Source organism: Engystomops pustulosus, chromosome 6 (assembly GCF_040894005.1).
Source record: "Engystomops pustulosus chromosome 6, aEngPut4.maternal, whole genome shotgun sequence".
NCBI lineage: Eukaryota > Metazoa > Chordata > Amphibia > Anura > Leptodactylidae > Engystomops > Engystomops pustulosus.
In genome coordinates, this window is record NC_092416.1 from 65,890,109 (window position 1) to 65,962,197 (window position 72,089).

At 42.3% G+C, this 72,089-nt stretch overlaps 2 protein-coding genes across 2 annotated transcripts; both read left to right on the forward strand.

Moving 5' to 3' along the window:
- The first annotated feature begins 12,844 nt into the window (after positions 1-12,844).
- LOC140065745 (nicotinamide N-methyltransferase-like) lies at positions 12,845-29,427 on the forward strand. Its single transcript, XM_072113320.1, has 3 exons — positions 12,845-13,007; positions 18,895-19,102; positions 28,953-29,427. The coding sequence occupies exons 1-3, from the start codon at positions 12,854-12,856 to the stop codon at positions 29,374-29,376; spliced, it is 786 nt and encodes a 261-aa protein (XP_071969421.1). The 5' UTR covers positions 12,845-12,853; the 3' UTR covers positions 29,377-29,427.
- An 18,621-nt stretch (positions 29,428-48,048) lies between these two features.
- LOC140065746 (nicotinamide N-methyltransferase-like) lies at positions 48,049-56,190 on the forward strand. The gene is made up of 3 exons (XM_072113321.1): positions 48,049-48,319; positions 53,608-53,815; positions 55,021-56,190. Exons 1-3 carry the CDS (start codon positions 48,169-48,171, stop codon positions 55,442-55,444), a joined length of 783 nt encoding a protein of 260 aa, XP_071969422.1. The 5' UTR covers positions 48,049-48,168; the 3' UTR covers positions 55,445-56,190.
- The last annotated feature ends 15,899 nt before the right edge of the window (positions 56,191-72,089 follow it).

A 72,089-nucleotide genomic window follows, 5' to 3' on the forward strand; every position in this document is an offset into this window, starting at 1 on the left:
ATATATGTGTGAAGAATACATTGCAGAACACGGTGAGCAGGACAGAGACAACGAGGAGCAGCACAGAGACACCGGGGAGCAGCACAGAGACACCGGGGAGCAGCACGGAGACATGGGGCAGCGGCAGCATGAAGACATGGGGCAGCGGCAGCACGGAGACATGGGGCAGCGGCAGCATGGAGACATCAGGCAGCGGCACGGAGCGGCACGGAGACATCGGGGAACGGAGACATCGGGGCACGGAGACATCGGGGAGCGGCGGGGAGCCGCACGGAGACATCGTTGCACGGAGACATCGGGGAGCGGCACGGAGCGGCACGGAGACATCAGGGCACGGAGACAGCGGGGCACGGAGACAGCAGGGCACGGAGACATCGGGGCACGGAGACAGCGGGGCACGGAGACAGCGGGGCACGGAGACAGCGGGGCATGGAGACAGCGGGGCACGGAGACATCGTTGCACGGAGCGGCACGGAGACATCGGGGCACGGAGACATCGGGGCACGGAGACATCGGGGCACGGAGACAGCGTGGCACGGAGACATCGGGGCACGGAGACAGCGGGGCACAGAGACAGCGGGGCACGGAGACAGCGGGGCACGGAGACAGCGGGGCACAGAGACAGCGGGGCACGGAGACAGCGGGGCACGGAGACAGCGGGGCACGGAGACAGCGGGGCACGGAGACAGCGGGGCACGGAGACAGCGTATCTCCCGACAAGTAAGCAGATGTGCCGAACATCTGCAATCTATTCTTCACTGTGTTTTTCACTTAAATGATCCTATTCTTCACTGTTCTTCACATCTGTAACTTGTTGGGAGATAATATACGCGCGGAACGGTGAAGAATAGATTGCAGATGTTTGCATACATCTGCTAACTTATCAGAAGACATTCTCTTTCAATTAATTAACACATTTTATTCCCGAACCATGGTCCCTTTGAAAAATGCTCGAGTCTCCCATTGACTTCAATGGGGCTCGTTATTCGAGACGAGCACTCGAGCATCTGGAAAAGTTCGTCTCGAATAACGAGCACTCGAGCATTTTAGTGCTCGCTCATCTCTAGTAAGCATACAAAAATGTGAGTTACAAACGCACAGATTAATACACTCATATATACCTAATTATTATATAAATTGTCTGAGTATATATGAGTTTAACTTGTTATACACACCCACAGTGCTTAACCCCTTCAGGACATAGCTTTGACCACTTTTACTTATTTAAAGCAATTTTTAGATTTTTTTTTGTTATGATCGCTTTCTATTACATATTTTTGGGAGGTAGGAATTAAAATTGCAATTTTTATCTAGATTCTTTTTTTTATATCCTTCACAATAAAGATAATAATAATAATGAAATATCAGCTTAGCCAAGGTAGCTACAGACGCAACAATACACATTTTTTGGGGGGAGGGTTATTTTATTTTTTTAATACAAAATATAATTATATATAGGGAAATAGGTGATTATTCAGTTTTTTTAAATGTTTCTTTATTATTTATTTTTAAAACTATTTAAAAACTTTTTTATGGTCCCATTAAGGGACTTACACTGGTGATACCTTGATCCCTTATACAATACATTGCAGTACAATACTTTAATCCCTTATTGCATCTGACCTCCGGCTGCCATGGCAAGCACTCTGCACTCCACGTTACTCCTGTTTCCTCTGTCTCTTTCCTTAACTGCCGCAACCATGCTTAATTTCATAGCTATAGCTTACACTTTGTGACAAGGCACAAGGTATTGTGGTTGATGGCCAATACGTGTCACTGAGGTGCCTGGCCTCAGTGAAGTAAGCCGCTAATCTTTGTCAGTAACCTTAGGCTGCTGACCCTTATTTAATAGAAGCTTCTTGCTGCAGTTGACCCGGGCTGGCATTTATTATCCAGGTGGTTTAGCAGAGCTGAGAGTGTGTGGCTCCAAGACTGAGCTGTGGGTTTAGTGTTTTTCTCCAAAAAACCTATTGTCCTCAAAGGGAAAAAATTCTTTAAGGGAAGAAAGTCAAACTGAGAGGTATGTACAAATGTTGAAAAACTTTATTACATACAGTACATTGAAACTTTAAAACATCTAGGTAGTGGCAGAGGAAGAAATAGGGCATCACCAGACACAATATGGAGGATAGTAAATACATATATAAAGGGGTATAGAATGGGACTTCAATGTGGGCAATCAGTATGGCTATTTCATATACATAGTTAAATACAAAGGACAAGCAGAAAAAACACCCATCTCAATATTGCAGTATTGCACATGTCTTACCCAAGTATTAGAAGTCATGCTCCACTGTCCGGGATGGCATCCAGGTCAGGGGTTACAATTTATGCGCACTTTGGACCAATCGGATTTATTGTAGCGATCACGTGATCGCGATTCGTGCGCATGTGCAAAAGACATCAAACCGGCGCATGCGCATATGGGACCCGCTCGGGGAGTAGGCGTGTACGCGGCAGGCCAATCAAGGGTACCCGTAGAGCTAGATATTCACGACAGCAGTGCTTTGGCGTCAGTGTCGGTGTAAATAGTGGCACTGACTGAGACAAGCGCATCTGAGGACTATCTGCTCCTATGAATCAGAAAAACCGCATCAGCTTATATAGGTAAACCATCCCTATGTATATAATCGCCACTCAATATATGCCTGTAGATTCACATTTTACAAAGCTGGTATATAGAAATTAAGGAGAAAAAGACATAATGAGATTCAGAAGCAGTATGCATAAATTCATAAAAATTGTAAATACTACAGTACTTGGTCACAAGTTTCCTTTTTACTGTTTTATTTGTATTTTACATATTACATTTCTTGTTCATTTTTTTTAATGATATATTCATCTTTGCTTTGGTAAAATGCAGTTCTTTAGACAAAACCCGCATTTATTTCTAGGTCGCGATTATGTCGCAATCTACATAGTATATTTTACTCATCTCTGTTATCTCAGCTAAATGTATCATTACTTTCGCATTTGATCAACACCATGACGATCTTGAATATGTCTATATGTACTGCATTGTTTAATGTGAAAAAATCAATAAAGAGTGTTTTTGAAAAAAAAAAAAAAAATTCATAAAAATTATCCTGCACAACTTTCTCTTACATAGTAAAGTGTATATAGTGCTATTACATGCAGATACATCTATAAACAATTTCAAGTGTAAATTCGCATTTTACAGAACTGGTATATTAAAAATAGAAAGAAAAAGATATGATGTGAATAAAAAGCAATATGCATGAATTCATAAAAATTGTCTTACGCAACTTTCATTAACATAACTTTGATAAAGTATATGTAGTGCTATTAAATGCAGATACATCTATAAACGATTTTAAGTGTAAATTCGCATTTTACAGAACTGGTATATTAAAAATAGAAAGAAAAAGACATGATGTGAATAAAAAGCAATATGCATGAATTCATAAAAATTGTCTATGAAGTGCTATTGCATGCAAATACATCTATAAACAGTATAAAGCCATAAACTTATCTATTATGACAGTTATATCAATACAGATATAGACCTGCTGAGAATTTGTAAGGTCCACAGAAGTGGACTAGTGAAAAACACACACTAATATTTAGTAAAATTAAATTCATGATTAACGACGTGACGTGCATGGGAGTGAAAGAAGGGATGGGGGGGACAAAAGTGAGGGGGTGTGAGGTGAGAGAGTGAAGGTAGGAGGTGAGGTGAAGTGATGGTGTGAACCAGGCAGAGTGAATTCTACAGATAATATATAATAATCATATTAGGCGGCAATTGTACCTTACATTTTCTGTAATCATGCTTATTGAGATCTATATGATTCATACGGACTGTTGTATCATATATATCCTTGGTGAAACACACATATTGTAATATCAAGAGAACAAATATATATAAAGATTGATATATGCAGTATAGTAGAATATGCAGCAATATAACGATTGATCCAAAAAAACATATATAAAAAAAAAAAAAAAAAAAAAATATAAAAAATAATAAAGTAATGCCAAGCACCAATAGAAATTGTGAATATGTTGATCTTAAAAATTAATAGGAATGTTGTTTTGTTTTTGGGTCCATGTTTCTTCGAAGGTAGCTGCAGGGAATACCCAATATATGATGGTCCAGGGAGTGTGCATGCTGAAAAAAAGTATAGAGAAAGAAGGGAGAAGAAGGAAAATAATTAGTTAAAAACACTTAAAACAATATATGACTGGATTGACACCAGTAAGGTTAGCGTGCATAGCTCAGAGACCATGACCAAAAATTGGGTCAAAAAATTGGAGAGGAGGGGAGGCTTATTCACCCTAGAGAAATGGAGCGAAACTCAGTGATTCGTTTAGTCCCTTTGGGGAAAGTGTGTCTAAAGTCCATATCCACCGTGTTTCGTTTTGAACCAGCCTTTTCTGGATGGGTCCCCTCTAATAACTAGCAATATTCTGTCAATACCGCATACTTTTAGACCCTGGGTCTGAATCATGTTTATCTCTAAAGTGTGCAGCTACTGGTTTTCCTTCAATGTTGTAATCAATATCTTTAGAGGCAATGATGTCCTGTACATGTTCTCTAACGCGGATTTTAATTTCTCGGCTTGTGAGGCCAATATATATTTTATTTATATATTTATAAATATATTTATAAAATATATTTTATATTTTATTTTTCTCCAAATTAGAGATGTTGGAGGTGTCCGCTGTAAACTCAAAGAATGTATGGTGAGAATAGAAAAAAGATATGGTTCAGCTCACCTCCCTGGTTAGTGCAGTCCTGGTCTTAGCCAATGCACGGAAAGCCATGTAGGAACAGCAACAATCAGGAAGGAATCCGAAAAGGAATCAAGCATCAAGGCAAATACTGAGAATAACCTGTCTTATATTAAAGCCTTTTGCCTGAAGAAACGTCAACTTTATGTTATGCCTTCATTTTGCACCTGCTGAAGAAAGCTGTTTATTTTCATTAGAGACTGTTAAAATAAAACCATATTGGACATTACTGTTTTGGTGACCTTTGTGATGAAGCATAACCCCTACAACTTGCTGAGGAGCCGTTAATAAGAAAGCCCATTCTTTGTGTTTCTCTGATCAACATTGATCACAGCATTTCAAGAGTTAAACTGCTGAGTTGACTCTCTCTCAGATCCTATCCAATACTTGAGGGAGGGCAGTCTCCTAGTACATGAACCCATGGTCCCTCACCACAACTACTTTTCTCGCATGATTCCGCTTTAGGTCCTTATAAATAACTCCTAGTGCTGTACATGTGGGAAAGTCAATATTTAAGTAGATTAACAAATGCTGTGTGAGTGTAAAGTATGCTCTCAGAACGGACATGTAACACACACAGACAGACATAATTATAGGTTATCAAGAGCTAACACTTTGGTAGGTAAAAAACCTATTTGGCTGTACCAGCCCCAGGAAGTGATTGGCTCAGAACTCTGAAGTCCAGACAAAAAAAAAATCGAAAGGAGAAATATGATTAGTGGCAGATTACCTATTAGTAGCCGGTTACCTATTGATGAGCCAAGGAGTGATGGGTATGGTGCAAATCAAACATGGTAGAAAGAAAGCATAAACCTGTGTTCACACAGAAATGTAATTGTGACTCACAATGACCCAACACATCCTCAGTAGAGATGAGCGAACACACTCGTCCAAGCTTGATGCTCGTTCGAGCATTAGCATACTCGAAACTGCTCGTTGCTCGGACGAGTATTTCGCCAGCTCGAGAAAATAGCATCTCCTGCCGTTTTGATTTTTGGCAGCCAGAAACAAGGCCAATCACAAGCCAGGAGACTCTGCACTCCACCCAGCATGACGTGGTACACTTACACGTCGATAGCAGTGGTTGGCGAGATCAGGTGACCCTGGAATAGACTAGCCCCTGCCCGCGCTGCTCGCATCATTCTCTGTCTGGATGCCGTAAGGGAGAGAGCTGCTGCTGCTGCAGGGATAGCGTTAGGGTGTTATATTAGCTTACTGTTAGGCAGGAGTGAGTCTAAAAGAACCCAACAGCCCTTGTTAGGGCTACAATAGCATTATATTTTATTTTTTTTTTGTTTGCTTGTGGCTGGGCTTGCTGGCACTAGTAGTGCAGCTAGTACCATATTGTGGGGAATTTGCAGGGAGACTTGGGAATGTTCTATTTAGCTCTTAGTGACACACATATCCATCTCAAACACCTAAGTGGGGCAATTTACTAGGGGTTTGATCAAATTAGGCATAGTCTGAGGATTTTTTATTTTTTTTTCAAAACTTAAAGTGATAGGCACACCACAAAATCCAGTTGTGTGCTGTCAGTATAGGTAAGAAACTAGCTATACAAGAACCCAACAGAACTTCTTAGGGCTACAATAGCGTTATATATTGTATTATTGGTTGATTTGCTTGTGGTTGGGCTTGCTGGCACTAGTAGTGCAGCTAGTACCATATTGTGAGGAATTTGCAGTGAGACTTGCGACCGTTGTGTTTAGCTCTTAGTGACACACATATCCACCTCAAACACCGAAGTGGGACAATTTATTAGGGGTTTGATTTGAATTAGACACAGTCTGCTCATTTATTTTTTTTTACGTTTATTTTTTTTAATAACTCAAAATCATCAGGCACAGCAAAAAATCCAGTTCTGTGCTGTCAGTGTAGGTTAGAAACTAGCCATAGCAATAGGATAGCATCATTTTGTTTAAAAAAAAAAAAAAAATTACAGTTTACACTTTAATTTAGAAAATGTTTAACCCGAGGGCTAGGGGTAGAGGACGAGGGCGTGGACGTGGGCGTACAACTACTGCAGGGGTCAAAGACCGTGGTCCTGGGCGGGGTGAGACACCACCTGCTGATGAGAGAGCAGGGGAACGCCGCAGAGCTACACTCCCTAGGTTCATGACTCAAGTTACTTGGAATCGTTGTAGAGCACTGTTGAGGCCAGAACAGTGCAAACAGGTGATGTCGTGGATTGCGGACAATGCTTCTAGCCATTTGTCCACCAGTCAGTCTTCCACGCAGACCACCCATGTCACCAAAATCAGCACTCCTCCAGCTCCTCCACCTCAGCCTCCTTCCCCCCAGTCTGCCCCCTCCCAGCAAAATTTGGCATTTGAACCGGCATACTCTGAGGAACTGTTTTCTGAACCCTTCCCAGAGTCACAAACCATTTGTCCGGTTGCTGCTGAGCTCTTTTCCGATGCCCAGGTTTTCCACCGGTCGCAGTCTGTGGGTGATGATGGCATTATTGACGTAGTGGAAGAAGTGTGTAAAGAGGTGTCGGACGATGAGGAGACACGGTTGTCAGACAGTGGTGAAGTTGTTGTCAGGGCAGGAATTCCGAGGGGGGAGCAGACTGAGGGATCGGAGGATGATGGGGTGAACACAGTGCTTCTGAGACGGAGGCGAGTCCTATACCATAAAAGGTTGGAAGAGGCAGTGGTGGGGCCAAACGGAGAGGCAGGGCCAGAGCTGGTGCATCAGCGCCAAATGTTTCACGAAATGTTTCATGAAAGCTCGCCTGGCAGCGGACCGCCAGCTCCATCCCAAGATTAGGCAGCCTCAAAGGCATCCATGCACGCTGGCCCTGTTTCCTGTCCATTTTGCCTCCACGATCCTCCACAGCGTCCACCAATGTCTCCATGCGCAACTTTCAACTCTCTATACCCCAGACGCTGGAGCACGAGAGGATATGCAGCACATCATCCCCTTATCAAACGAGCTGTGTCAGGCTCATTTTTCGGATGTTTCACCAGATACGTTATGGAACTTGGTCACTATGTCGCCACCATGCTGTGTTATCGACTTCAGCGCTTCTTGTTCACCTCCTTTGGTTCCTCTCTGCCACCCATTGGTTTGAAGCCTGAGTCCATTTAGGGTATGTCGCCATGACACTCTCTAGCCTGCCGCTGCCTCTCCATGCCGTCCCCTATAGTGTCAGGGTCAATTATTGCATGTTTTAGATGCTATCTAGCCTCATTCGGTCACTCTGTCATGGCCATGCTGTTGCCCATAATTTTGGCATAATGGTACGATTAAGCAGCCTCAGAGGCATCCATGCATGCTGCCCCTGCTGTTTCCTGTCCATTTCCGTGGTGTTTCCATCCTTTTCTGAGGTTCCCAGGTGTTTGGCCAAGCTTCCCTGTGCAGAGCCTTGGTCCCCTTGAAAAATGCTCTAGTCTCCCATTGACTTCAATGGGGCTCGTTATTCGAGACGAGCACTCGAGCATCGGGAAAAGTTTGTCTCGAATAATGAGCACCCGAGCATTTTAGTGTTCGCTCATCTCTAATCCTCAGCCATATTCTATGCACAGAAGATTACAGCTGCACAGATATTACAGTAAGCCCCCTGTGGGGAATTGCTCAGGTAGATGCCTGGTAGTAGTGCAAGAAGCAGGGACACATGCAGGGTTAAAGTCCAAATAAAGTGTTTTATTCACACTTCAAAAACAACATAAATTCAGCATTGGTTTTGGCACATATAAAGCAACACAAAAATAAACCCTAATACAATATCAGATCCTAGCTGCCTTGCACACGCTCTTGGCCAGCAGTAGTACAGGAGGCACTCAGTTACCTTAGCTCTGTGAACTCAGTCTTAGCCTTCAGCTCTCCAGGTAGTGCCCCTCCTACTGCTTCTGGCCTGCAGATTACATCAGGCTCTAACGAGGCCTGGGAACCACACCTGTGGGCTATACAAAATCCCAGGACCAAAGCCCGGGTGGAGTAAGAGTCCCACTACCAGCCTACCCCTACTCCATAATAAGCAGGCCCAGTATGGACATTACCAATGTGTCCATGTTAGCTAGGCCAACATGGATCAAACAGACTATTCCTGCTTACTATATATCTGAATTAACCCTTGGTTTACTCCAGACAAATCCAGGGCTTTTACCACCTGCATTTTATCTGCCTGTAAGACAGAAAGAGGTTTTCCCACACAACACCTCTTACTTTTTCACACCCTTTTAGGATTCTAATGATGGTATAACCTGAGAAGGCATGGAGCATACAGGTTCTTGCCACAGACACTTATCTGCTTCCCAAGGCAATGTCCCTTCCAATGGACCAGAAACTAAAATGAATTCCGGACCCTACAGGAATCCAGAATCTTCTACACTTTAAATTCCAATTCACCCTGCAAAACAAGTGGAGAAGGTAAAAACAAGTCAGTGGTAAAACAGACAGAACATAATTTTTTCAATTTAGTCCAGCTTCTATGTTTTCTTCCTGTGGACAGAAATCTGTCCATGGTCATATGATGGACATGCAGGTGCACAGGCAGTTATTAATTACACCGCCCCTATTACTCTCTGTAATAATAACAGCTCAGGCACCTGCATGTCCTTCACATGACCATGGTCAGATTTCTGTCCACTGCAGGAAAGCATAGAAGCTTTCTATAGCAGGACAGCAGCAGAGATCCAGAAAATCATGAGGAATTGCTACATAAATTTTCCTTAAACAAACCATATCAAATATTTGCTGAAAGTGGACAACCCCTTTAACTACACAAAAAATGAAGGAAGAACACAGAGGCATTAAAGCTGTACTGAGAGGGTTTATAGGCTCAGCCCACTCCATACTTCGGTGGTTAGTGCTGTATTATACAGAAGATACCCAATACTAATACTGGCAATTTCTGCTGGCACCGATCGTGGGTAGGGACCTCCATACTAACTATGCAAGTATGTCCTAATTGCTGCTTAGCACACTTACACATTTTAATGAAAAGGTATTGAAGGAATATTAATGTGGTATCTGATTTCACTGAGCCAGGAAATAAAGGGAGTGACATTTAGAAGAAAGCTAAAAACAAAGAAAGCTAAAAAAAATTCCTTAACTACATTTATAATTTATACTGCATTTGTATTTTTTTTTGTCTTCCCAGTACATTTCATGAAATATTTAATACTGACACTAAGAAGTACAATGTGTCCCGCAGATAAAAAGCCCTCATATGGCTTGTTTTGGCGTTTTGAAGGGAAGTAAAAAAAATGGAAACGTAAAAATTAAAGAGGGCTGCACATTAAGGGGTTAATCCTTCAATCCCAATGGTATGGTTTACCAAGTACTCATTATGAGAAGTTATTTCAAACTGACAGGAAGACAAGTTTGTTTAGTAAATGTCTCATGAGGTTTTGCTTTATTATAGTATATGCCTGATGAATCCCATGACTGGCTTTATGAAATTCTCATCCCTAACTTAATGAAAATTATACCTCAGAATTTGACAGTTGATTCCCGATACAAATTGCATATTACTTTCTAGAAATAATACAAACACCTTGAGCAGCAGTGTAGAAGAAATCAATCAACCTGAATACAAGATTACACGATGGATTCTACTCCACGTAAGCGCTATCATGTCCATGGCTTTGATTCCAGACAACATCTTGAGACTTACCTTATTCCTGATAATCTTGAAATGGTATTTGAAGAGGATTTTTTGTTTTTTTCAAATGAAAATCTTATGCAAACCTTCAAATCAGCTATATATTTTTCTCTATTGGATTGTTTAATTTTTCATACTTTTATTATAGAGACATTTTCATTCTTTCATCAATAGTATCCACTGTAATATGGACATTGTAAATGACCCAATTACGCTTTGAAAACATTTGTTTCCACTGCTGTCCAGCAGGTGATCCTGTTGATCCTTGGACACAACTGGCTTGTTATACAGCAGAGAGACAAGCTGATATTGAGCTGCATTGATCAAAACTTTTCTTTAGGGTGTGTTCACACTTTAAGTTTTACAGATTTATTCATTATTTCACAGATTTATCATTATAGGAAGCTGTTGCTGGTTTGGACATCAAAAACTGCATCTGAAAAACTGAGCTTATGAATGCACCCTAAGCCCGTTTCATACAAACATTTTTCACAGTGCATGCAGATGCACCCACACCTGCCTGCTGCCATTCCTGAGCAAGCGCTACACTGCTGGTAGCCCGATCCCGCAGCTGAAACACTTTTAAGAGACAGTCCTGCCGCTTGCAGGTCCTTCTTGGGCGCCCAGGAGCCTTTTTGACAACAAGGGAACTTCTCTCCTTGAATTTCATGATGATGCGATAGATTGTTCACTGAGGTGCAATCTTTCTAGCTGCTATACTCTTCCCTGTTAGGCCAGTTTTGTGCAGTGCAATGATGACTGCACGTGTTTCTTTAGAGATAACCATGGTTAACAGAAGGGAAACAATGATGCCAAGACCAGCCTCCTTTTAAAGTGTCCAGTGGTGTGATTCTTACTTAATCATGACAGATTGATCTCCAGCCCTGTCCTCATCAACACCCACACCTGTGTTAATGGAGCAATCAAAGAAATGATGTTGGCTGCTCCTTTTAAGGCAGGACTGCAATGAAATTGAAATGTGTTACGGGGGGAAAAAGTTCATTTTCTAGGCAAATATTGAATTTGCAATTAATTGCTGTTTAGTTGATCACTCTTTATAACATTCTGGAGTATATGCAAATGACCATTATAAAACCTGATGCAGTAGACTTTGTAAAAATTTACATTTGTATAATTCTCAAAACTTTTGGCCATGAGTGTAAGGATGGTATAACCTGAGGAGGCATGGAGTATGAAGGTTCTTGCCACAGGCACTTATCTGCTTCCCAAGGCAATGTCCCTTCCAATGGACCAGATACTAGAATTAATTCTTGACCCTACAGGAATCCAGAATCTTCTACACTTTAAATTCCAATTCACTCTGCAAAACAAGTGGAGATGGTGGATAAGTCAGTGGTAAAACAGACAGAACATAATTTTTTCAATTTAGTTCAGCTTCTATGTTTTCTTCCAGTGGACAGAAATCTTTCCATGGTCATATGATGGACATGCAGGTGCACAGGCAGTTATTAATGACACAATCCCTATTACTCTCTGTGATAATAACATGCACCTGCATGTCCATCACATGACCATGGTCAGATTTCTGTCCACTGGAAGAAAACATAGAAGCTTTCTATAGCAGGACAGCAGCAGAGATCCAGAAAACCATGAAGAATTGATGCAGAAAATATATTGGACACTTCAATAACTTTTACTTACACAAACCATATCAAATATTTGCTGAAAGTGGACAACCCCTTTAACTACACTAAAAATGATGGAACAACACAGAGGCATTAAAGCTGTACTGAGAGGGTTTATAGGCTCAGCACACTCCACATTTCGGGGGACAGTGCTGTATTATACAGTAGATACCCAATACTAATACCGGCAATTGCTGCTGGTACAGATCGTGGGTAGGGACCTCCATATTAACTATGTAACTATGTCCTAATTGCTGCTTAGCACACTTACACATTCTTAATGAAAAGCGATGAATAAGTTGCATAGTATCCAAAATCATATCAATGAAAACAACAGCTGGTCCAAGAAAAAATTACAATGAAACCGTTATGGGCAAAAGAATATTGTGAAGCAGCAAAAAAAGCTTTTTCAAAGATTTCCATTTTTAAGGTATTGAAGGAATACAAATGTGGTATCTGATTTCCCCGAGCCAGGAAATAATGGGAATATGACATTTGGAAGTGAAAGCTATAAAAACAAAGAAAGTTAAAAAAAATCCTTAACCACATAATATATAACATTATAATTTATACTGCACTTGTTTTGAAATGCACTTTGTCATTTCAAACTGACAGGAAGACAAGTTTGTTTAGTAAATGTCTCTTGCTTTATTATAGTATATGCCTGATGATTCCCATGACTGGCTTTATGAAATTCTCATCCTTAACTTAATGAAAATTATACCTCAGGATTTGACAGGTGATTCCCGATACAAATTGCATATTCATTTCTGGAAATAATACAAAAACCTTGAGCAGCAGTGTAGAAGAAATCAATCAATCTGACATACAAGATCACACAATGGACTCCACTCTACGTAAGCGCTATCATGTCCATGGCTTTGATTCCAGACAACATCTTGAGACTTACCTTAATCCTGATAATCCTGAAATGGTATTTGAAGAGGACTTCTTGAGATTTCCAATTGAAAATCTTATGCAAACCTTCAAATCAGGTATATATTTTTCTCTATTGAATTATTTAATTTTTCATACTTTTATTATAGAGAAATTTTCATTCTTTCATCAATAGTATCCACTATAATATGGACATTGTAAATGACCCAATTACGCTTTGCAAGCATTTGTTTACACTGCTGTCCAGCAGGTGATCCTGTTGCATCCTTGGACACAAGTGGCTTGTTATGCAGCAGAGATACAAGCTGATAGTGAGTTGAATTGATCAAGACTTTTCTTTAGGGTGTGTTCACACTTTAACTTTTACAGATTTATTCATTATTTGACAGATTTATCATTATAAGAAGCTGTTGCTCCTCTGTTTTCACTCCACTACTGGTTTGGACATCAAAAACTGCATCTGAAAAACTGAATGTATGAGCGCACTCTAAGCCCCTTTCACACAAACATTTTTCACATGAGTATTTTGAATGTTTCTGACTTGCACTTGCACTGCCCCATGGTATTCATAGATTTTGTCAGACATGTATTTTGCAAGTAATGTGTGAAAAGCTATAGGCTTATATAAAAGCTTTTATAGCTCTACTACAGCTATAGTGAGTTTTTTCCAGTCTCTTGTATATACAAGTCTATGGAGAAACATCAAAAGTGCATTGCACTCATCAAGCAGTTTCCATGTGCGTTACCAAAAAGGGAGTAAATGTATAAGAGATTGAGAAAATAATGTAGAATGATGGAGCATCTTGGTAATAATGTTAGTAAAGATTTCAGGCATCATAGGTTTCCCAAGTGATTTTGGAAGCAGGGTTATTACTTGCAGTGGTTATGGGTGCACATGGGCTCTGAAGCCTTAAGTGCCCCAATATGCAATTTTTCCCCATATGAGGAGAGCCCTACTATAAATGACACATGATGGTTGAGGGGCTTCCTCAGATTTTGCATTATGTTTTTATTATTGCTTTTCAATGACATTCCAGAAACCAAAATATATCTCTTGACTTGTTGATATACAAGTATTTTGTTTCTCAAAAATGTATTTAGAACAATAATGGCCAAGATTTATTAACTCAATCCCCACCGCCCACTGTTTTTAGACATTGCTGCAGTTTTCTTCTGCTCCCAGGTGTAAAAAGGCATCTAGACCCTTCTTGAAGCTCTCTGCTGCCCCTATTGTGACCAGCGCCTGAGGCAGGCTATTCCACAGACCAACAGCTCTCATAGTAAAAAAGCCCTATCCCTTATGGTGATTAAAACTTGTTTTCTCCAGACGGAGACAGTGCCCCCTTGTCTTTTGATTTGATTTAACCTGGGCAACTTTTCACCATAATTTTTGTATGGACCTTTCATATATTTATCTGAATTAATCATGTCCCCTCTTACAGGGCTGGAACCAGCACCAGGCAAGTGCCGGAGCCCACAGCTGCCGTGGCCATATGTCCGTTCCCAGCAGCCTTACCATGCCGGTTGCTGGCCCTATAAAGCAGCGTTCCGTGGATGGCAGGATGCTGGCCTGTGCCTCTGCAGTGTGCATCTGCAGGCAGGATGAGATAGACGGCAGAGGACAGAAATGACTATTACTTTTTTTTAGTTGTCACATTTACTAGTCCATGGGGTGTGAGGAGGAGAGACTGCATATAATGAATGGGGGTCAAGAAGGGCTGCATATAATGAATGGGGGTGAGGAGGGGGCTGCATATAATGAATGGGGGTGAGAAGGGAACTGCATATAATAAATGGGAGCGAGGAAGGGCTGCATATAACGAATGGGGGTCAGGAGTTGCTGCATATAATGAATGAGGGTCAGGATGGGCTGCATATAATGAATGGAGGTGAAGAGGGGGTTGCATATAATGTATGAGGGTTGAGGAGGGGACTGCATATAATCCATGTGGGGAAGGGGGCTGCATATAATAATTTATGGGTGGTGATGGAGGCCCGGAGTGTATATAATTAATCCATGGCGGGTAAGAGGGCTGAATACTGTTAATTTATGAGGCGGTGCATATAATTAATCCATGGGGATGAGGAGGCTGTATATAATAAATCCATGCTGCTATGCAAGTCTATTGAAAATGGGCCCACTGAGGCTTGGTCGTCCAAGGGCTTACTGAAACCTAGAGCTGGCCCTGCCCTTTTAGTCATCTCTTTTCGAAAAAAAATAAATCTAGTTGTTTCCTAATAACTGAGACTGGTGCCCAGAACTGGACAGCATATTCCAGGTGAGGTCGAACCAATGCCTTGTACAGTGGTAATATTACATCCCTATCCCAATCCCAAGGGATTTTTCCAGATTTACTCCCCCAATTACAATTGCATGTGGATTTTTAGCCTCCAGATGCATAACCTTACATTTATCCACATTGAACCTCATTTGCCAAGTGGATGACCTAATACTCAGTTTGTCCAAGCCAACCTGCAGCCTATGAACATCCTCCATAGACTGTATTACACTACAAAGTTTGGTGTCAGCTGCAATAACTGGTGACCATTCCGAGTAGGAATAATTGACCACAACTCTCTGAATATGATCCTTCAGCCAGTTCAATCCAATTGCAATCAAAACGACCATCACAGATTAGGGAATTAATTTACAATGGTCATTTTGAGTTAATTTTAAATACTTAACATTACAAAGAATATTATTTTTTGTCCAATGCTTTGTGACGTTAACCCATAAAAATCCTGAAAATGGAAAAAAAGCTCCCTTAACTTTTTTATTTTAAACTATCCTTATGTGTCATGAAAAAAATGCAGCAATTTTTTTATGGCATCGCACAAAGAAAGCAAGTTATGGCCCTTAAATCAATAAGTAGGAAAAATTGTCTGGTCATTTAAGCATTTTAAGGCCTGATAACACAGGGGATAAAGCGTTTGCACTAGTTTTCTGATTTTGTTCTAGAATGAACATGCACACTGCTTGCACATATTGCACAAGTGTCTGTGCCAGTTTTATGTCGCAGTTGCACTGAGTCAGATAAATGTGCACCTAAAGGAGTGTGTTAGTGCTTAGTCGGACTGTACACCTCAATTGCGTCTGACATGCACCAAATTGTATCTATGCCACCATACTTCAGCATTAACAAAGTGCACCGAAATGGTGCACACTTCCCTAGCAGTGCAGGGTGTACCAGATTAATGAAAAGTGGTCTCCAGTTATGATGAATCTGGCGCACCCTACACACTACACACTCCACATAGTACAAACTGCTCTAGTTTTTATAAATGTGGGCCAATGTCTACAATAATATAATTTGCTCTCTATGTTAATCACCCTCAGTTGGGTTTTCTGTGCTTCCATGCTTGATTTGAAAAGACACTAAATTAAACTTAGTTTACTCTATGTTAGCACTATAGGTAAACTGAATACATAAAGGGGTTTTCCACTTTCAGAAAATAATTAATACGGTTTGTGTAATGAGAAATTATAAAATTTTCTAAAACACTTTTTGTAGCAATTCCTTACAGTTTTTTAGATCTCTGCTTGCTGTTCTGCTATAGTAAGCTTTTATGTTTACTTCCAGTAAAGGACAGCAAGCAGAGATCTATAAAACTGTAAGGAATTGATACAGAAAGTATATTCGAAAATTGAAAAACTTTCCTTACATAAATCATATCAATTATTTGCTAAAAGTGGACAACCACTTTAAAGCTAGCGATTCCAACAGATTTTAGGTGACTGCAGGTGGGTCCCAGCAGGGGGTCACTTTGTTATGTTATTGTATAGGAACATTTCCAATCTGGATTCTGCAATGGAAACAATTCAACTCACATGGAACATTTTTTTGTTATGTCTTTCTTAACATTAACCCCTACGTGCACCTAGATGTTATAGTACGTCCCTGCAGGAAGATACTTCTTGCACGGGACGTTCTATAACGTCCCACTTCTGGCACTGCCTCACGAACGGAGCCAGCACCCAAAGCAGTGGCTGTCAGCTGTATATCTAACACCCATTTGTTAATCCCTTACACGCTGTGGTCAAGCATGATAAGGGTCTTTGTCCTATGAATCGGATCCCCAGTGCCTCTTACTGGGGGATCAGATCCTCTTCTGGTCAGCTCGAGGTCTGTCAAGTGCCTCGGGCTGCCTGATCTCTTCTGCAGTCAGACCCCTTCCTGGTCTGACCGTAAACTGTCTGCGCATGCATCTGCATGCTCAGACAGTTTACACTGGTCTACAATGAATTAGTATTGTAGAGCAGTGTATTGGACTTGAACCAGCAACCAGAGCTTCAAACTTCAAGTTCAAGTTTGTAGAAGTAAAAAAAGTTAAAAACAGTAAAGTTTAAACATTAGAATAAAAAAAAAAACAAACATAAAATATAAGTTCCTAAAATGTCACTTTCCCATAAAACACTTAATTAAAGTATAAAAAAACATAAGCACACAAAAAACTCCACATATTTGGCATTTCCACGTCCATAACAATCTGTATAATAAAACAGAATTGTTACTGGACCTGCATGGTAAACACTGGGGGAAAAAAACACAACAAACCTTCAGTTTAAAGATATTTTTTAATTAATACCTTTAAAAAGGGATAAAATAAAACCGCTAAAAAGAACAACTCTTCTTAAAAAAAATAAGCCCCTAACCAGATTTGTCAGCCAAAAAATAAAAAAGTTATGCAAATGAAAAGATGGTGATGCTAAAACGAACAAGATTTTCTCCAAATTAGTTTTTATTTAGTAAAATTTAATAAAATACACAAAACCCCCACATATATGGTATAGCTGCGTCCGTGACAATCTTCATAATAAAAGAAAATCATTATTAAACCCGCAGTTTATGGAGTTTGCGGAGTTCATAAGTGAACTCTGTAAAAAAAACATCTCCAAAAAATGCTCCAACAAAAGATAATTTTTAATTAATATCCTTTAAAAAATGCTCTAAAAAGTGATAAAAAAGTTACACACTCTAAAATAAGACCACTTAAAATAAAAACACTTCTCACAAAAAAATAATCTCTTAATCAGGCTCTTAATATAAATGGGCTATTTTCATAATCATGGTTACCCATAGAATGAAAATAATATGCTACTTTTATGGTATGGTAAATGGCCCAAAAAAAACAACAAAAAAAATCTTCCTAAAAATTGATGATCTTCATTTCCTCCACCAACAAAGAGTTAATAAAATCTCACCAATTAGCTATAGATACCCCAAAATTATGTACCAGAAAAGTGCATCTCATGTGGCAAAAAAATAAGCCCCTTTAGGTCCACATTAAAAAAAGGAAAAAAGGAAAACTATAGCCTGTACAATTTGACAATGCAAATGTGCTATGGACGGTGCCTTCCATTCTATGCCCGGTCGTGCCATACACTCTGGAGAAATTGGGTATCAAACTTTGTGGAGCTTTTTTTTCATTTAATCCATTGCAAATGTTTAATTTTCCACCCAAAATGAATGTATTGTTAAAAATATTACAATTTGTAGACCACACCAGCATTTTGTTTTAACCCCTATAAAACACCTAAAGGGTTAACAAACTTCTTAAAAAAGCTTTTTCATAAGTTGAGGGATGTAGTTTCCATAATGGGGTAATTTACGAGTCTAGCTATTATTTAGGCCTCTCACAGTCAATCTTATAAAACCATGCAAACATAAAGCAGACATTTAGGAAATGTTGTGAATTTATTTGGACTTTCTGCATTAATAGCAGAGAATTTAGAACTTTGAAAATAAAGAACTTTGAAAATAAAGAATTTTCCAAAATTTCACAGTGTTCCAAAGCTATAACCACTTATAGTGACACAGGGCAGATGTGAAAAATGGGCCAAAATAGGCTGAGTCCCGAAGGGGTTAAGTTTTGGTAAACTCATTTTTTTTGTTGAAGAATATATATATATACTGTTTACCTATCTTTACATCTATGATAATTTAACACATTAGTATTAAAGCATATGGAAATTTAATTTGACAGGTCATATTAAAGGAGATATCTTGATTGACATCAGCATCGGTTCCATCATTCATCATCTGTACTCAGCCTGTGATTTCTTTAACCACATCATTGTACTGAAGGTGAGAGAAAGATGCATCCTAGAGCTGAAGAGATGGGTGGACACACGTACAGGAGCATTTCACTGGGGATATGCTTCAAAACTTCATGCAGATGTAGAAGGAAAAAGGTAAATTGTTTATCCAAATATTAGATAATATAATCTTTTGATATGATTGTAGTTACTATTCCAAAAAAATTAAGACAATCTAAGGAACACCTGACATACTATTAATATTATTACTATTATTACTATTACAATTATTGTATCATTGAGGGTGTATCTGTAGTGGCCATAAGCTGATCCACCTCTGTATAGGACTGCTGTCCACTATATTACAGAGTTTGGGTGCAGAGTACGGTCAATGGGCGCAGGTCCCGAGTCTGCAGCAATGTCTTTAGATGTCGCTGCAATTTTCTACTGCTCCCACGCTAGCAGTGGGAGTAGGGCTGGGTCTTCTGAGGTCAAAAACCCGGAGACCATAGGGTGGAGGGAGATGCAGTTCATTACTGCTCCTCCAATCATTTTTTACAAATATATAAGTAAACTAAAAATGGATAATGTGGGCCCTCTGAGGAATAACTTGGGTCATGTTGGAGGGGGTTGAGGAAAGGGCAAATCTATTGAATTTCTCCTTCTCAACTGTCTTTACTCAGGAAAGTCCATTGAGAAATAACATGATAAGGAATAGCGTAAATCTGCCATTAATTGTCAGCTGCTTAACCACCTCCTCACCACTAAAATAGACAAATCCATGGGCTCAGATAGACCAGGTTATGTTCTACAGGACTGGCACAAAGCAAATAGGGTTTCAATATTTAAAATATGGTCAAAAAGAGATTCTGGAAACTATAGACCTGTGAGTCTAACATCGGTTGCTGGGGAAAATATTTGAGGGGTTTATTAGAGATGCTATCCTGGAGTATCTCACTGTATATAACCTTATAACCCAGTATCAGCATGGATTTATGAGGGATCATTCCTGTCAGACGATTTTGATCAGCTTCTACAAGGAGGTAAGTTCCAGATTGAACCTGGGGGAGGGGGTGGGTGTTGTGTATCTGGACTTTTCCAAGACATTTTATACAGAGCCACAGAAAAGCTTGTTACATAAAACAAGAATGCTGGGAGGATAATTTCTTTATTTGGGTAAGCAATTGGATTGCCAATGATAGAAAACAGAAGGTCATCATTAATGGCATATAGCCATATTGGGTTGAGGTTACCATTGGGGAGCCACAGGGATCACTATTGGGGCCACAAATTAATATTTTTATTAATGACCTTATAGAGAGTTTTGAATGTAGAGTTTCAGTATTTTCAGAAGATAAAGTCTGTAAAATAATTAATACAGAGGACGATAGTAAGTATAACAGGGATTTGTGAAAACTGGAGGATTGGGCTGACAAATGGCAGATGAGGTTTAATGTAGACAAATGTAAGTCTATGCAATTGGGTTGAGGAAACTAAAATTATAATTATGTGTTAAATGATACATTTCTTGGTAAAACTGATGGAGAAAAATATTTGTGAGTATTGGTTGATAGTAAAATAAATTTTAGTGATTTTTTTTAAAAGATGTATCAAGAGTGGAATAGATTCTTATGATAAGGACATAGTTTTGTATAGTTTATACAAATCCCTGGTCAGACAACACAAGGAATATTTTGTACAGTTTTCGGCACCAGTGTATAGAAAGTACGTCTTCGAACACCCAATGTATGGTATTAGAGATGAGCGAGCACTAAAATGCTCGGGTACTCGTTATTCGAGACGAACTTTTCCCGATGCCCGAGTGCTCTTTTCTAATAACGAGCCCCATTGAAGTCAATGGGAGACTCGAGCATTTTTCAAGGGGACCAAGGCTCTGCACAGGGAAGCTTGGCCAAACACCTGGGAACCTCAGAAAAGGATGGAAACACCACGGAAATGGACAGGAAACAGCAGGGGCAGCATGCATGGATGCCTCTGAGGCTGCTTAATCGCATCATTATGCAAAAATTATGGGCAACAGCATGGCCATGACAGAGTGACCGAATGAGGCTAGATAGCATCTAAAACATGCAATAATTGACCCTGACACTATAGGGGATGGCATGCAGAGGCAGCGGCAGCAGTGGCAGGCTAGAGAGTGTCATGGTGACATATCCTTAATAGACTCAGGTTTCACCAAAGGAGGTGAAATGATTTTCTATGTGAACAAAAGGTTGACGGTATTTTTAGTCGATAACACAGCATGGTGGCGACATAGTGACCAAGTTCCATAACGTATCTGGTGAAACACCCGAAAAATGAGCCTGACACAGCTCTTTTGATAAGGGGACGACATGTGGAGGCAGCCATGGAGACGACTTCCATGATTAAGAACGACAGTATGGGGCATTCATATTGTGCTGCTATGATTGCAACTTCAGGTCTCCAGCATGGCGGCGACAGATAGACCGAGTTCCACTATGTATCTGGTGAAACACCTGAAAATTCTGCCTGACACAGCTCGTTTGATAAGGGGATGATGTGCTGCATATCCTCTCGTGCTCCAGCGTCTGGGGTATAGAGAGTTTAAATGAGACATTGGTGGACGCTGTGGAGGATCGTGGAGGCAAAATGGACAGGAAACAGCAGGGGCAGCATGCATGGATGCCTCTGAGGCTGCCGAATCTTGGGATGGAGCTAGCGATCCACTGCCAGATGAGCTTTCGCCTGTCCAAGCCCCTGTCTCTCGGCTCCTCCCCAGCCAAAATGGGCCTGGGGGCCAGAAGCGTTTACTTTGACAAAATGATAATTTTCAAAGCAGGCCGGGTCGTTTGAATATTTCACCTAGGAATAATGGAATAGCATAGTGGTTCTATTTTTAATTGTTTTTACGGAAATGGTTCCATGATTAAGAGCGACAGTATGGGGCATCCATATTGCGCTGCTATGATTGCAACTTCAGGTCTCCAGCATGGCGGCGACAGATGGGCCGAGTTCCACTATGTATCTGGTGAAACACCTGAAAATTCTGCCTGACACAGCTCGTTTGATAAGGGGACGATGTATGGAGGCAGTGAACTAGTACTAGATTAAAGGTGCTGCAGTTAAAACTATGTTAGTTGGATCTTGGGATGGAGCTGGCGCTCCGCTGCCAGGCGAGCTTTCGCCTATCCAAGCCCCTGTCTCTCGGCTATTCCCCAAACAGCACTTCTAAGAACCTTTTGTATAAGATCAAGTGTAGTAGCGTTCTTATAAGTTTGGGATATGGCGGTTGACGGGAATGTAAACAGATGCGCAAGAAGCGCTGAAATAATATCGGTAAATGATAAAAGTTTGCCAGTATATTTTGTGGATTACACAGCAGGGTGGCAACAAAGTTAACAAGTTTGATGTGGAAGCCATGAAAACAACCCAAAATTCTGCCTGACACAGCTCGTTTGATAAGGGGACGATGTATGGAGGCAGTGAACTAGTAGTAGATTAAAGGTGCTGCAGTTAAAACTATGTTAGTTGGATCTTGGGATGGAGCTGGCGCTCCGCTGCCAGGCGAGCTTTCGCCTATCCAAGCCCCTGTCTCTCGGCTACTCCCCAAACAGCACTTCTAAGAACCTTTTGTATAAGATCAAGTGTAGTAGCGTTCTTATAAGTTTGGGATATGGCGGGTGAGGGGAATGTAAACAGATGCGCAAGAAGCGCTGAAATAATATCGGTAAATGATAAAAGTTTGCCAGTATATTTTGTGGATTACACAGCAGGGTGGCAACAAAGTTAACAAGTTTGATGTGGAAGCCATGAAAACAACCCAAAATTCTGCCTGACACAGCTCGTTTGATAAGGAGACCATGTATGGAGGCAGCTATATGGACGACTTTTGGAGGCAGCTATGGCGATGACGTGTGGAGGTAGCAATGGAGACAACGTGTGGAGCCAGCTAAAAAGACGACATGTGGAGGCTGCTATGGAGACAATTTAATTTGGATAGTGCCTGTATGTGGCAGTCCAAAAAAGTTTTCAAAGCCGAGGAGCAGGTAGGTGGTCCTCCAGAAAAATTAAATAAATTGAGTGCCTGTATGTGGCAGTCCAAAAAAGTTTTCAAACCAGAGGAGCAGGTAGGTGGTGTTCCAGAAAAATTAAATAGATTGAGTGCCTGTATGTGGCACTCCCAAAAATTGATTAAAACAGAGGACCGGGTAGGTGGCCCTCCAGAAAAATTAAATACATAGAGTACTATAGCTAGAGCCAGTTGGCCCTGGCAAAAAAAAGCCAGTTTCCTATGCTTTAGTGTACAAAGAGGAGGAGAAAGAGGACAATGAGGAGGAGGAGTGCATACATTGTTCAGGTTGAGCTTCTTTCACCTGGTGGAGAATGAAAATCCTGAGAAATCCAGGCTTTATTCATCTTGATAAGCGTCAGCCTGTCAGCGCTGTCAGTCGACAGGCGTGTACGCTTATCGGTGATGATGCCACCAGCTGCACTGGAAACCCGCTCGGACAACACGCTAGCGGCAGGGCAGGCAAGAACCTCCAAGGCGTACAGCGCCAGTTCGTGCCACATGTCCAGCTTTGAAACCCAGTAGTTGTAGGGAGCTGTGTGATCATTTAGGACGATGGTATGGTCAGCTACGTACTCCCTCAACATCTTTCTGTAAAGATCAGCCCTACTCTGCCGAGATTGGGGACAGGTGACAGTGTCTTGCTGGGGTGACATAAACTGGCAAAGGCCTTGTAAAGCGTACAACTGCCAGTGCTGGAAAAGCTGCCTGCTCGCCTACTCTCCCTCGCTACTTGTGCCGCAGAAGTACGCCCTCTGCCGCTAGCGCTGTCAGAAGGGAAATACTGTTTCAGCTTGTGCACCAGGGCCTGCTGGTATTCATGCATTCTCACACTCCTTTCCTCTCCAGGGATGAGAGTGGAAAGATTTTGCTTGTACCGTGGGTCCAGGAGAGTGAATACCCAGTAATCGGTGCTGGAATAAATTCTTTGAACGCGAGGGTCACGGGATAGGCAGCCTAGCATGAAATCTGCCATATGTGCCCAACGCGCAAGAATTCACTCCCCTCACTGGCCTGACTGCCCATTTCCTCCTCCTCCAACTCCTCCAACTCCTCTTCTTCTGCCCATACACGCTGAACAGTGAAGGACTGAACAATGGTCCCCTCTTCTGTTTCGCCAACATTCTCCTCCTCTTCCTCCTCATCCTCCTCCACCTCCTCCGATATGCGCTGAGAAACAGACCTAAGGGTGCTTTGGCTATCAACAAGGGAATCTTCTTCCCCCGTCTCTTGTGACGAGCGCAAAGCTTCTGACTTCATGCTGACCAGGGAGTTTTTCAACAGGCCAAGCAGCGGGATGGTGTGGCTGATGATGGCGGCATCGCCACTGACCATCTGTGTTGACTCCTCAAAGTTACTCAGCACCTGACAGATATCAGACATCCAAGTCCACTCCTCATTGTAGACTTGAGGAAGCTGACTGACCTGACTACCAGTTCTGGTGGAAGTTGACATCTGGCGGTCTACAATCGCTCTGCGCTGCTGGTAAACTCTGGATAACATGGTTAATGTTGAATTCCACCTCGTGGGCACGTCGCACAACAGTCGGTGAGCGGGCAGTTGGAGGCAGCGCTGCGCTGCCCTGAGAGTGGCAGCATCTGTGCTGGACTTCCTGACATGCGCACAGATGCGGCGCACCTTCGTGAGCAAATCAGACAGATTGGGGTATGTCTTGAGGAAACGCTGAACTATGAGATTTAACACATGGGCCAGGCATGTCACACACAGGTTACGGCCATTGTCACACACAACCATGCCTGGCTTCAGGTTCAGCGGTGCCAGCCACAGATCGGTCTGCGCCGTGATGCCCTGTAATAGCTCTTGGGCGGTGTGCCTTTTGTCGCCTAGGCTCAGCAGTTTGAGCACCGCCTGCTGTCGCTTAGCGACGGCACTGCTGCTGTGCCTAGAGCTACCGACTGATGGCCTCGGTCTCTACCAGCCTATAGGGCAGCACCTCCAGGCTAAGCAACTTGGAGATGTGGACGTTGAGGGCTTGGGCGTGTGGGTGGGTTGCGCTATACTTCCTTTTGCGATATGTAGTGGCCCTGCCCGGCAGTACTCATCCACGTGTCCGTGGTCAGGTGGACCTTGTCAGAAACGGCGTTGGTCAGGGCACGGATGATGTTCTCTGACACGTGCTTGTGCAGGGCTGGGACGACACATCGGGAAATGTAGTGGCGGCTGGGGACCGAATACCAAGGGGCGGCCGCCGCCATGAGGTTTCGAAAGGCCTCGGTCTCTACCAGCCTATAGGGCAGCATCTCCAGGCTAAGCAACTTGGAGATGTGGACGTTGAGGGCTTGGGCGTGTGGGTGGGTTCCTTTTGTGCTCCAGCGTCTGGGGTATGGAGAGCTGAACGCTGGTGGATGCTGTGGAGGATCGTGGAGGCGAAGATGGGGTTTTTCGCGTGGGAGGTGTTTGGGCCGGGGTCCTGGGCAGGGGGCTGACTAGCAGATGACACAGGGGAAGGAGCAGTGGTGTGCCCGGCCGGAGGTGAATGGGCTTGGTGCCATTGAGTGGGGTGTTTAGCATTCATATGCCTGCCCATACTGGTGGTAGTTAAGCTAGTAGTTGTGGAACCCCTGCTGATCCTGGTTTGGCACAGGTTGCACACCACAGTCCGTCGGTCATCCGGTGTTTCTTTAAAGAACCTCCAGACTTCTGAAAATCTAGCCCTCGCCTCGGGAGCTTGACTACGGGAAACATTTGGCGCTGATGCACCATGTCTGGCCCCGCCTCTCCGTCTGGCCCCACCACTGCCTCTTCCAACCTGTTCTGCTATAGGACTCGCCTCCGTCTCAGAAGCACTGTGTTCACCCGGCCTATCAACCCAGCTTGGGTCTGTCACCTCATCATGCTCCGATCCCACAGTCTGCTCCCCCCTCGGACTTCCTGCCCTGACAACAACTTCACCACTGTCTGACAACCGTTTCTCCTCATCGTCCGACACCTCTTTACACACTTCTTCCACTACGTCAATAATGTCATCATCACCAACAGACTGCGACCGGTGGAAAACCTGGGCATCGGAAAATAGCTCAGCAGCAACCGGACAAGTAGTTTGTGACTGTGGGAAGGGTCCAGAAAACAGTTCCTCAGAGTATGCCGGTTCAAATGCCAAATTTTGCTGGGAGGGGGCAGACTGGGGGGAAGGAGGCTGAGGTGGAGGAGCTGGAGGAGTGCTGATTTCGGTGACATGGGTGGACTGCGTGGGAGACTGACTGGTGGACAAATGGCTAGAAGCATTGTCCGCAATCCACGACTTCACCTCTTCGCACTGTTCTGGCCTTAACAGTGCTCTACTATGAGTCTCAGTAACTTGAGACATGATGAACCTAGGGGGTGTAGCTCTGCGGCGTTCCCCTGCTCCCTCATCAGCAGGTGGTGTCTCACCCCGCCCAGGACCACGGCCTCTGACCCCTGCAGCAGTTGGACGCCCACGTCCAAGCCCTCGTCCTCTACCCCTAGCCCTCGGGTTAAACATTTTCCAAATTAAAGTGTAATTTTACATTTTTTTTTTTGTGTTTATTTTTTTTATTTATTTATTTTTAAACAAAACGATGCTATCCGATTGCTATGGCTAGTTTCTAACCTACACTGACGGCACACAACTGGATTTTGTGCTGTGCCTGATGACTTTGAGTTATAAAAAGAAATAAAGGTAAAAAAAATAAAACAGCAGCCTAATTCTAATCAAACCCCTAATAAATTGTCCCACTTCGGAGTTTGAGGTGGATATGCGTGTCACTAAGAGCTAAACACAACGGTCGCAAGTCTCCCTGCAAATTCCTCACAATATGGTACTAGCTGCACTACTAATGCCAGCAAGCCCAGCCACAAGCAAACAAAAAAAAGTAAAATATAGCGCTATTGTAGGCCTAAGTAAGCCATTGGGGGTTCTCCTATGGCTATTTTCTAGCCTACACTGAAAGCACACTGCTTTGCAAGATGACTTTGAGCTATAAAAAGAAATAAAGGTACAAAAAAATAAATCAGCAGACTCTGCCTAATTCATATCAAACCCCTAATAAATTGTCCCACTTCGGTGTTTGAGGTGGATATGCGTGTCACTAAGAGCTAAACACAACGGTCGCAAGTCTCCCTGCAAATTCCTCACAATATGGTACTAGCTGCACTACTAATCCCAGCAAGCCCAGCCACAAGCAAACAAAAAAAAGGAAAATATAACTATTGTAGGTCTAAGTAAGCCGTTGGGGTTCTCCTATGGCTATTTTCTAGCCTACACTGAAAGCAAATTTTTTTTGCAAGATGACTTTGAGCTATAAAAAGAAATAAAGGTAAAAAAAAATAAATCAGCAGACTCTGCCTAATTCTAATCAAACCCCTAATAAATTGTCCCACTTCGGTGTTTAAGGTGGATATGTGTGTCACTAAGAGCTAAACACAACGGTAGCAAGTCTCCCTGCAAATTACTCACAATATGGTACTAGCTGCACTACTAATGGCAGCAAGCCCAGCCATAGGCAAACCTAAAAAAAGTAAAATAAAACGTTATTGTAGCCCTAAGAAGGGCTGTTGGGTTCTTGTAGAATCACTCCTGCCTAACACTATTCCAATAGAACACCATAACGCTTTCCCTGACCAGCAGCAGCTCTCTCCCTAGCGGCATCCAGACAGAGAATGATCCGAGCAGCGCGGGCAGGGACTAGTCTATTCCAGGGTCACCTGATCAGGCCAGCCAACCACTGCTATCGACGTGTAAGGGTACCACGTCATGCTGGGTGGAGTGCAGAGTTTCCTGGCTTGTGATTGGCTCTGTTTCTGGCCGCCAAAAATCACAACGGCGGGAGATGCCATTTTCTCGAGTGGGCGAAGTATTCGTCCGAGCAACGAGCAGTTTCGAGTAAGCTAATGCTCGAACTAGCATCAAGCTCGGACGAGTATGTTCGCTCATCTCTATATGGTAATTATTTCTCCGGTGAAGAACGCTAAAAAATGGCGCTGGCATGGTCGCATTGGTGTTATATATTTTTTTTATTTTTATAGAAAATTCAATCAGAATAAAAATATATATCTAAAAAGGAATTAAGAATAACGCGTTTCGCGGTTGTACTATGTACTTCATGTCTTTATTTCCACATTAGAACACACAAAAAAAGCCTTTTTTTAAATTACTTTTAAATTTGGTATTTCCAAGATTGAACTGACCCAAAGACTAAAGGGAATATGTAATTTGGAACGTACAGTATAAGCCGTAAAAACAGAGCCGAAAAATAAAAAAGCTATGGTTTATGGGATCAGGGAAGAAAATCATAAATTCTATTTTAATGCTAATCTTGTATATTTTAGAATTTGGTAAAAAAAAATTACTTTTCTGCTCTCCAGTCTCCTTATCATTAGAGCCCTATATAATTATGGTTCTGTTAGATAAACCTTGCCGCACCAGCTTTAATAGAATTTCATTACTTCCATCAGGACTTGAAACCAATAATCCATAGGGCAATATAAAAGATCAATAGTTTGCTAACAATTGTAAGTCGTTTGAGGTTAATTATCTTATCTCTATCTGTTTTGGCTAGTTTTTACCTGTCGTTTTTCCATCAGCTTCTTTGGTAATTTATCAATCTCACCTTTTCCTTTCTGTAAAATAGGGAATTTTTTTTAAGATCTCTTTTTGAGACATTTGTTACCAATGTTGCAAAATGTAGCACAAATGTTGCAAATAACTTCCTTCCATTTTCCAAGTTTTCCTTAACTATGGTTTAGTGTGGAGTTTTTTTGTCCCAAAAAATGTTGCAAATTTTAGACTATTTGAAAAGAATAGAAGATAAATATGTCTTACTGATGAAAAACAAATGTCTGTCGAACATTTCAAAATGTCCCGAAAAAGGCACAAAAATTGCAATGCCCCAAAAAATGTCTCAATAAAGCCAGAAAAAAACAGGAAGAAAAATGACCCCCAGTAACTTTCATAATTTTTCCAATTTTTTTCAGTGATCACTCGCAAGACAAAGAAAGAAAAGTGAGATCAGCGCTGCAACATGTTGTAAAATGTGACCTAGAGAAAGAGAATATAACAGAGCCGATAAATTTACCACCAGGAGATTGTATCATTAGTGCTTGGATCCTGGATGTGATATGCAAAGACAAAGATGAATATATTAAATATCTGCGGAAGTTCACAAAGTTGCTTAAACCTGGAGGACACCTCATTTTACTTGGGGTTACAGATACAACTTATTTTACAATTCACAAAGAGAAGTTTCATGTTGTCAAATATAATGAGGATTTTGTCAAGAACGTTTTAGTTAGTGAAGGTTTTACAATTAACTATAGTAAGGTTATGAAGAGCAAAGCTGGGAGTGACCTTATAGACCATCAGGGTGTCCTATTCATTTCAGCTAGCAAAAAGGAGTAGAGCAGTATATCTGATGCTTCCACTGCCTCATTAATATTCATAGATTGTGTATTCATGTCATAATTTAAGTTTTGAAAACTGCTTTACAATCAATAAAGGTTATGAAAACATAAAAGGCTTATTGTTCTATAGATCCCAGAGCGTGTATTTTATTAGTTTTATCGTTTAGAGTCCTTGAATTTTACCACTTTAAAGTGAATTTGCATTATTGAAATTTAGTCTAATGTCATTAAGGAATATATTATAAATAATTATACATTAAAATGATCAATATTCTATTTGGAACAAAAATTGGGGACCAACATTGAATTGCAGTGAAGAAAAAAAAAATTATGTGTATGCTCACACACCAGGTAGTGTTGTTCCACATAAGAGGTTTTGTTGTGCTCACCTGGACAAGATTATCTTGGTCTGGTCCCAAGTACAATGATGAAAGGAAACAGTAGGAAGAATCTTTCGGCACCAGCTGGTAAAATTTCATATGTTTATTCAAAATTCCAGTATAAAATGAAAAACATAAGGAAAAAAGAGGACTAACATTCTAAAACAGGTTGGTACAAATGGACTGAGGTGACACATTTCGAACCGATGTTACATGGTTCTTATTCATACCTCTAGTTAGCCGATGTCATCTCGCAGGGCAGGCTTGAGGCCAGATTTCACATATAAACAAACCCCTCCCCCTTTCTTATTTATACGATCATTTATAAAAAAAAAGGCTATAACAATCTATGGTTACAGCCCAATCATAGCTATTGTCCAGCAATGTCTCATTAATACCCACAATATTATATTTGATAAATCTTATTCCAGCACCCCTTCCTCCCCCATGTACCGTGCCTCTTCCCACTTCCTTATTTATGTCTTTTTGCCCTGCACAAGTGTAGTTGCCCTCCCCCTAAGTCTCTAGTTTAAACACTCCTCCAACATTCTAGCAATTTTTTCCCCCAAAACAGCCGCACTGAGGAGGCATGTTGGAGAGGATCACCATCCCTGATGACTAAGGGATAGATGTAAGTCCCTCTTTTTTACCTTCTCTATTTTCTTAAAAATATGTCCCTTCTGCATGCAACTGAATACCTCTAAAGCCACAACTTGGAGAGAGCATCGCCATAAAATTTCTTTGTTTCTACTGCTGTAAATGAAGACATTTCCTGCAGGAGAACCCAATTAGACCCCATTCACTGCCAGAAAACTTCAGTTCCTGAGTGGTAATCTGGAGAGCTAATCTAGCAATCAAGTATTTCCCAAGTTAGTTTCTCATATAGTGTTACTAGTATTTCTGTGAGAACACAGACTATTAATCATTTTGGATCTGTTAGTAATTTCGTTGATTTTGATTTTGTAGGGCAAGATGCAATTAAAAAGGATCCTTGTATCCTGTTAATTGGGGCAGATTCTACCCTTTTAAGGGGGAGGTAGGATTTATTTCAAGACTCCACAAATATCCATGTAAGCTGGTTCTATCCACATTGAGTATGTAGTGTATTTTGTCCTAAAACATCCTTTCTGTGACATTATTTGGGGTTTTCCATGGTTAGCAGAACATAAACATTTTTTTTTACTTGAGTGCACTGGAATTAGTTAAATGGGTCCTAAATACTTTGACTGTGGGATTGATCTCTTCAATTGGCCTAAATATCTTAAGGGAAGGATAGTCAATCTGTGTCCCCAAGAAAGTGAGGTTATCAACAATATGTTTGGCACAGTCTCCATAAGTGTCACATCCACCCCTCAAAGTGCCCTATGGGGGCAGGTTTTTGTTGAAAAAATGGATGGTGAACTTAGATAACCAAATCATTTATATGGGAGTCCACTGACCCAATTCTGACATCTGGGAAGAACAGTGCACATGCTCTGATGCTCTCCATTCATTTATACAGGAGCAATGAAAATAGCTGAGACTATACACTTGGCACTCCTTCAGAGTTGTATGGAGAATGGTCAAGGCAAGGCAGTGCACTTGCTGTTCAGCCTGGCTGGAAGAAAGGGGTCAGCAGCCTCTGTTATTGAGATACAGCTGTTTGAGGGTGAATATTTTTCTACTAGATGCAGGCACAATGTGTATTTGGAACTCCAGCTTCTGTATCTAAATGGTCAACTGGCAACACTGAAGGGAATTTTGCTCCTGGGGCGGGGTCACTGGTTAGCACTAGAGATGAGTGAACATACTCGTCCGAGCTTGATGCTCGTTCGAGCATTAGCGTACTCGAAACTGCTCGTTGCTCGGACGAATACTTCGCCCGCTCCAGAAAATGCCCGCGCTGCTCGGGTCATTCTCTGTCTGGATGCTGCTAGGGAGAGAGCTGCTGCTGGTCAGGGAAAGCGTTAGGGTGTTCTATTAGAATAGTGTTAGGCAGCAGTGATTCTACAAGAACCCAACAGCCCTTCTTAGGGCTACAATAATGTTTTATTTTACTTTTTTTTGGTTTGCCTGTGGCTGGGCTTGCTACCATTAGTAGTGCAGCTATTACCATATTGTGAGGAATTTGCTGGGAGACTTGCGACCATTGTGTTTAGCTCTTAGTGACACACATATCCACCTCAAACACCGAAGTGGGACAATTTATTAGGGGTTTGATATGAATTAGGCAAAGTCTGCTGATTTATTTTTTTTACGTTTATTTCTTTTTATAACTCAAAGTAATCTGGCAAAGCAGTGTGCTTTCAGTGTAGGCTAGAAAATAGCCATAGGAGAACACCAACGGCTTACTTGGGCCTACAATAGAGTTATATTTTACTTTTTTTTGGTTTGCTTGTGGCTGGGCTTGCTGCCACTAGTAGTGCAGCTAGTACCATATTGTGAGGAATTTGCTGGTAGACTTGCGACCGTTGTGTTTAGCTCTTAGTGACACACATATCCACCTCTAACACCGAAGTGGGACAATTTATTAGGGGTTTGATTTGAATTAGGCACAGTCTGCTGATTTTTTATTTTTTTTTTACGTTTTTTTATAACTCAAAGTAATCTGGCAAAGCAGTGTTCTTTCAGTGTAGGCTACAAAATAGCCATAGGAGAACCCCAACGGCTTACTTAGGCCTACAATAGCGTTATATTTTCCTTTTTTTTGGTTTGCTTGTGGCTGGGCTTGCTGCCATTAGTAGTGCAGCTAGTACCATATTGTGAGTAATTTGCAGGGGACTTGTGACCGTTGTGTTTAGCTCTTAGTGACACACATATCCACCTCAAACACCGAAGTGGGACAATTTATTAGGGGTTTGATTAGAATTAGGCAGAGTCTGCTGATTTATTTTTTTTTTACGTTTAATTCTTTTTAGAACTCAAAGTCATCAGGCACAGCACAAAATCCAGGTGTGTGCTGTCAGTGTAGGTTAGAAACTAGCCATAGCAATAGGATAGCATCGTTTTGTTTAAAAAAAAAAAAAATTAAAGTTTACACTTTAATTTGGAAAATGTTTAACCCGAAGGCTAGGGGTAGAGGACAAGGGCGTGGACGTGGGCGTCCAACTACTGCAGGGGTCAGAGGCCGTGGTCCTGGGCGGGGTGAGACACCACCTGCTGATGAGGGAGCAGGGGAACACCGCAGAGCTACACTCCCTAGGTTCATCATGTATCAAGTTACTGGGACTCTTGGTAGAGCACTGTTGAGGCCAGAACAGTGCGAAGAGGTTATGTCGTGGATTGCGGACAATGCTTCTAGCCATTTGTCCACCAGTCAGTCTTCCACACAGTCCACCCATGTCACCGAAATCAGCACTCCTCCAGCTCCTCCACCTCAGCCTCCTTCCCCCCAGTCTGCCCCCTCCCAGCAAAATTTGGCATTTGAACCGGCATACTCTGAGGAACTGTTTTCTGGACCCTTCCCACAGTCAAAGACCACTTTTCCAGTTGCTGCTGAGCTCTTTTCCGATGCCCAGCTTTTCCAGCGGTCGCAGTCTGTGGGTGATGATGACATTATTGACGTAGTGAAAGAAGTGTGTAAAGAGGTGTCGGACGATGAGGAGACACGGTTGTCAGACAGTGGTGAAGTTGTTGTCAGGGCAGGAAGTCCGAGGGGGGAGGAGACTGAGGGATCGGAGGATGATGAGGTGACAGACCCAAGCTGGGTTGATAAGCCGGGTGAACACAGTGTTTCTGAGATGGAGGCGAGTCCTATAGCAGAACAGGTTGGAAGAGGCAGTGGTGGGGCCAGACGGAGAGGCAGGGCCAGAGCTGGTGCATCAGCGCCAAATGTTGCCCGTAGTCAAGTTCCCGTGGCGAGGGCTAGATTTTCAGAAGTCTGGAGGTTCTTTAAAGAAACACCGAATGACTGACGGACTGTGGTGTGCAACCTGAGCCAAACCAGGATCAGCAGGGCTTCCACCACTACTAGCTTAACTACCACCAGTATGCGCAGGCATATGAATGCTAAACACCCCACTCAATGGCACCAAGCCCGTTCACCTCCGGCCGGGCACACCACTGCTCCTTCCCCTTTGTCATCTGCTAGTCAGCCCCCTGCCCAGGACCCCGGCCCAAACACCTCCCGTGCGAAAACCCCATCTTCGCCTCCACGATCCTCCACAGCATCCACCAGCGTTCAGCTCTCCATACCCCAGACGCTGGAGCGCAAAAGGAAGTATAGTGCAAACCACCCACAAGCCCAAGCCCTCAACGTCCACATCTCCAAACTGCTTAGCCTGGAGATGTTGCCCTATAGGCTGGTAGAGACCGAGGCCTTTCGAAACCTCATGGCGGCGGCCGCCCCTCGGTATTTGGTCCCCAGCTGCCACAACTTTTCCCGATGTGCCGTTCCACCCCTGCACAAGCACGTGTCAGAGAACATCATCCGTGCCCTCACCAACGCCGTTTCTGACAAGGTCCACCTGACCACGGACACGTGGACGAGTGCTGCCGGGCAGGGCCACTATATATAGTTGACGGAACATTGGGTTAACTTGGTGGAGGCTGGGACCGAGTCTGACCCTGGGGCTGGTCATATACTGCCGACGCCAAGGATTGCGGGGCCTACCTCGGTCCAGTTCTCAAAGGCCTACTATGCCTCCTCCTTCTCCCACCCCTCCTCCACCTCCTCCTCCTCCGAATTACCATCCGTGGGCATGACGCCATCAGTCGGTAGCTCTAGGCACAGCAGCAGTGCCATCGCTAAGTGACAGCAGGTGGTGCTCAAACTGCTGAGTCTAGGCGATAAAAGGCACACCGCCCAAGAGCTATTACAGGGCATCACGGCGCAGACTGATCTGTGGCTGGCACCGCTGTACCTGAAGCCAAGCATGGTTGTGTTTGACAACGGCCGTAACCTGGTGGCGGCTCTGCAACTCGGCATGCCTGGCCCATGTGTTAAATCTCATAGTTCAGTGTTTCCTCAAGACATACCCCAATCTGTCTGATTTGCTCACGAAGGTGCGCCGCATCTGTGCGCATTTCAGGAAGTCCAGCACAGATGCTGCCACTCTCAGGGCAGCGCAGCGCCGCCTCCAACTGCCCGCTCACCGACTGTTGTGCGACGTGCCCACGAGGTGGAATTCAACACTTACCATGTTATCCAGAGTTTACCAGCAGCGCCGAGCGATTGTAGACTGCCAGATGTCAACTTCCACCAGAACTGGTAGTCAGGTCAGTCAGCTTCCTCAAGTCTACAATGAGGAGTGGACGTGGATGTCTGATATCTGTCAGGTGCTGAGTAACTTTGAGGAGTCAACACAGATGTTCAGTGGCGATGCCGCCATCATCAGCCTCACCATCCCGCTGCTTGGCCTGTTGAAAAACTCTCTGATCAGCATGAAGTCGGAAGCTTTGCGCTCCTCACAAGAGACGGGGGAAGAAGATTCCCTTGTTGATAGCCAAAGCACCCTTAGGTCTGTTTCTCAGCGCATATCGGAGGAGGTGGAGGAGGATGAGGAGGAAGAGGAGGAGAATGTTGGCGAGACAGAAGAGGGGACCATTGTTCAGTCCTTCATTGTTCAGCGTGTATGGGCAGAAGAAGAGGAGTTGGAGGAGTTGGAGGAGGAGGAAATGGGCAGTCAGGCCAGTGAGGGGAGTTAATTCTTGCGCGTTGGGACTCTGGCGCATATGGCAGATTTCATGCTAGGCTGCCTATCCCGTGACCCTCGCGTTCAAAGAATTTATTCCTGCAGTGATTACTGGGTATTCACTCTCCTGGACCCACGGTACAAGCAAAATCTTTCCACTCTCATCCCTGGAGAGGAAAGGAGTGTGAGAATGCATGAATACCAGCAGGCCCTGGTGCACAAGCTGAAACTGTATTTCCCTTCTGACAGCGCTAGCGGCAGAGGGCGTACTTCTGCGGGACATGTAGCGAGGGAGAGTAGGCGAGCAGGCAGCTTTTCCAGCACTGGCAGGGGTACGCTTTACAAGGCCTTTGCCAGTTTTATGTCACCCCAGCAAGACACTGTCACCTGTCCCCAGTCTCGGCAGAGTAGGGCTGATCTTTATAGAAAGATGGTGAGGGAGTACGTAGCTGACCATACCATCGTCCTAAATGATCACACAGCTCCCTACAACTATTGGGTTTCAAAGCTGGACATGTGGCACGAACTGGCGCTGTACGCCTTGGAGGTTCTTGTCTTCCCTGCCGCTAGCGTGTTGTCCGAGCGGGTTTTCATTGCAGCTGGTGGCATCATCACCGATAAGTGTACACGCCTGTCGACTGACAGCGCTGACAGGCTGACGCTTATCAAGATGAATAAAGCCTGGATTTCTCCAGATTTTCATTCTCCACCAGGTGAAAGAAGCTCAACCTGAATAATGTATGCACACCTCCTCCTCATTGTCCTCCTTCTTCTCCTCTTTGTACACTAAAGCAGAGGAAACTGGCTATTTTTTGCCAGGGCCAACTGGCTCTAGCTAAAGTACTCTATGTATTAAATCTTTCTGGAGGGCCACCTACCCGGTCCTCTGTTTTAAACAATATTTGGGGGGGGAGTGGCCTGATGCCGACCTAGGAGGACGTGCGCCGAGGAGCTCCCGGGACTCGGCACCCTATCACGCTTCCTAGGCAGCCATCCTTCACCTGTACCCCCTCCAGCCTATTCCCCGGTGCCGCGGGTACCGGCCCTCGCACTCCGGTGGCGGTATCGCGGTGGTCTCCGGCTCCGTGCGGTCCCCCCGCACTCCAGCTCCCGCAGCCTCCCACGTGCCCCGCGCGGCGGTGGGACCATAGCCGCCCGACATCGCGGCTACATATCGGTGCGGTGAGGAATACCGGGGGAGGGAAACCTCCCCCCCCTTCCGTACATACTGAGCCGCCGACCCACTCTGTCATAGGATCGCGGCAGTGCGCCAGTCAGTCCTGCATCCTGCCGGAGGCGCCATCTTGCTGGACTCCCCTGCGCTGCCTGAGGCCTAGGCGCACAGGGTTAACCTCTCCCTTGCCGGACTGCAGCCAGGAGTAAGGTAGGGAAGTAATTCCCCTGCTGCTGCCCACCTCTCACCTGGGGACCCCAAGCTGTGCAGCCCAGCAGGCACTGAGTCCTCCATACTCCCAGTGATCCCCTGCTCCTGGGTTTTGTATTATATTAACCCTTGCAGTGCCGCTGCAATTTCCCGCGTGGGCCCTTACTCTATTTCTGCTAATTACTGGACGCTATGCTCCTCGATTGTTTATCACTGGCCCTCTCTGCCCAGACGCCATGGGTAACCAGAGGAAGACGGCTAAATTGCACAAAGCAGCGTCCGGGGCGTCTGCGCCTCCATCGGATGATGAATCCGTCCATGAAGATCCTCCATTCCAGTCCCTGGAACCCCTGGATGCGCAGGAATGCTCCACATCCCAAGCTGTTCTTCCACAGATACAGTCGAACGCTGCCAAAAAGTTGGGGAAATTCTCCCGCACACAGCCCTGCTCTCCTCAGGGGTCCCCAAACTCCTCTCCCTCCCTCTTTGAAGGCTCCCAGAGCCCGCCACAGCTTGTAAGCTATGAGGACGGCACTGACCCGCCTGATCCAGCCTCTGTGCACAAGAGCTTCTCTCGGATTGATCTGGCCTTTGTCTCCCCTGACATGTTGCAACACGTTGATCAAGTATCCAATTGCCCGCGCAGTGCTTCAGACCACTCCGCCTTGCTCATCAGTCTCTTTATAGGACCCCCCAGCGACTCCCGCTTATGGCGCCTGCACCCAGCCTGGCTCCTATCCCCAGCGGTCCAGAGTACTGTTAGGGCAGCGCACAGCGAGTTCTGGGATGTACACTCAACCCATCCTGATCCCTTTCTAGTCTGGAACTCGTACAAGTCCTCGGTGCGAGGAGCATTCATGTCGGGGGTAGCTGGCCAAAGGAAGTCACTAAATGCGCAAGAGGAAAGGCTGACCGCCGCACTGGTGACTGCAGAAAAGGAATATCTAGAGAAGCCTACTCCGGGGAACAAAAAGACTTGGGCTCAGGCGCAGAGGAACCATCTAGCTGTAGTGAAGGAGCGCACCAGCAAGCGCCTGCTAGCCAGGGAAGCGTCCATCTTTGAATTCGGAGATAAAAATGGGAAGCTGCTTGCGTATCTCTCGCGGGCTGAACGTCCTTGTGCTTCCATTCCCTCTATCCTTGACAGTAGCAGAGCCTTGATCACAGAACCCTGGGCCATAAACATGGTTTTTCACGAATTCTACTCTTCTCTTTACAGCTCCAGATTGTCCGCCTCTTCCGTCGAGATTTCCAGATTCCTTGACAGTCTTGCACTTTGGAGGCTCACACCGGCATAGTCATCGGAGCTTGATGCCCTGCTCTCGGCGGAGGAGGTGGAACTGGCCATCCAATCGTTGCCCCCCGGTAAGACACCTGGACTTGATGGGCTGGGAGGTGAGTGGTATAGGGATAACTGTGAGACTCTGGTCCCCCATCTCCTTAGCCTGTACTCCGATGCGCTTGTCAGCGGTTCCCTCCCTGATTCTATGCGAGAGGCCCTTATTGTAGTTCTTCCCAAGCCTGGTAAGGACCCGCTACTTCCTGACTCGTACCGTCCAATTTCCCTCCTAAACTCGGATGTTAAAATACTAGCAAAAAATCTGGCAACAAGGCTTAACAAAGTAATATTATCCTTGGTTCACCCGGACCAGACAGGCTTTATGCCTGGGAGGGGAGCTGACATAAACATACAAAGACTACACCTGAATATTGCAGAGGCAGAGAAGTCTTCAGACCCTGGGTTTATATTATCTTTAGACAATTTGTTTCTGTGGAGTGGCTCTATTTGTGGACCCTCTTGCCCAGGCTGGGCATTGGCCCTCGCTTCACAGCACTTGTTAGGTTATTGTATAACGACCGTAAGGCTAGGGTAAGGACCAATCTTAATATCTCATCCACTCTCCCTATGGCCAGGGGCACTAGGCAGGGCTGCCCACTATCTCCCCTTATCTTTGCACTTGCCAATGAGCCCCTTGCTGTGGCGATCCGTCACTCCGATAGCATTAAGGGCATTACTAGAGGTTCTATCATTGAAAAGGTATCTCTCTATGCTGATGATACACTTGTATACCTTGGGGATGTGGGCCCCTCTCTGGAATCCCTTCTGTCCCTAATAGAATGCTATGGGGGGGTTCTCAGGTCTCCGGGTTAACTGGGACAAATCGGCCCTCTTTCCCTTATCAGATATAGGGGTACACTCCCTCCCTGTCCCAGTCCAGGTGGTGTCCACTTTTAAATATCTGGGAGTCCAGGTGTCACGCAAGGTTCAGGCATATACGGAATTAAACATTACACCCCTGATAAATGCAACGGAATTCCGCTTAAAAGCCTGGTCCACTCTCCCCTTGTCCCTATACGGCCGTATTAACATATTCAAATGATCTTCCTCCCCAAATTTCTATACCTTTTCCATGCCTGTCCTATACTGCTTCCTAAGAGCCTGTTTAAACGCATAGACGGCATTCTCAGATCCTTCTACTGGCAGGGGGCCTCCCGCGCTTCAGTTTAGCGCTGCTTCAGGCTCCCAAGGCTAGGGGTGGACTGGCTGCCCCGGTTCCATATCTTTATTATCTGGCTTCCCAGCTAGTATATGCCCAGTGGTGGATAGATATAGACATGGGTAATGCAGCTACTGCACTGGCTGGTGCCCTGGTAGGCTCCTACGAGGCCCTTACAAACCTGCTGTACAGATATAAATCCCCATCTGATACCCCACTTCCCCTACGTACGGTAGCGGTGTGCTGGCGTAGGGCGCAATCCCTGGTAGAAACAGGCAGCCCTCCCCCTCTCTCGCCTAGGACTCCATTGTGGCTCAATCCGTGGCTTTCTCACTTCCTCTCCCTCCCAGGCTGGACAATGTGGGGGGCGGCGGGGGTGAAATTTGTAGGTCAGCTCTTATCCCCGGAAGCAGAATTACTCAGCTTTATCGAGATAATGGAGAGACATACTGTACCCAATACGGCCAGCTTCCATTACACGCAACTGCGACATGCATTCAAAGCCCAATTCGGCTCCTTCAGCCTGACAGTGAAATTTTCCAAACTGGAGACTCTGATGAGTACCCCGGACCTCCCTAAGCCACTCACTCAGTGCTATGCACTCCTACAAGAGCAAAAGTCCAGACCGTTTGATAGAGCCCGTGAACGCTGGAGACAGGATATCCCTGACCTGTCAGATGATGACTGGAGGGAAGTCGAACTGTCCTACTTCACATCTGTAGTGAGTGCGAGGGACTTCCTGATCCAATCTAAATTCCTCCATCGAGTATACTTCACCCCTGCTAGACTATTCCGCATGGGATCAATGCCCAATGACCTTTGCTTTCGCTGTCAGGCTGAAGTCGGATCCTTCCTGCATTGTGTCTGGCCCTGCCCTAGGGTTCATGTCTTCTGGTCCGAAGTGCTGGAGTTCCTAAATTTACACTTTGATTTCCCACGCTTACTGTCTCCTTCTGTGTGTCTCCTCGGCATCATAAATGAAGTTGTCTATGGCCACTATGATAACATTTTCTTTAGGTTTGTCTTATACTACGCCCGAAAAGTGGTGGTGATGACCTGGAAGGACCAGGAGCCCCCTCCATTAAAAAGATGGATATTACTCATTAACAGTGTCATCCCCCACTATCGGTCCCTGTATGTCAACAGGAAGTGTCCCCAGAAGTTTGATCGCATCTGGTCCAGATGGTGCGTGACTCCCCATACAGCCTTATAATCACATGTGGTATCAGCTTCTCACCATAATGAAGGAGACTGAGCGTGCTGGTATGTGTGTGTGTGTGACTGATTGTCTATGTGTCAACAGTTATTTTTGTCATCACAAGACGTCTGGCTACATTATCTGCTGTCATTTATTGCGATATATCCCTTAGTTAATATTGGAACGCAATAAGATCCTGTTCGTTACCACGGATGTTATTCAATTATTCTGCATTGTGGGGAAGAAAGTATGTAACAGACAATCTTGTTCTTTAGTTTTGTTTATTGTAATTGTTAAAATTTTTCCAAAAATTGCAAAAATAAATACTTTAAAAAAAAAAAAACAATATTTGGGAGGGCTACATACAGGCACTCAATCTATTTAATTTTTCTGAAGGACCACCTACCTGCTCCTCTGGTTTGAAAACTTTTTTGGACTGCCACATACAGGCACTCAATCTATTTCATTTTTCTGAAGGACCACCTACCTGATCCTCTGGTTTGAAAACTTTTTTGGACTGCCACATACAGGCACTCAATCTATTTAATTTTTCTGGAGGACCACCTACCTGCTCCTCTAGTTTGAAAACTTTTGTAGACTGCCACATACAGGCACTCAATCTATTTAATTTTTTCTGGATGACCACCTACCTGCTCCTCTGGTTTGAAAACTATTTTGGACTACCACATACAGGCACTATCCAAATTAAATTGTCTCCATAGCAGCCTCCACACGTCGTCTTTTTAGCTGCCTTCACACGTTGTCTCCATTGCTACCTCCACACGTCATCGCCATAGCTGCCTCCAAAAGTCGTCCATATAGCTGCCTCCATACATGGTCCCCTTATCAAACGAACTGTGTCAGGCAGAATTTTGGGTTGTGTTCATGGCTTCCACATCAAACTTGTTAACTTTGTCGCCACCCTGCTGTGTTATCCACAAAATATACTGGCAAATTTTTATCATTTACCAATATTATTTCAGCGCTTCTTGCGCATCTGTTTACATTCCCCTCACCCGCCATAACCCAAACTTATAAGAACACTACTACACTTGATCTTATACAAAAGTTTCTTAGAAGTGCTGTTTGGGGAGTAGCCTAGAGACAGGGGCTTGGATTGGCGAAAGCTCGCCTGGCAGCGGAGCGCCAGCTCCATCCCAAGATCCAACTAACATAGTTTTAACTGCAGCACCTTTAATCTAATACTAGTTCACTGCCTCCATACATGGTCCCCTTATCAAACGAGCTGTGTCAGGCAGAATTTTGGGTTGTTTTCATGGCTTCCACATCAAACTTGTTAACTTTGTCGCCACCCTGCTGTGTAATCCACAAAATATACTGGCAAACTTTTATCATTTACCGATATTATTTCAGCGCTTCTTGCGCATCTGTTTACATTCCCCTCACCCGCCATAACCCAAACTTAAAAGAACGCTACTACACTTGATCTTATACAAAAGGTTCTTAGAAGTGCTGTTTGGGGAGTAGCCGAGAGACAGGGGCTTGGATAGGCGAAAGCTCGCCTGGCAGCGGAGCGCCAGCTCCATCCCAAGATCCAACTAACATAGTTTTAACTGCAGCACCGTTAATCTACTACTAATTCACTGCCTCCATACATCATCCCCTTATCAAACGAGCTGTGTCAGGCAGAATTTTCAGGTGTTTCACCAGATACATAGTGGAACTCGGCCCATCTGTCGCCGCCATGCTGTAGACCTGAAGTTGCAATCATAGCAGCGCAATATGGATGCCTCATACTGTCGCTCTTAATCATGGAACCATTTCCGTTAAAACAATTAAAAATAGAACCACTATGCTATTCCATTATTCCTAGGGGAAATATTCAAACGACCCGGCCTGCTTTGAAAATTATAATTTTTTCAAAGTAAACGCCTCTGGCCCCCAGGCCCATTTTGGGTGGGGAAGAGCCGAGAGACAGGGGCTTGGACAGGCGAAAGCTCGCCTGGCAGTGGACCGCCAGCTTCATCCCAAGATTCGGCAGCCTCAGAGGCATCCATGCATGCTGCCCCTGCTGTTTCCTGTCCATTTTGCCTCCACAATCCTCCACAGCGTCCACCAATGTCTCATTTCAACTCTCTATACCCCAGACGCTGGAGCACGAGAGGATATGCAGCACATCATCCCCTTATCAAACGAGCTGTGTCAGGCAGAATTTTCAGGTGTTTCACCAGATACATAGTGGAACTCGGCCCATCTGTCGCCGCCATGCTGGAGACCTGAAGTTGCAATCATAGCAGCGCAATATGAATGCACCATACTGTCGCTCTTAATCATGGAAGTCGTCTCCATGGCTGCCTCCACATGTCGTCCCCTTATGAAAAGAGCTATGTCAGGCTCATTTTTCGGGTGTTTCACCAGATACGTTATGGAACTTGGTCACTATGTCGCCACCATGCTGTGTTATCGACTAAATATACCGTCAACCTTTTGTTCACATAGGAAATCATTTCAGCGCTTCTTGCTCACCTCCTTTGGTGAAGCCTGAGTCCATTTAGGGTATGTCGTCATGACACTCTCTAGCCTGCCACAGCTGCCGCTGCCTCTGCATGCCGTCCCCTATAGTGTCAGGGTCAGTTATTGTATGTTTTAGATGCTATCTAGCCTCATTCGGTCACTCTGTCATGGCCATGCTGTTGCCCATAATTTTGGCATGATGGTACGATTAAGCAGCCTCAGAGGCATCCATGCATGCTGCCCCTGCTGTTTCCTGTCCATTTCCATGGTGTTTCCATCCTTTTCTGAGGTTCCCAGGTGTTTGGCCAAGCTGAGCCTTGGTCCCCTTGAAAAATTCTCGAGTCTCCCATTGACTTCAATGGGGCTAGTTATTCGAGACGAGCACTCGAGCATCGGGAAAAGTTTGTCTTGAATAACGAGTACCCGTGCATTTTAGTGCTCGCTCATCTCTAGCTAGCACACAGTTGGCACTGGTTGGGGTCAGTGAAGATGAGGTAGTTGTAGAAACTCAGGGTTCACAGGCTGGTAGCTTGATTATAGTCACAAAAAGGGATAGAGGGAAAAGCATCAGGAAGTATAGTCCTGAGTTGACCAACCCTTAATAAATATGGATGTTTGTCTGATATTAGGGATGCAAACCTAGGAGCAGCATTCCTACAGCAGGCTGTTGCTCCTAGCAACAAGGGCAATTACTATTTTAAGAAGGTTGCAAATAGGAGCACAGAAAGTGTTAGACAAATGCTGGTAGCAGAGGATTCTATAATTAGGGGGACATGTTACCAGAACCATGAATACTGAACTTTGATCTATTAAACAGACTTTACCAGTTTTCTCTCTGACTGTGCACTAAAAAGAACATGAAAGATATTTGTACTTGTTTTTATGAAGTGTCTGTGGTAATTTTGTGTCATGACTGCACTGAGTCTGCTGAGCCACAAAATTCTGCACCTGAAGGGACGTTCTGGTGCCGATTTGGACAGTGCCCCACATTTATTACAGCAACTCAACAGAAATGTGTCACACACATATTACACTTGTGCACCCAGTTGAAGCAAAATGGTGAAATGCAGGATGCATCAGATTTCACTCCCCCCCTCCCCCCAAGTTCCTAGAAATACTCTGATCCCTGACTCCTGCAATATAGGTAATATTTCTGGGTGGCAGTAAGTAGGGTGGTCCCCAGGATCCAGTCTGACTAGATTTCCCCAGCTCCGTCTTGCATCACTGGCAAGATGTTTTGATGCATCAGCCTGCAAGGGCCGGTTGCTGTAGATGATCCAATGCAGCTCTGGTATCAATGTGAAGAGGTCAACAGTAGAATTTTTTATTTTTATTTTTATATACCATTGACTAATCGGGACAGGACTGTGACGACTGGCTACTGTGGTACATCAAATTAACTACTGGCTGGTGAGGACATTATTGTGACTACTCACTATTGGGGGCATCTCTTTGACTTCTGACTACTGAGGGCATCACTGTGACTACTGGCTACTGGGGCAGGCATTGGGGCTACTCAGGGAAGGTACTATAACTACTGGCTACAGTGCAATAGACAGATAAAAATACAACCCAATACAATTATGAACAACTGAATCAAAGACAGCAGTATTGGGTTCTTCTATGTCAGGCTGCAGCGTTTCCTGGTATCCAACATGAAATTGGATGAGGTAATGGATTTATAATAGTAAAAAAAACAGGCAAATGTGGATCGCTGCTTGGTGGTGGATTGGATCACTTATTTAATTAGTTATATAAAATTGACTACATATATATACCCAAATAAATGCATGATCTGATCCACCACCAAGCATAGGCTGACAGCGATAATCAATAAAGCCAAAAATGAGAACACTGCAACCTGTATCAATTGTCAATACAGCAATAAGGACTAATATAGTACTCCCAAATTAAACTAAAGGAACAGTGATAACAGTGATAACACAATTCAATACATCAGGCAGACAAGTAAAAAAGTAAGAAAAATGTTTTAAATAATAAATACATAATTGATTACCCTCCAATAATATATAAAATATATATAAAACATAACATAAAAAAGTGAAAATCACTATATAAGTTCCATACAATAAACAAAAATGTTATTGAACCGACACGATAAACTGCATAAATTGTATGATGTAAAGTACAAAATGTCCTGCAAAAAATGCTCTCAACCAGCTCTATTGATCAAAAATGTAAAGAGTTATGCCACTTAGAATATGGTGATGCAAAAATTATAGATTGTTTTCCCACATTAGGTTTTATTCTACAAAATAAGTAAAACATAAGCAAAATATAGAAATTTTCTATCAATGTGATTGTACTGATCCATAGATTAAGGGGCACATGTGTCATAGTTTGGTCTCTCTGTGGTGAATTTTAGAGACTTTTGGCGGCTAGTTTTTGCGCTTTATGTATGATCCTGTCTTTTTACTTGTGATATATGTTCAGTTTTCCTATCCTGGCAGGCGCAAATTTTGGCTTTTTTTTTAGACTTTTTGTTGCAAATGTCTGAAATCTACATGGACATAGCAACGTAAGGGGGTTATATGCAGGAGTGGACACTACTGTTAATTTGGGATTTTGCACCTGCCCTGGACCAGGTGCAGATTTGCGCCTAAAAAGTCACAAAAAAAGGCGTAAAAAAAAGTGAAAAGTCACACGGAACATCTGAAAAGTTAAGATACATGAGGCACACTGCAAAAGGTGCAGACTAAGGTGCACTTGGATAGCGCCAACAAAAGTCGCAAAAAAAAGTTGCTAAAGCGAGAAAAGTCACAAAAAAAGACAATTTGCTGAAACTATGATACATGTGCCCCTAAGTATAGCATGTTACCTACTGTGTATGGTAAAAAAATTTAATAATTGATGTTTTTTCTACTCCCCCCTCCCACACACACAAAAATAATTAATACATTTTTAGCAATATAAGATGGTATCACTAAAAAATACATCTTATCCGACAAAAACATGGCAACATTAACCGACAAACAAATATTTTATAGCTCACAAAATTTTTCCCATGAACCCACTAAAAGCCACTTAATTCTGTAGGGCAAAACTGACTAATCCATTGCCCTCCTTCCCTTCTGTGCCTCGCCAGAGTGATATATAGGGGGTTTCTAATATTATAGATTTCAAATCTCATATCAAACAATAATGATCCTCAAAATTGGCAATTCTGGAATATCCTGGAAAATACGGAAAACCGATAATTGGTTTGTAGGCCAGACATTTTAACATTTTTTAAAACATAAAGCAGACATATGGGAAATGTTATTTAATAACTAATATGGGTGTTAAAACTATCTGAAATTTTAAAAATGGTGAAGATTTTTAACAAATTTGGCAGTATTTCATTTTTCTTTATAAATAACGCAAAACAATCTCAAAATCATTGGTAAATAAAAGTGTTCAAAAATTATAACCATATAAAGCGACGCAGATTACAAAAAATAGGGCTGAGCCTTAGAATGGTTGGCCACTCTTTTACATACAATGGCCTTGTGCCTTTACTGATTGTTCATCAATTGTTTCATCATCCCGGATGCTTTGTTTAGTGTTGCCTGTAAACTCTCTGTGGATCTTGGTTACATGTCTATGCACTGGTGAATTGAAGAGACCTGCAGTAGGCGATCATGACTTATCCTGCTCCCCCTCCCTTCTCTCTGTGTTGGTCAGTGAGATGGACTGTGAGAAAAAAAGATACAATGGAGACCCCCATTAGGAGAGACTGAAGGAGTGAGAAATAGGAACTTGTGTATATATGCAGAGGGCAGCATGGGGAGAACAGGGAAATTATGAAATTATACAAGGAGGCAAGGTATAGTTACATATTCATGCAGAGACATGTCTAATTGAACACATTTATTAAAAAGCGGCCAATCCCTTTAAGCTGTAACCTGGCTGCATCCTAAAGGGTTGAAAATTCATAAATGGATTCATCCATTTCAATTACGTTGAATATGTGGCAAGGGGTTAAACCTATATAAAATCAATTAAATGAGCACAACACATCAATTGAAGAGCAATACAAATATTTTTTTTGTTTTAATTTTCATTGAAATTATTACATACCCATTTAAAAAAAACATAGAAAAAAGTACCTTACAATTTTAAATTATACATATTACTTATCTAATATTTACATTTCTTTACCATACAGATATCTAGAGGACACAACCGCTGTCATTGTAATAACTATAAGATACTATTATGACCTAACATAGATAGTAAGATTTTCTTCCTTCTCCTGATATGAGATACTATATTTACATATATCCTATTTTACAATTTCTTTACTTATAAACATTTGCCAACCAGCTCAACTTCCATAACCAGAAAAAAAGATATTGCGTCTATCTCTCCCTCCCCACTCCCCCCCCCCTCTTTAATAGTTGATGAAGAACGATTCTACTCCATAGACATTATTACAGATCCAGAACTTCCAAATGTACTTCAATTCCTGCTTTTATAATGCTTCATTTTTTTCATGTAAACCACTCACATTGTAATGCATAGTTGGTACTCTTATCCACATTTCTGTTGTAGAAGAATCCTTAGCAATCCCTTTGTTATGATACCAAATCTTGCATATAATAACAAATTTTCAATAACAATTACCAATAATGAGTTATGTTTTGATTGCTACTGGCAAGAGAGAAATTAATGAAGTTAAACATGTATATATGTGTATAGATCTGTGAAATTCTATTGTTCTATACGCATTCAACTAAACTAATTGATTGAAACTAATCTTAGCAAATGTATAAATAAATGAATTATAAATGTATAAATAAATTAATTACCGTACAAAAAACAGTATCTTAACTAAATTGTCTAGTAAATTGAGAACTCCTGTCTATATTTAGCTAGCTATTGGGAGTTAGAGGATTTTTTGTATAGTTTTTTTGTGTTTATTCCACTGTTTTATGTTACTGTCAGTGTGTGGTAGATAATAATAATAATACCCTGCTGCTGCCGAAACTTCAATAATTCTCCCTATCTGACAGATAAGAATCTGAGAGGAAGGAAGCCTTAGTGGCAGCAGGATAGTTTCTCCAACAAACTTTCATGTGAACACCGTGATTGGTTAATCATGGTATTCACATCATCGGGACCTGATTGATGCAATCTCTTAGTACTTCTGCTGCTCTTGTCACTAAGATCTGAAGCAGCACAGGGAAGCGCTGTCAGTGCAGAAAGATCTCCACGTCAATTGACCGACTCACAGACCAACAATGGATTCATGTGACCACAAGCTCTATCATGTACATGGCTTTGACTCTAGAAAACTTCTGGAAGATTACTTATCTGATAAACCTGACATGGTGTTTGGAGATGATTCTTTGGTGTTTCCCATTAGAAATCTTTTAAAAACTTTCAAATTGGGTAAGTCTTTGTCTAAGTTCAGTTGGTTGTAGCTTGTCATAATTTTTAAAACAATGTATCCTTACAACATTAACTGTATCAAACTCAGTTATACCTAACCCAATGTTTTTAAATGAATAGTTTAAGATTTTACAGATTTTAAACATTTTCAAGCTAAACTATGAAATCAATGTATTATATACAAAAGTGCTTTTTGTTGTGTGGAAAAAAGAACACTTCTCAGGAGTATGATGTACAAAAGGCCAAAAGAGAATATAGGGAATTGTAGGGGTTTACAGGAGTCATTTCCATTTTAGTAAGTTCAAGAGGAGAATATTGAGGTTAAAAAAGATTTACTAGATTTTAGTCCTTTGTGCAATTACATTGGAATCTTTTATTACCTGGCAATATGCAATACTATAATTCCCTGATCTTTCTAAATCTTTTTTTACTAAAATATTACAAAACATTTGGAATCTAAAGTAAAATTAAAGATGTTATGAAAAACAAAGTGAACTAAATAGCCCTATTTGCACAATTGACAATTGTAGTCTTAGGTTTTTGAGAAAAATTAACATCCAGCCTAGCCTTTCCTGCAGACAAACATGTGATTTTTACAGGCAGCAAACTACAGATCTGTGTGCCATCGTTTGCAGCAAATGTGTCATTGGTGTGTGAGTCCTCTTTACAGGTCAATGACTGAATCCAGGGCCGGTTCTAGACAAAGTGGGGCCCTGGGAAAAACTAAAAATGGGGCCCCAAAATAAAATTTTATGACCAGTCACAGTCAGTAAGAGGCTCCCTTTAGTATGGTAAAACAAACTGTAATATGGGAGAATTTTATAGGAGATAGATAGATGATAGGGAAATAGATGGGCAGCACGGTGGCTTAGTGGTTAGCACTACAGCCTTTCAGCGCTGGTCAACATCTGCAAAGAGTTTGTATATTCTCTCTGTGTTTGCGTGGGTTTCCTCCAGGTCCTCCGGCTTCCTCCCACACTTCAAAAAAAGACTAGTAGGTTGAATAGAGCCCCATGTGAACAGGGACTGATTTGTAAGCTCTGTGCAGCGCTGCGTAATCTGTGTGCGCTATATAAATAATTATTCATTATAATCATTATGATAGAATATAAATATGAAAGATGATAGAGATTTCTAGATGCAGAATATAAAGTAGATGATATATACAGTAGATGGATATGAGAGATAAATACAGTAGAAGAGAAATAGAAGATTGATAAATAGATAGAGAAAAAGCGAGATATATAAATGGTCAGATTATAGGAGACGGATAACTAGACCGATAGATTATAAGCATCTTCACCAGGAATTCAACCAAGGGGTATTAACCATTTCACTGCCAGGCATTTCTGTGTATTTTGTCGTGTAATTGACCAGAACAATTATTACAATTTTGACGTTTACAAATAAAATCGAAATTACAGCAAAAAGAATTAAAGTAAACTGCAACAAACCACATATTTTATGAAAGCAGACACTTGCCCCATTTTCAAAATTGGATTGAAGAGTTTATAGACATAGGATGAAACATTTATAGACAAACTGAAACATTTTATAAAAAATACTTAAAATTTGATGGCAAAAAATGTGCTCCAAACAGAATATATTTACCTTTACATCTCCTTAATGTAAAAGGTGGACATATGTAGAGTTAAAAAATGTCCCATATTCATATGTTCACATAAATAAATCCAGTAAAGTAAGTAAAGGCGCCATAAAACCTATATAATTTTGAAAGCAGACAACCAGGCGATGTATTTGGCAATTAACATTCAAAATTTCCTCTAAAATATGTACAAATCCAGAATACTTATATAAAGAAAATATACTTTCCTAAAACAGCTAGATGTAAGGAGATCATACAGACCCCACATGTGGATATTCACCAAAATATGCAGCAAAGGGAATGTTACATCCACAGGGGACACCAAACAATATTTGCAGAAAATTGCTCTGAGCCTCACACAGATGTATCATTGTATGCTCCCTTACACAATGGTAACCCAAATAAATAACTATATATCCATAAACCAAGCTAATGAGATAATAAAAGTCACTTTTAGATGTGCGTCAATGTATTAACCGCGCAATAACAGAACCCTCTGCGCTTCATAAGAATGAGAGTGAGAACGTCATAACATAGGTGTAAATAATGGAGGATGGTGGGAAATAAAAACTTTATCCCAGAACAATGTTAACATATAATAGTGACATTAGTAGAAGAGAATCGAATGTTCAACGTATCAGTCAATTTTGTAAAAAAAAAATTAAAAAAATCACGAAATAAAAGGCAATACGAGAGAAAGTGTGTTCTTAGATAGTTCTGCATAGTGTGACAAGGTCACTATTGAATTGGAGAGAAAATCAGTGTTTATGTGTATTACAGCAACCACAGTGTGAATTAGGTCACACTGGAAGCGGTTTTCCAGTCTCTTGGAAGACCTGGTACAGGACCCTAATTGCTGGAGTGGAGACAGAAGTGTGATCACTGCTCCAGACCAAAGCTTCCACATTGCAAAGGGTCTAACAATGCACCAGGTTTGAGCTGAACCCCTACAATAGAGAAGGGTTAAAACATGAACATTAGTTGATATTATTCATTATGAAAATATAGTAACATATAAAGTGAATATTTCCATTACCTGTGAGGGGCAGCAGCTCCTGTGTGCAGCAAATTCTCCCTGTAGCCTGGCGCCTAAGAATTTGGAGGGGGTACAATTCAGGGGGCTGTATCTCTGGCTCTGTGACACATAGAAACTCACTTCTTGTTTCCTATGAAAGGAGAGAATCTCCTCTACTTTAAACCTGAATATCTCTGGATCCATAGCACCTAGAAACAAAGATTCATTTGAAAGAAAAGATTCTCCCCTTTCAGGCCCACTTTGCCCACTTTCCCTACCCATAGCGCTGGCCCTGACTGGATCACTGCTGGATCCAATAAGATTCTTATTTGCAAAAGACGCCAATATCACTGCTCTAATTCTAACCCAGCAAAAATGGAAACAAATTAGATACATCCTCCCTTCAGTTCTCTCTTACCTCAGCCTATGTATGGGTGGCTGTGAGGGAAGGATTGGATAGGGTATGTACTAAAATATACATGGGAAAGAGTAGAGGCCAAAGGCCGATCTTGTGCACCAAAATCCCCTGTTAAATGCGGCGCAAAATGGAAATCGTCGGGAAACCCTTAGTAAAAGAGCCCCACTGTGTACAAAAAGAAAAAGTGTACTTAATGGCTACCACCTGGGTTCTGTCTTAGTATGTATATGTTTCTTCAGAAGGTGGTTTCACTTTCAGTGCAGTGCTCTATTCCTTTTATACGTGCACAATTGTAGTAGCAACCATAAGAACAAAAGTGGAATGGCACTCTCCACAGGCTTGTTCTTTTCTTCTTTATTTATACTTACAAAAATGATGATACAAGAGAACCAGAGGAGGCACAGTATAGCGTGAAATGGATGTTGTTCGCTCTTGTTCCCACCACCATGTCCTGCTATTCCTCCCTCCCATGAGGACTTTTTACATGTGTTTTTGTAGGCATACATTTTTATCCTTCCCCGGTACTGTAGGTTACACTTGCTCTCTGATTAAAAATTGGAGGAGTAGTTTCTATAGAAATGGAGTGAGGTCATGAGCACACCTCTATTCCTATCAAATTTGTTCATTGCATCCACAGTTTAACGGGTTCACGACCGCCCGCCGTGTATTCACGGGCTGAGCCCTCTCCATAGCCGCTAAGCCTTTGCTGCAAAGCACCGATCACGGGTGATTTCCTGCAAGAAGATGGCTTTCTGAGGATCATCGCTCCCCATGACGTCATCGGGGAGCGGCGATCCGTCGCCATGGTAGCCTCGGGTGTTCCGAATGCCGAGGCTACTTCGTTTTAACCCATACTAACCCTGTAGTATGGCAGTATATGGTAGGATCGATCAGACAATCTAGGGTTAAAGTACCCTAGGCAGTCTGAAAAATAGTAAAAATAAAAATAAAAAAAAAAATAAAAAAAAAATTATAATAAAAAAACCTAAAAATTTAAATCATCCCCCTTTCCCTAGAACTGATATAAATCTAAATAAACAGTAAAAATCATAAACACATTAGGTATCGACGCGTCCGAAAAATGCCCGATCTATCAAAATATACTAACGGGTTTTCACTGCGTTTAACCACGTAACAGAAAATCGTGCCCAGGTAAAAATGGCACTTTTTTGCCATTTAAAAAAAAATTAAAAATTCTATAAAATGTGATCAAAAGTTCGTAAATTCCTAAAAGTAATATCATTGTAAACATCATCAAAAGTCGCAAAAAAATGACTTCACACACAGCTCAGTACATCAAAGTAAGAAAAAGTTATTAGCGCAAGAAAACGGCAAAATCAAAAAAAAATTTGTACAGGAGGTTTTAATTTTTGTAAATGTATGAAAACATTATAAAACCTATACAAATTTGGTATCCCCATAATCGTATTGACCCAAAGAATAAAGTACATATGTCATTTGGGGCATGGAGTGAAAGCCGTAAAATCCAAGCCCACAAGAAAACGGCGCAAATGCGTTTTTTCACCATTTTCACTGCATTTGGATTTTTTCCCGCTTCCCAGTACAAGGCAGGGAATATTCTATGCAACCATTATGAAGTGCATTTTGTTACGCAGAAATCAAGCCATCACACAGATCTGTACATGGAAAAATAAAAAAGTTATAGATTTTTGAAGGTGGGGTGTGAAAAATGGAAATGACAGGAAAGGGCCCGGTTAACTTCTTATCAGCCTCCAGGACTTAGTAGAGAAATTCTCCAGCCCTGAATTCCACGGAAAAAAAACACGATGATAAAATAACAATACAATTCAAGGTAATGAAACCGATAAATCCCAGTATAAAATCACCCTTTATGTGCATCTACTGTAAATCTAAACTCCAGAGGTAACCTCCATAAAACAGTGAGGAAAAAGAAAGGAAGTTCCAAAATTCTAAAAATCGTATATGTAGTTGTCCATAAATTTTTTTTGTCAAATGTCCAGTAGTAAAATCATTGACTGCATCACAACAGCTTTTCTGTCACATATTGGTGCAAATCATTGTTTTAATGCCTTCTTGTTTAATAATTTTAGTTTAGCGCAAAGTTATGTAAAGTGAAATTAATCTACCCCCCATTCTTAATTTAAGAGGTTTTGGGGAATCTACAGTATGTTTAATGAATGTGTTAGATGTGAGGTTGACACGTTTACCTACAACATCTATTCTGAAAAAACTTATAATATGTTTTACTATTTGGATATGTTTTACAGGTCATATTAAAGGAGATATCTTGCTAGACTTCAGCATTGGTTCAATTATTCATCACCTGTATGCAGCCTGTGAGTTTTTCAACCACATGATAGTCCTGAAGGTCCAAGACAGATGTATGCTGGAGCTGAAGAGATGGGTGGACACTCGTACAGGAGCATTTCACTGGGGACATGCTGCACAACTCCATGTAGACATAGAAGGAAAGAGGTGAAATATTTCATGAGTAGTAGAGGAAACTCATTGTCATTGTAATTGTCAGGGCCTCCATCATTTAGGGTATAGTGGGAGTGTTGAAGGCCTCCCCATTTTCCATCAAAAGGGGGGTCCGAGGGGCCCACAGTACCCACTAAACCCTCCATTCGCGGGGCCTATGTGAGAAAAAAAAAAATCTGTTCTCCCCTTTCAGCTTCTTCTCCCCGACCCCACGGCTCCTTCTGCAGTGTCGCGGCCATGTGACGTCATATTGTATGAGCTTACTATTTTAGTTCTTTTTCAGTGCTATTGTAGTAGTACAGTTGTAACGGAAAAGTAAATGCATTAACTGTCAGGTCTCGGGGGCCGGAATGTAAGTGTCTTGCTGTGGCGGGGTGCACCAGGTCATTCCACATGTGCGACTAGCCTGCGGTGGCAGCCAAGGTCGAGGTTCCAATTCAGGAGACAGTCTTGTAGTCAAGTTCAGGCTGGTAGTCAGGGAAAGCAGCAGAGATGCAGAGGTCAGAGGTTGGGTCCGGGGTCCACAGCAGGAATCACGCAAGAACAGGAACGGGCAAGGGAACAGAACACAGGAACAACAATGGAAGCTTTCTCTTATTGCATTAGCTCAAAGATCCGTCAGGGAATGATGGGAACAGCCGGCCTTTATAGAAAACCTGGAAGTGTTAGCGCCAATCAGCGGCATGCTGGCAGACAATCTGGAGGTCAAAAGCAGGTAGTAATAGTAGTAGTTCAAAGCAGTTGGCAGAGGTGCAGAGTCAGGGTCAAGTCTAGGGTCACAACGGGAGGTCAGGGCAGGAACACTAGGAATGCAGGGAAACAGCTTTCTCGATGGCATGAAGTAAACAGATCCTGCAGGGATAGATTGGAGCAGCCGGCTTTTATGGAAAACCCAGAAGTGCCAGCGCCAATCCGCTGTGCGCTAGCCCTTTAAATCTTTGAGAGCCGACCAGATGAGGAGGAAGCAGGAGCATGGAGAGGTAAGTGAAGACAGGGGCTAGCGCCGCCACAGAGAAGGACACCGGTATGCCTGCGATCCGAGACGTGGATCACAGGGACACCCATGATATTGACCTTGGCTACTTTTAATACTATCCACCATTACCAATTATCTAAACCAATTATCTAGAGGTAAATACTGAACTCATATTAATAATGACTGTGGGGCAATCATTTTCATTTTTTCCCATTTCTTTCAGTGATCAGTCCCAGGACAAAGACGTAAAAGTGAGATCCGCGCTGCAACATGTTGTGAAATGTGACTTTGAAAAAGAAAATATAACAGAACCAATAGATTTACCACCAGCGGATTGTATCATCAGCGCTTGGCTCCTGGATGTCATCAGCAAAGACCAAGATGATTATGTCAGATATCTCAGGAAGTTCTCAAAGTTGCTAAAACCTGGAGGACACCTATTATACATTGGAATGTTAGAAGCAACATATATAATAGTGGGGAAAGATAAGATGCATGTTTTCACATATGATGAGGATATCGCCAGGAAAGCTCTAGTTGGAGAAGGTTTTGTTATTGATCGCTGTGAGGTTAAAGAGAGAACAAATGTGAGTGATCTCATTGACTATAAAGCCACCATTTTCATTGCAGCTCACAAGGAGAAGTAGGTCTGAAACTTTTACAGACCAAATTGGCAGTTGTATAGGTCGCAAGCAAGATGTATGTTACTGTATAGTAGTATAGAGTGGCCCCTTGAAGTTTGGGCTTGGCCAAAACTTGGGTTATGCTTGGGTTAATGTACTGAAAATTTAACTTTCATCCCCACACAATCATGGAAGTTACTGCTGCGAAGGTGTTCAGATCGCCAAAGCGGATGTGAACCACAATGTTCCAGACTGGAGCAAGCATTGTTGATTCGAGTCCCTGAAACTGAACTTCTGCTAGAAGTTGAAGCTCAGGGACCCAAACCTTCAATGTGCGGGAAGGTCTGGTACATTGCAGTTATAGTATCATACATTGCCCTGACATGTTGATGTTAACAGAGCCTTAAAGAGGTTGTCCACTTTAAGCACATTCCAGCAAATAATTTACATTGTTTTTGTAAGCAGAGTTTCCTACATTAGCTTCCCATTTCCTGTGATTGCAGTACTCATTCTCTCCTTTTAATGTGACCTGATATTCACCAATCACTGGCCTTCACCTAAATGCTGAGGTCAGTGAGCCAAGTGCTGAGGTCAGTCTGTGCATGCCAGATCAATGGGAGCTACTGTGCATCCGCAGAGATCCCTAGCAGCAGGTGCTCTGCTGGCAGATTCATTTCAGCAAATTAATGTTAATGTTTTTATGATTAAAAGTTATGCAATTTCCTAATATACTTTCTGCATCAATTCATCATTAATATCGAGATCTTTGCTTGCTGTCATTCTATAGAAAGCTTCTATGTTTACTTCTAGTGGATAAAAATTTGACCATGGTCACACAGGTGCACGGCTCGTTATATCACAGAGCTCTGATTACTCTCTATTATATAACGAGCCGTGCACCTGTGTGACCATGGTCGGATTTCTGTCCACTGGAAGTAAACATAGAAACTTTCTATAGAATGACAACAAACAGAGATCTGGAAAACAGTGAGGAATTGATACAGAATGTATATAAGAAAATTGTACACATATTTTATAATACAAGCAATAACATTCATTTGTTGAAATGTGAATACCCCATTAAGCAGTTTCCTGCTACATTAGCTTCCTGAAATTGCAGTTCCTATTCTTTACTTTTTAATGTCACCTGATATTCAAGGTCAACTCCCTGTTGAAACCCATCACTGGCCTTCACCTAACTGCTGCGGTAAGTCAGCCAAGTGCTGTGTGTGTAAAGGTCACCACTTAGGCAGGAGAATTGTTAGTTTGGTGATTTTCCCTCAGACAGCACATCTTATACTGTAAGTACAGGCGAACAGGATCTGGAATGGGGGGGGGGGGGGAGTTATTTTTAAATTGAGCTTGCCCAAATATTAAATGAAGCAGGATTTTAAATTAAGTTGCACAGCAACTTTACAAACATTAGAGCAATATGTATTTAAGTACAATGCAATCTACAATGTGCATACAGTACAAGCTTCTTTTAGCGGTGACTACATCATCGTGATGATTTTTAGTTGAAAAGAAGGTTTATATTTCTATAAAAGAATAATGATTTTTCATTCTTTAAAATAACACATAATGAATCCACACATAATAATGGAACAATAAAGGGTCGAAGGAAAATGGTTAAAGAGTGCAAATCATTAACTCCTTACATTCCTGTAACTATAAATGTCTTAAGATTGAGAATATGAGTATTACTGTGAACTTCTATTATAATAATGTTAATTAGTTATTATCTCTAAGCTCCGGGAACCTTTCTAAGAAGTGATATAGTTCCGGGACTTAATGTGATTACCAGGGACATCATGCGGTATTATTACGCTTCTGGTTATGTGTATTACATTAACATTGGAATAAAATACAACATCAAGCTTTGTGATTACCTTGAGTGGATCAAAGTCACTTCTCTGCTTCTAAGCATAAAGCGTATTATTTTTTTTTCGAAATCTTAACCGAGCCCGAAATGTTAGTGATCAATTAACCCTCTGCTTTATTGTGGTCTCCCAATTACATCACTGGCACAGTATGGAAGCAGAGCATCAGAGAATTTTCCAAAAGTCTTCAGAAAAGTTAAAATGAATATACAAAAATATTAGTTACTATGAAATGAAAGTAAAATAGCTATTAGGAATAGTTGATATGTTTTCTTTCCATGTCAATATATAGGTTTATTAATTAATACCATATAATAATAATCAGAAACTCCCTTTTCCTAGGGTTTTCTATGTAACACTAACCTTATTTATTCTAGACAAAATAGGTAGGCCCCCAAAGCGTAAGCATGGGAAATGTGCATTGGGGGGCCCCACCCTTACCATAAGAGACTGAATGCTATGGGTAAGACATAAACTTTTTGTTGATAATATCATATACGGTTGGATTGTCCAGCAGGTTGTATGTTATAATATCCCCGAAAATAAGACAGCGTCTTATATTAATTTTTGCTCCTAAAGAGATACTAGGTCTTATTTTCAGGGGATTTCTTATTTTTCCATGAACAAGAATTTACATTTATTGGTGAACAAAAAATCAACTTCTCAAACATCCTTATTATTATCCTTATAACTCTCCAAACTCTGAACTATTGGACTATTTGGCCCAAATCTCTCATGTTTAGCAATAGCACTTTCCTTAAATGACCACTTCATGTCTATGTAGCTGCTTGTAGCGCATTTGTCCTGCAACAGTCAGTGATTTTATTCCGCAAATTCTTCACCTATGTCACAACCTATTCTAAAAAAATCTAATACTAATGTACGGCTTGGGGTGAGATGTAGCAATGTCTGCCACTAGGTCTTATTTTGAGGGGAGGCCTTATATTTCTAAGATTGAACAAAATTGTACTAGGTCTTATTTTCAGGGATGTCCTATTTTAGGGGAAACAGGGTATTTCCTTGATACACAGTATGGAACTCGCAGTTCATGTTCACGATATCAGGATGGAGTATTCTGATATGCTATACCATATTAGTTTGCAGTCCCTAGGTGGGGCAAAATGCATTTAATTTTGGAAACTTCAAGATTTTGAAAATAATTATAGTCATGCAAGTTTTTTGTATGAATTTTCAATAAAATGGATTGATTTTAAGTACTATGGACACTCTATTCATTTGATGGGTTTGGATTATTCTAGACAGGGCTACGATAGAAAATAACACTACACACATACACATAGCTTATTTCCATCTCCTGTCTGTACAACCATACCAGTGCTGCTTATGTCCAGGAGGCTATAAAGGTCAACACTAAATGTCGTTACTAAAACTGGCGTTTCCGATGAGCTTGCTGTAATAGATGAATGTGGCACACATACACAGGGCTGGACCACCATCTTGCCCTCTCAGGGGGCCCCCACCAGCTGACTATGTCTGCCTACACAGACATTAACGGTCCCGTAGTTCTATTTGCATCGGCGCTGCACATTGGTGCCAATGCTTCCTGTCAGCCCAGGAAGTTGACTGTCACATGAGTCAGCGGCAGTGATGTCCCGCCGGCCCGCACCTGTGGCTGCCCGCTCCAGTCCTAGTACAGTCAGCTGTCAGTGACTGTATCTGTACTCTGGCTGCAGAGCATCACTCCCGTGTCCTAGCAGGAGAGGACTAGCCAATGTATACTCTGCGCCTGGCCTGTATATCAGCTACACAGGTCACGCTAGTGACGTCATTGCGCGACCTGTGTAGCGTGGAGGAGTGTCGGCACTTACTATGTGCTGCGCTCCTGTGCGCGGGCCCGGCTGCAGACTGAATGGCAGAACCCAGGACTCCATATGAAGATTTACAGCGTGGAGGCGGCCAGAGGTGACAGCAGCTTTAAAAGCAGTATGGATGGACAGGGTAATGTACTAAATAACATAACCTCTGCTGTCCAATTGTTCATCTTTCTCTGTGACACTTTAAAGGAAACCTACCACTGCTCGCATGATGAAATCATGCGAGCAGATCACTCGGTAGGCTATTTAATACTGATGCCGGCACATACTTTAGTTAGGCTCGGCGTACTTTAGTTTTGCTAAAAAAATGATTAACTTACATATGTAAATAGCACTCCGGTGCTACCCCTATGTCATCTTCGGAAGGACGATGGCTTCCGATGTTTAATTATTGACGCCTCCTTCATTGTAACCGTCCTCCTTCAGGTGCCGAGAGCCGTGACGTCCCCAAGCTCTCGGCACCTATCGCCGGCCGGCTGTGCGGGAGTTAGTATCTGCGCATGCGCGATAAGTGCCGAGAGCTTGGTGACGTCACGGCTCTCGGTACCTGAAGGAGGACGGTTACAATGAAGGAGGCGTCAATAATTAAACATCGGAAGCCATCGTCCTTCCGAAGATGACATAGGGGTAGCACCGGAGTGCTATTTACATATGTAAGTTAATCATTTTTTTAGCAAAACTAAAGTACGCCGAGCCTAACTAAAGTATGTGCCGGCATCAGTATTAAATAGCCTACCGGGTGGTCTGTTCGCATGATTTCATCATGCGAGCAGTGGTAGGTTTCCTTTAAGTGTAGGTGGGGGAGGGGGCACTGCTGGGGCTGGTGAGGGACTATTTACAATTAAAACTACATTAGATTATTATTAGGAGGGCTGGGACACTAATTTATTCAAATACTAATTAAAGTGAGCACTTTATTGTTATTGTGGGATAGTATTAGGTTGTCACTAGATCTATAGTTATTAACTCCTTAACGTCCAGGCCCTCTATCTTTTTTTTTTAATTCCATTTTTTACTCCCCAACTTAAAAATCTATAACTTTTTTATTTTTCCATGTAAAGAGCAGTGTGAGGGCTTGTTTTCTGCGTAACAAATTTCACTTCATAGTGATGGTATTTAATATTCCATGCCGTGTACTGGCATCCGGTAAAAAATTCCAAATGTAGTGAAATTGGTGGAAAAATGCATTTGTCTCAGTACGATCACGGGGTACCAAATTTATTGTGGTTTAATACATTTTAAAAATTACAACCTTCTGTATAAAAAGAAAATTCTCTTTTCATACTTTGGTATGTGGAGATGTGTGAGATGTGAAATTTTGTGAGTACCATTTTGGGTACTGTATGACCTTCTGATCACTTGTTATTACATTTTTTATGTTGCAAAATGGCAAAAAAGTGTTTTTTTTTTAATATTTATGTTTTATTCAATTTTATACAAACATAATATACAACACTTGGGTACGCAGACCCTTTAAAATAAACCCCCCCTCAAACAATAAAATATCACTTTGTCTCTGAAGGTGAAAAAACTGTTTTTAAAAGATCTTTTGTTTTGGGGGCGGAGCCTGACCGCAGAGCGAGACGGCTGCATCTGAGTGAGCTCCCGCTGTGAGGAGACGCGACCCGCCATATAGCAATCATAATATCGCTTCTAAAGATGGGGAAAGCAAAGGAAAGAATTGCGGAGAGGATTGAGACGCCGAGGACTAAGAAACATCAAGGAGACTTGGATAAGTTTCTTAAAAAGAAGCTCGCTACTCCACCGGCCACAGGCCGCAAGATGGCGCCGGCTGAACCGCATGACTCTGATGGGCCAGACGAATCAGACCTGGAAAGCCTGGCAGACAATAGCGATGCAACAGCAACCTCTGAGGTACCTCTATCACGTTCATTCCTGAAAAAAACGCTTTTTCAAGCCCTAACGCCTGTAGCCAAAGAGCTAGCAGACCTGAGAGCAGAAATCAGGCAAATAGGAAGGAGAGTGGAGACATTAGAAGAAGCGCAGGAAGCCATCATTGAACATAGTACAGCTATGGCAGAAGGTCACAAAGCTCAATTAAGAGCAATCAATTCGGCATTTTCTTTATTAGAAGATCAAGAAAATCGTAGCAGGAGAAAGAATGTTAGAATAAAAGGAGTCCCGGAAACTATACTGTATGATGACCTGCAGAGTTATGCAGTAGATATGTTTGCAGATCTCCTGACACCAGGAAGAGCCAATCAGATATGCATAGAGCGTATACATAGAGCACTAAGACCTGCGCCTAAACAAGATGATCCACCGCGAGACGTCATATGTGGGCTGTTAAGCTACGTCGATACAGCCGCCATTTTAAGAGCAGCAAGGGAGAAAGGAGAGTATACCTTCAGAGAAGATAAGATCAATTTCTTCCAAGACCTGTCCTCTTCTACACTCAACAAGCGTAGACATCTAAAGCCGCTCACGGATTACTTAAAGAGCAATAAAATATTGTTCCGCTGGCTATACCCATTTGGACTTACCTTTCAATTCAGAGGGAAAAGAGGTACAGTGAGAGCACCTGAAGATCTACCGCAAGTCTGGGACATTTTAGACATTAACCCGATGGAGATCCAGTCCTGGCAGACTGTCCCGGAACATCTACTGGAATTACCGCCCTTGCCGCAGCGTCAGCCATGGAAAGTAGCAGGGTCCACTAAGTCGCCGAGACCGAAAAAATGACTGTTACAGTCAACAGCAGTATATCCGCTAAGCCAGTTGTGGATCACGAGATGAAGAACAGAGCGTCTGAGAGACACTAAGTATACTCTTATTGATGTATAACTATGCTTAAGTAATTGCACCACGAATGTGACACATACGAGGTAGCTGAAACATGTTAATAGCGTTTAAAGTTTCAAATTGATGTTAGTTATAGATGGAAAATCGTTCCTCCATTACCATAACTGCAACCTGCAGAACTCAGCAATGTGCAAGAACAATAGAACTAGATTCCTCTCCCCCCTCTCCCCCTTTTCCCACCATCCTACCCGGGTCACTACACCCCTCACCTAGATCAGGCTCAGTGACTCCGTTCACCCCCCCACCAAGCTCAACCCTGGAGTGGCCACTCCATAAAGGGATGAGAAGGTCAACAAATTGGTATAAAAAGCTACAGAAATGTAGACATTTAAAGTCGCAGCAGTACTCAAATCTACTTTACGCCACAATTGTGGTAGTTTATTGTTACAGGGTGCTTGGTAATATAACCAGGCATGCGAGTTTACCCGGTTTCTTGTTTAACTTCCCCCCTTTGACAGACATCTTTAAGTTGGATAAAACACGGGAAAATAAGTTTGGTATCCATAGATTTACAACGATAGTGAACAATGACAGTATATAAGATTTCGACTTTTAATGTAAAAGGTCTAAATGTTCCACAAAAAAGAACGCAAGTTTTTACGCTAATTAAAAAAATGAACACAGATATATGCTTCATACAAGAGTCGCATTTTAAATCAGAGAGAATTCCAGCTCTACCCACCAACTATTTTAACCAGTGGTTTCATAGTTGTTATACACAAGCCAAAAGAGGTGTCACAATTGCGATTAGTAAGAAAGTCCCCTTCCAGCATTTAGCATCTTATCAGGACCCAGAGGGTCGATTCCTATTCGTCCTGGGGAAAATAGGTGCGTCTAAGGTCACTCTTGCCAATTTTTATGCGCCTAACAAACAGCAAACAAATTGGATTAGAGAGACGTTGGAAACGTTGAGCACTTTCGCTGAAGGGACATGGATAGTTGGTGGAGACCTAAATATCACACTAAATCCAACAATTGACTCATCCACCTCTAAGTCAGTTCATTCGCAAAGATCATTAGCTAGTGTCATAAAAACGCTTAGGAATTACTCTCTGACAGACTCTTGGAGAATGTTGAATCCTTTAGTAAAAGACTACTCTTTTTATTCACCAGTCCACCACTCCTTTCAACGCTTAGACTATATATTTGTATCCAATAGCTCTGTAGATACAGTCACAAAGGCAGAGATAGGGTCAATCACTGTATCTGACCACGCGCCAGTGTCGGTGTCCCTTTGCTTCCAAAGTGTGCCTTCGGCATCAAACACATGGAGGTTAAACGAATCACTAATTGACTCTGAAGAGAAAATAAAAATCATAAAGGATAAGTTATCGGCATTCTTTTCCAGAAATCAGCCACAAGATACATCCATACCCCTTAACTGGCAAGCCCATAAAATTTTTATTAGCGGGGAATTTATGGCCTTAGGAGCTTACCTCAAAAAGAAGCGCATGAAGGCCTTAGATGAAATACTCACAAAAATCTACAAATTAGAGTCAGTGTTTAAAAAATCCAAGCTGGTAGCTACTTCACAGGAGTTAGAAGCAGAAAGGAACAAATTAAAAGATCTTCTTAATGCTAAAGCTGCAAAGAATTATCTGTATGCTAAATTTAGGCATTATTCACATGGGAACAAAGGGAATAAGTTAATGACCCTCTTAATTAAGAAACACAAAGACTCCTCAGTTATTTCTAGCATAGCAAAATCCCCTGACCACAAGACAGACAAAACTCACGAAATAGCAGAAGAATTTAGGTTATACTATGAACAACTATATAACTTAACTCCACAACACCCTACAGGTGAACCGCAAACCTTAAAAGCCATAAATGCGTTCTTAAATAAGCTTACCTTGCCATCCCTGTCACGAGTGGAAAAAGAAGAAATAACGCAGCCAATTTCACAGAAAGAGGTAGAAGAAGTCCTCATGTCCCTACCACTACACAAAGCCCCTGGTCCTGATGGCCTTCCGACAGCATACTATCGCAAATTCGCCACCACCCTTCTGCCGCACATAACATTATGGTGTGAAGCCTTACGTTTAGGTAGTCCTTTACCTCCACAAGCGCTAGAGGCCACAATAACGGTTATCCCTAAAGAAGGGAAGAACCCAGAGTTATGCAGTAGCTACCGCCCAATTTCATTGATAAACGTGGACGCAAAAATATGGGCCAAAATACTTTCACTAAGGTTGAATAGAGTATTACCACAACTACTTAACCAAGAACAAGCAGGCTTTGTGTCTTCAAGGGAAGGAAACCAAAATTCAACAAGAGTGGTTCATGCCATATTTCATGCCAAAAAACACAAAATTCCTTTAGTCCTTCTCGGTACAGATGCCGAGAAGGCGTTTGATAGAATAAATTGGGATTTCATGACTTCCACTCTAAGTAAATTTGGCTTCCCCCCTGAATTTGTAAAATCAATAATGACCTTATATTCTAGGCCTAATGCTAGAGTAAGAGTTAATAACTACCTCTCCAACCCCTTCCTAATTAGAAACGGCACAAGACAAGGATGTCCCCTATCCCCATCTCTATTTGTTCTCATCATGGAAACATTATTGCAATCTTTTAGAGAACATCCACATATAAAAGGTCTCCAAGTGGGTAACACAACTCATCTGAATGCCGCATTTGCGGACGATCTTTTGCTTCTTATCACTAACCCAAAGGAGGCCTTCCCTAACATAATGACACTTATAGAGGAATTTGGCTCCTTGTCTAATTTTAAAATTAATTTCACAAAGTCAGAAGCTTTGAATATATCAGCTGACAGTGCATTAGTAGAGGAACTACAGAAAAACTTCCCATTCACCTGGCAATCTAACCAAATAAAATACCTAGGTATATTCATAACCAGGGATCCGCTTAAACTGTACGACGCCAACTATAAGTCATTATTAAAAAGTATTGACAGCTTCTTAAACTCACTAAAAATCCCTTTTGTGTCTTGGATAGGAAGAAAAAACATACTAAAAGCATATATAATGCCCAAATTACTTTATTTAATGCAAATGCTACCCTTGCATGTTCCAAAAAGCTTCTTTCAACAAGTGCAAAATACATTTCGTAGATTTCTGTGGCAAAACAGAAGAGCCAGAATAAAATATGCTCGCCTTACCCAGCATAGAAACAAAGGGGGAATGGGCCTCCCAGATCCATTAATGTATTATAGAGCAATCCACCTGAAAAGATGGATTCCTCTTAACTCCCCTATGGGGAAGCAGATGGGTGTAGATATTGAATCGGCAAACATAACAGACGAACAACTAGCTTGGACTTGGGGGCTGATAAAGGGCAAGTGTAATAAACCTGATAATTTACTAACTAAAGGCACCCTGGAAGTAGTCCAACGCTACAGTACACTCTTCCCTACCCCATCCCCAGTTATGCCAGCTCGGTTGCTTCCGTACTTTGTAAAGCCCACAAACAGACAAAAATTAGAACTATGGTCCAGACTAGAATCCATACCAGCCTCAGAAATACTTAATAAACTAGCCCAACCAGACACCTTGTCTAATTACTTAGAAGTTCTATTCCCTAGTATGCATTTTCTGCACAAAATTGAAATACAAAGCTTTACAAAACAAATAGTTGCTAGTAACCCAAGAACCAGACCTAACACATGGTTAGAGGATTTAATGTGTAAGAGACAGAAACCTAAAGGCCTGATTTCAAAAATTTACAATAAATTAATGGAGGACACCCTAGGAGTACAAAAACCTGATTACATAGGTAATTGGGAGAGAGAATTAGGAGTCACCTTCAACGATATTGAGATCTCCAAAATTCATAGAAACTCACATGGTTTCTCTGGATGCGTAAGAGTTCAAGAAAACTCTTATAAATTGTTAACCAGGTGGTACAGAACACCTAAGATCCTTAACCAGATGGGATTAACCACGCACGACAGATGTTGGAGATGTAATGCAGCAAGTGGCACGCACTCACATATATTCTGGACATGTCCTGGCATTCAAAAATTCTGGAAGGATATTTCCAGAGTAATAAATCAGATTACTTCCCAGTCAATTCAACTCACCCCAGCAAGTGTGCTTTTATGGCTTCCTAACAAAACCTGGACTCCCTCGAGGAAAAATCTAACTACATCCTTAGTACAAGCAGCTAAATTGCTCATCCCACTACATTGGCTGAGTAAGACCCCTCCTTCGATCCCAGAATGGATTAATAAAGTGGATCAAATGTGTAGATTGGAAGAGCTCACCAGCTGGTCTGATAGAAAACACGATACGTTCATAAAGATTTGGTCCCCATGGTTCCTGTCTAGGAGCCAAGTTACCCAAAGCTATTAGAGCCTGCTCAAGTATTCCAAATGTCTTTGCCGGTGATCTCCTAACTCTATATAGAATTATAATATATAAATATAATAGAATTTGTTCATACTGTGTTCATAGATGACAATGGCTTATACTGTCTAACATACAAGTATATTATATGATTCCTAGACGAGAGAACAAAATGTGCAATAGTCAACCAGATGTCTGTAACCTCTTCCCTTTACTCACCTACTGCCCCAAACCTCCCCCCCCCCTATCCCCTCCCCCCCCCTCTTTCCCCACCCCTTACAACCCTGTTTATAGTAATAAGACAATTGTTAATTTAGCAGATTCGGTGCCTGCGCGCCCCGACTTTCTAATTATATGTTTATATGACATGTATTGTCGAATTTTCAATAAAAAATTTTTTAAAACTAAAAAAAAAAAAAAAAAAAAAAAGATCTTTTGTTTTAAGTTATTGATTTTCCCTTACTAACACAGTACATCTGGAAGTACGAAGTGTCTGCCCGAGACCCCTCCGTGATCACATCCGATAGGAGGAGACTCGCAAATTCCACCCGGTTCCATTTTCTCTATATTTGTAACGGACCCAATGTGCCCCTCAAACTCTCAGTCAAGTACCATTCTGTCAATGTGAACGGTTGCATTATTTGGACCCTTTCCTCTTGAGACATACAATGTGCAATAAACATTCGCCATTTCTTAAAGAAATTTTTTGCCAGTTTGCTCTTATTTCGTTGCGTTTCTATCCTTTCTATATGTAAAAGCTTATTCATCTGGTCAATAATCAGTGTGGTCGCTGGCATTGTTTCCTGTAGCCAATGTTGTAATATACATCTTTTTGTCACCAGACAGATCACATGAAACAGTTTAGGTAAATAGAGGGGGTTAGCTCCCATTGTTTCATCTCTAAAATGAAATATATATACCAGAGGGTGCAGTGGTATTTCCCACCCCCACAATGAGGTGCATAATCTTTTAATCTGTTCCCACAATTCTACTATTTTCGGGCATGTCCATAGACCGTGCCATAGATCTGTGCCCGGTTCTTTACACTTCGGACAATTGATTATCCTATCCGGGTGTAATGGAGAGGGTGGTAAGTTAAACCCATAAATAGCTCTGTGGATTATACGATAATGTGTATCTCGCCATACCTCATTTAAAACTGCTGTCCGTAGTACCATCCATCCTTCCTGGATCTTTTTCCCTATTTCTTCCCCCTCTATTACTGTTGCCCATGCATCAAATGCCCACTCCGCCACTCCTTTAGTCCATTCATCTCTTAACTAGAGATGAGCGAACATGCTCGTCCGAGCTTGATGCTCGGTCGAGCATTAGGGTACTCGAAACTGCTCGTTGCTCGGACGAATACTTCGCCCGCTCGAGAAAATGGCAGCTCCCGCCGTTTTGCTTTTTGGCGGCCAGAAACAGAGCCAATCACAAGCCAGGAGACTCTGCACTCCACCCAGCATGACGTGGTACCCTTACACGTCGATAGCAGTGGTTGGCTGGCCAGATCAGGTGACCCTGGGATAGACTAGCCGCTGCCCGCGCTGCTCGGATCATTCTGTGTCTGGATGCCGCTAGGGAGAGAGCTGCTGCTGGTCAGGGAAAGCGTTAGGGTGTTCTATTAGCTTACTGTTAGGCAGGAGTGATTCTCAAAGAACCCAACAGCCCTTCTTAGGGCTACAATAACGTTCTACTTTTTTTATTTTAATTTGCATCTAGTACCATTTTGTGAGGAATTAGCAGGGGGACTTGCTACCGTTGTGTTTAGCTCTTAGTGGCATACATATCCATAGCAAAGACCGAAGTGGGAAAATTTAGTAGGGGTTGGATTTCAATTAGGCACTAACTCAGTGTCATCTCATCTGGCATAGTAGTGTGCTTTGATACTTGGCTAGAAAATAGCCATAGGAGAATACAAAGAGCTTACTTACGCATACAGTAGCGTTCTATATATTTGATTTCTGGTTGATCTGCTGGTGGCTGTACTTTCTGCAGTGCATGTACTAGCCAATTCTGAGCAATTTGTAGTGAGACTTGCGACCGCTGTGTTCTGCGCTTAGTGACGCACATATCCATAGCAAAGACCGAAGTGGGAAAATTTAGTAGGGGTTGGATTTCAATTAGGCACTAACTCAGTGTCATCTCATCTGGCATAGTAGTGTGCTTTGATACTTGGCTAGAAAATAGCCATAGGAGAATACAAAGAGCTTACTTACGCATACAGTAGCGTTCTATATATTTGATTTCTGGTTGATCTGCTGGTGGCTGTACTTTCTGCAGTGCATGTACTAGCCAATTCTGAGCAATTTGTAGTGAGACTTGCGACCGCTGTGTTCTGCGCTTAGTGACGCACATATCCATAGCAAAGACCGAAGTGGGAAAATTTAGTAGGGGTTGGATTTCAATTAGGCACTAACTCAGTGTCATCTCATCTGGCATAGTAGTGTGCTTTGATACTTGGCTAGAAAATAGCCATAGGAGAATACAAAGAGCTTACTTACGCATACAGTAGCGTTCTATATATTTGATTTCTGGTTGATCTGCTGGTGGCTGTACTTTCTGCAGTGCATGTACTAGCCAATTCTGAGCAATTTGTAGTGAGACTTGCGACCGCTGTGTTCTGCGCTTAGTGATGCACATATCCATAGCAAAGACCGAAGTGGGAAAATTTAGTAGGGGTTGGATTTCAATTAGGCACTAACTCAGTGTCATCTCATCTGGCATAGTAGTGTGCTTTGATACTTGGCTAGAAAATAGCCATAGGAGAATACAAAGAGCTTACTTACGCATACAGTAGCGTTCTATATATTTGATTTCTGGTTGATCTGCTGGTGGCTGTACTTTCTGCAGTGCATGTACTAGCCAATTCTGAGCAATTTGTAGTGAGACTTGCGACCGCTGTGTTCTGCGCTTAGTGACGCACATATCCATAGCAAAGACCGAAGTGGGAAAATTTAGTAGGGGTTGGATTTCAATTAGGCACTAACTCAGTGTCATCTCATCTGGCATAGTAGTGTGCTTTGATACTTGGCTAGAAAATAGCCATAGGAGAATACAAAGAGCTTACTTACGCATACAGTAGCGTTCTATATATTTGATTTCTGGTTGATCTGCTGGTGGCTGTACTTTCTGCAGTGCATGTACTAGCCAATTCTGAGCAATTTGTAGTGAGACTTGCGACCGCTGTGTTCTGCGCTTAGTGACGCACATATCCATAGCAAAGACCGAAGTGGGAAAATTTAGTAGGGGTTGGATTTCAATTAGGCACTAACTCAGTGTCATCTCATCTGGCATAGTAGTGTGCTTTGATACTTGGCTAGAAAATAGCCATAGGAGAATACAAAGAGCTTACTTACGCATACAGTAGCGTTCTATATATTTGATTTCTGGTTGATCTGCTGGTGGCTGTACTTTCTGCAGTGCATGTACTAGCCAATTCTGAGCAATTTGTAGTGAGACTTGCGACCGCTGTGTTCTGCGCTTAGTGACGCACATATCCATAGCAAAGACCGAAGTGGGAAAATTTAGTAGGGGTTGGATTTCAATTAGGCACTAACTCAGTGTCATCTCATCTGGCATAGTAGTGTGCTTTGATACTTGGCTAGAAAATAGCCATAGGAGAATACAAAGAGCTTACTTACGCATACAGTAGCGTTCTATATATTTGATTTCTGGTTGATCTGCTGGTGGCTGTACTTTCTGCAGTGCATGTACTAGCCAATTCTGAGCAATTTGTAGTGAGACTTGCGACCGCTGTGTTCTGCGCTTAGTGACGCACATATCCATAGCAAAGACCGAAGTGGGAAAATTTAGTAGGGGTTGGATTTCAATTAGGCACTAACTCAGTGTCATCTCATCTGGCATAGTAGTGTGCTTTGATACTTGGCTAGAAAATAGCCATAGGAGAATACAAAGAGCTTACTTACGCATACAGTAGCGTTCTATATATTTGATTTCTGGTTGATCTGCTGGTGGCTGTACTTTCTGCAGTGCATGTACTAGCCAATTCTGAGCAATTTGTAGTGAGACTTGCGACCGCTGTGTTCTGCGCTTAGTGACGCACATATCCATAGCAAAGACCGAAGTGGGAAAATTTAGTAGGGGTTGGATTTCAATTAGGCACTAACTCAGTGTCATCTCATCTGGCATAGTAGTGTGCTTTGATACTTGGCTAGAAAATAGCCATAGGAGAATACAAAGAGCTTACTTACGCATACAGTAGCGTTCTATATATTTGATTTCTGGTTGATCTGCTGGTGGCTGTACTTTCTGCAGTGCATGTACTAGCCAATTCTGAGCAATTTGTAGTGAGACTTGCGACCGCTGTGTTCTGCGCTTAGTGACGCACATATCCATAGCAAAGACCGAAGTGGGAAAATTTAGTAGGGGTTGGATTTCAATTAGGCACTAACTCAGTGTCATCTCATCTGGCATAGTAGTGTGCTTTGATACTTGGCTAGAAAATAGCCATAGGAGAATACAAAGAGCTTACTTACGCATACAGTAGCGTTCTATATATTTGATTTCTGGTTGATCTGCTGGTGGCTGTACTTTCTGCAGTGCATGTACTAGCCAATTCTGAGCAATTTGTAGTGAGACTTGCGACCGCTGTGTTCTGCGCTTAGTGACGCACATATCCATAGCAAAGACCGAAGTGGGAAAATTTAGTAGGGGTTGGATTTCAATTAGGCACTAACTCAGTGTCATCTCATCTGGCATAGTAGTGTGCTTTGATACTTGGCTAGAAAATAGCCATAGGAGAATACAAAGAGCTTACTTACGCATACAGTAGCGTTCTATATATTTGATTTCTGGTTGATCTGCTGGTGGCTGTACTTTCTGCAGTGCATGTACTAGCCAATTCTGAGCAATTTGTAGTGAGACTTGCGACCGCTGTGTTCTGCGCTTAGTGACGCACATATCCATAGCAAAGACCGAAGTGGGAAAATTTAGTAGGGGTTGGATTTCAATTAGGCACTAACTCAGTGTCATCTCATCTGGCATAGTAGTGTGCTTTGATACTTGGCTAGAAAATAGCCATAGGAGAATACAAAGAGCTTACTTACGCATACAGTAGCGTTCTATATATTTGATTTCTGGTTGATCTGCTGGTGGCTGTACTTTCTGCAGTGCATGTACTAGCCAATTCTGAGCAATTTGTAGTGAGACTTGCGACCGCTGTGTTCTGCGCTTAGTGACGCACATATCCATAGCAAAGACCGAAGTGGGAAAATTTAGTAGGGGTTGGATTTCAATTAGGCACTAACTCAGTGTCATCTCATCTGGCATAGTAGTGTGCTTTGATACTTGGCTAGAAAATAGCCATAGCAATAGGATAGCATTGTTTGGTTTTAAAAACTCAAAAAAAAACAAAAAACACAAAAAAAAAAAAAAAACACAAAAAAAAACAAAAAAAAGTATAAAAAAAAATAAAGTTATAACTCTCATTTTAAAAATGTTTAACCCGAGGGCTAGGGGTAGAGGACGAGGGCGGGGACGTGGGCGTCCAACTACTGCAGGGGTCAGAGGCCGTGGTCCTGGGCGGGGTGAGACACCACCTGCTGATGAGGGAGCAGGGGAACGCCGCAGAGCTACACTCCCTAGGTTCATGTCTGAAGTTACTGGGACTCGTGGTAGAGCACTGTTGAGGCCAGAACAGTGCGAACAGGTGATGTCGTGGATTGCTGACAATGCTTCGAGCAATTTGTCCACCACCAGTCAGTCTTCCACGCAGTCCACCCATGTCACCGAAATCGCCACTCCTCCAGCTCCTGCACCTCAGCCTCCTCCCCCCCAGTCTGCCCCCTCCCAGGAAAAT

Coding starts and splice junctions, on each gene's coding strand:
- LOC140065745 (XM_072113320.1), top strand. CDS start 12,854: ATGGACTCCACTCTACGTAAGCGCTATCATGTCCATGGCTTTGATTCC. Junction 13,008..18,894: donor TATGCAAACCTTCAAATCAG/GTATATATTTTT, acceptor TTAATTTGACAG/GTCATATTAAAGGAGATATC. Junction 19,103..28,952: donor GCAGATGTAGAAGGAAAAAG/GTAAATTGTTTA, acceptor AATTTTTTTCAG/TGATCACTCGCAAGACAAAG.
- LOC140065746 (XM_072113321.1), top strand. CDS start 48,169: ATGGATTCATGTGACCACAAGCTCTATCATGTACATGGCTTTGACTCT. Junction 48,320..53,607: donor TTTAAAAACTTTCAAATTGG/GTAAGTCTTTGT, acceptor TATGTTTTACAG/GTCATATTAAAGGAGATATC. Junction 53,816..55,020: donor GTAGACATAGAAGGAAAGAG/GTGAAATATTTC, acceptor CATTTCTTTCAG/TGATCAGTCCCAGGACAAAG.